The following is a 72089-nucleotide window of genomic DNA, read 5'->3' as shown; positions in this document are numbered from 1 at the left end:
CACACATCTTGCCTAAAATTTAACCATAAAAAATTACAGCACTAAATCTACTGATGATTGTGAGAAAAGGGTTAAAGTTGAAAGAACAATGTATAGTAGAGTGGCTAACTAATAAGACATTGGCAGTTGAGGGATTATAAACTATATTTTACGACATGGAGCTTTCTTATATTCACGTCCAAATACATTCTAAGAATATGTGATTAACTCTCTGTTATATTTCCAAGATACCCTGCTTGAAAAGATGCTGTGATTGATTACAAGTCTGCAAACCAATATCTTCCTACATCAAAATTCAAGTGTACTACTGTAGCACAGAAGAGTGTTATGGCAGATGTCATTGTAGCTGCATGATCGATGATGCGAATGGTGATTGATGCTATTGACATGCCATGGCATTTAAAACAGAGAAAGAGAGGAGGGGCGGTGGCAAGAGGGAGACAGAGAAAAGAGAGTGTGTGGTGGAGGTTGCTCATATTTGGGACGAGAACATGAAGGCGACATTATAGGAATTGCAAAACAGTTGGGCATAGAAAAGGGGTCAAGTGCATGGTGAATGCAACAGCTGTTTTTTGGGAAAGGAGAATACAGTACCAGCTAAGGGTATTGTGCTGTAAGAAGGAAAAAATAGTTTTGCTTTCTAAGTATGTTTATATTTACTTGGGTTCATTGCAAATTTAGAGGGGGGTGGGATGTGGTGTTGAGGTGCTGAGTGTAAATGTCCTCTTGCTTAACAGAAGTGACATTTTATTTGTCACACTTCACCAGCAGCGGAATGAGAGAATGTGAAAAAGATAACGATGGAGATGAGGTTAAAAGGTAAATTGCAACTGCTGTAGCAATTTTGTACAAATCTTATTTAAAATATCTGGGTTTCAGCTATGAAAAGGACAGATAGAGAGAGAAATTAATCAGAAGTCTGTTGATTCTAATTTGTGTATTTAGTTTAAGAGAACTCATTTTAACACAGAGGACAAGAGGAACAAATTATCTCATTAAGGAAAATCTTTTTAGATAAGATACATTAGACAATGAATATGCATCTAAATATATGTAATTTTATGCCAGCTGCACGAGGAGGAAAGTCTGCTACACGTTATTGGAAAGTGATGGGAAAGGGAGCATGATCCCAAGACACATTCTGCAGTGAAGGATGCCAAGTGCAAACGAAGGCACTACAAAGAAATTAAGCATTATCAATTGTATTTTTTCCAGTTTTTTCAATTGGGAAGAAGCTACACATTCTTTTCCTGTGGAAATATAAAAATGCTTTCCCCCCTTGTTTCTGCTTTAATTTAGAAACCCTAAACATAATAGCATAGAAAATGCACAAACTATGGCACATTGCTAATTAAGTAATATGGCAATCTTTGGTATATAAGAGGCAAGTTTTTCTAAAAAGAAACTATTCCAGAAAGAAAAAATAAAACACTTAAGTGAAATAATGAAAAATATCTTTTATTTTACAGAATGTTTTTAAAACCATATAAGCATTATCTAAGATATATTGAAAACATAGTATGCTCTGATTCTCATTCTCTGCATGATTATACATATATATGTATATAATTTACACATTACATGTTGATGGACCAATCTACATATATGTAAACATATAATTCACATATACATACAAATTATATGCATATATACATATTATAAACATATAGATATGTAAGGAAAAGTTGTATACATACACATATACACACACTGTACACTAATATAATATCCAAAATGACATATGAGGTAAATTCAAATATTAAAATTCCCAATTTACCAATAAAGAAAATGAAGGAAAGAAAAGATAAGTAGCTCACCCAGAGTTACAGAGAAGGTAGTGGCTGCAACAAGGCTGCAATTGGGTGGACTAGTTTCTAAGGCTGAATTCTTAACTGCCTGTTCCACATAGATGTTTTTTATTTGCAAGAAAATCTGAAGAAAATTAATATTCATCAAAATCCTACTACACATGCACATTATGAAATTGTGAATCATATTTTTTAAATATTCCAAACTCAGAATTCTTAATTTGGAGCCCATAGATAGGCTTAAAACTCCTAAAATGTTGTACTCGTGTGCTTTCTTTGTGAATCAAGGTAGGGCTCCAAAACTTTCATCTAATTCTCACAGGGATACTTGACCAAAAGCATTTAAGAACAATTGATGTAATACCAGTCCCTAATTTTCCCCATGAGAAAAACAAGATGTTGGTCTGTAACTAACATATGATAGGTCCAGAAATCTAGATTTAGACCTTGCTGATACTTGACCCTCTGCTGGGAGGAAAGATCAGGGCTGGCAGGAGAAAAGAGCATTCAACGCCAGAGGAGACAAAAATAATGAGCAGAGCCAATGGGAGAAGCGGTGACTAATTCAGACTTTTATGGGCATCCCAGGGGTCTGCCTTGCTCTTTCTTCACATCTCCTATTGTATTACTTCATCTCCCACTCCAGAAATTCATTTTCCTTTTTGATGTCCCAAATCTTGAAATTGCCTCACAAAAATATGCGCTGCAGCAGTTACTTTGCAAAATTTTACTCTCATAGCTTTGTATGCTTGCCTAGTCTCTCCCACCCCTGTTCTTCATTGGTGTGAAAGCAAACCCATTATACTTTTTTTGAAGAAAAGTAGAGACTAGTCCCTAACTTTTAAATTACATGTCTAGAATATTAAGATCCTAAATATTCTGCATCCATTTTGGCAAGTGGTCTTCTGAATTTTAATTGTGAGAAGCTAGATTTCTTTTAGACTGAATTTAGCAGCGTGGAGTCTTTTGAAATAAAAGTAAATTTTGGTGCAAAATATAGACAACCTTAATCCAGGTGACAATATAATACTTCAGCAGCCAATCTTGAAAAGATTATTCCGGATGCAATCCAGTGCTACTGGTAACAGTGTATATCACTGAAGATAAACCCAGAATAAATAACATGCTTGATGCTTCTAATTCCTTAAAATCAACATAAAAACCTTGCAAGCTATTTCATGCCAGGTTTGACAGGTGGCGATAATGTTTGAGAGTTATAGGATATACTGCAGTGATAGCAATGAATGGTGCCACATTTGAGGTGTGCTTGGGTAGAGAGCGAAACAAGCTTGAAGAAGCAAAATTGAACTGTTTCATAACATACCACTTTGCTGAGCTGCCTTTAAACTACATTGAAATATTTTCCACTTTTGGAAAGTTGCAGAGGTTGGCAATGCATAAAATAGTGTTCAGTGAAAATATGGATGGCAATTGTACAAAATTAGAAGTCTGAGGAGAATAAAAACCTGCTTCACAAAATGAAGATTTCTCATCTGTGCTCTTCCTAGTATTATAACATTTAAAACTGCTTCAGATTTATAATTCCTACCAATTACAGGCTTTCACTTAGCCTTTGTGTGCATTATGAAGCTCCATCTGACAACATTCATACTGAAGGACTTTTCTTTGCTGTTTTATCTTTGGCACATGAAGTTGTGATAAGAAGTGTAATGTTGAGAGTTTAGTAAACTATGCAGGAGATGCAGTTATAATGATCAGAAGAAATATATATAGTCTTATGAGAGACTTTGTTTATGAACTAAACCTAGGGACAGACTATGCTTCCTAAATTCAGTTTGAAGATAAGACAGTTTTAGATTTTCAGTGGATCCCCTTCAACAAAAGAATATCAAACCCATAAATTGAATAGATAATCTGTAACAGTCACAAAATAGGGGTATATGTGAAAATTTTATGCTTTCATTTTTTTTTTGAGAGAAAGAAAACTCAGTTTAAATAAACTCTTCAGTTTATGAAAGAGTGGAAATTGATAAATTTGCTTCCATCCTTGCTCCTAGAAATAACTTCATAGCTAAATAAGATTAGCTTGTGTTTGTTTTGCTCCCTTGTGGAATATTACTTAAAGCTTTTGGAAGAATTCTTTGCTTTTTTTACTTTTTCAAATCAATATAAAATTAATATACATTTATTGACTTTCCATTAAAATCAAGAATGAGGCTCAATGTAGAGCTTTGTTTCAAAGATATAAAAATAAAACCCCCAGACCTCTGGTTCTCAGGTAATTTATAGTTCAGTTAATGGAGGCTCGAATAACAGGTTGTTTTGTTTTTATGCACACCAAGATTCGAACAAAATGTTGAAGAAAATCAATCCTCTCTAGATTTTTAAGCTTCTTAATTGTTTGCCTGTAATTTAAGTAAAGGAGATCCTGGTATTGGGAGAAAATGGAAAAATCGGTAGCCGCAGTCTAAAGAAACAATTGAACACATGAGGAAAAATGTATTAATTTAACTTGATTATCTGCACCTTTAAAAAAGGGATGTGTTACAATATTATTTGAAAAGTGTTCTCTTTCAATATGCAATGGAAATTGTAAATATAGGTACTCATTTTGACTCTGCTTTTAACTAGCTTTATGACTTGCAACAGTTTTTTCCCGTTTGCAAATGAAGCTTTTTGAAATTCCTTGTCTCTCAAATTATATAAATATATGCATATGCCTATTTTATCTTTATGGAATATTAATGATTTCAACATTTTAAGTCAATATATAGAACTTTTGTTCTATTTTAATGTACCCACTTATGTGGAAACACTCAATTGCAGATCCCTAAAGTTCTATTTGTAGTCAAGGATGAAGAGAAATACAATGCAGTACAGAATGAACAGAAAGATAATGGAAAGCAATGTTGTATCTCTATACTATTTTTTAAAAATAGTACAATCAGCAGGCATTCATTTTCAAAGTACTTTATTATTATTATTATTATTATTATTATTATTATTACTGAGTATTTTTGATTGTCCCTTTATTAAAAATGTTCATTAAGCAGAGACCAATTATGTAAATTAAAAATTTATTGGGGTACATATAAATGCTTTATGGCTTTAGTTATGTTCAGTAAGTCCTCAAATTTGCTATTTCTATATGACTTTCCAATCTACACATTGGAAATATAAATGTAAATATAGATGTGAATTGTTCTTTGATTTTCATTTTCTGTGTAATACATACAAATGCATTTCAAATGCATTTTTCTTTTGTTATAGACAATTTTTCTCTGTCTCAAAATTGAAAGGCCAATGAAAATGCAATATATTAATTATGGGAATGTTTTCAAGCTTATTACCCCTTCACTCTTCAAAGAATACTCTAAAACAATTGTCATTGAAACATCACACAAATTCGTTTAAATAGAGCTAAATATTTCCAATTTGTCACTGCAATAAACATAAATTTTAAAAATTAGAGCAATCATGTATAAATGCTACACAATAGATTATTTATAAAATACTATGTTTTACGTAAAAATAAAGTTTTGTGCAGAAGATGAGTTTTGACACTATATTACATAGTGAGTAAAGGTTTTAGTTAATTTTATTGTAAGTGAATTGTTTTGAATATTTCTTGCTTGGATATCACTAGATTATGTGCTCAGTAAAATATGGAAGATGACATGTTAGCAAGCATGGAAAAACTAATTCTCCTACTATTGATTAGCATCCAATGTCACAATCAAGCAACACTGAATAAAGCTGTAGATTTCACCAGTAAATCATGATTAAGTTTGAGGTGATCCTTTAATGGTCTTAAATAATGAATTTTTCTTCTGGTGTTCAAGCAGTAGGAACAGTCCCTGTGGTGGGAACATATGTCTGTCTTGAAAACTGCTGATATGAAATGGTATCTCTTCAAATGTTGTCATTTTAAACAACCTTTTATAACAGTTCCGTGTTTTTCTTCTAGCAATATTAATTTCTAAAATGAATTTAGTGTCTGTTTAAGAATTTATCTCCAGGGGCTATTAATGACTTCTTAAATAGACACCAAATTCATTTTAGAAATTAATATCATTAGAAGGAAAACATGGAACCATTTTAGAAGGTTGAAAGGACGCTCCCCACATAGACAGGGAAGAGAAAATCGTCTTAAATCTTGGCTTCTCTCCTACACTGAAGATAAGGGTGCCAATGAGTGCTGATTATGATGGCGGTTTTTATGAGGTAGACACCTGTTAAGTAGGAACTGGACGGCGACCATCAACTCATTTCCCACACACCACTAAGCAGCTATCCATTTCTAATGACTTTTGGCCAATGCTCATTTCTAAGTCACTAGTCCTAATATGACCCAAGTTGGTATTGAACTATTTAAGCTCCTCTACATATGAGAATAAAACAGAACTGAAATGGTCTATTTTGCACAGAAATACAATTCAAAGTGGTAATAAAAAGGAAAGATAATTTGGCTAAAATATTATTTTCATTTGTAAATACAAGAAATATGTACAAATATATGTATATAACACATGTGAAACAGACATAGACTCAATATTGTAGCCATATTTGCATATAATTTTATGAAAAGAGACACACCTTAACACAGTGTGGTATCACTGTAGATGACCTTTTTTTATATTGTTGCTACACACAGGCACATTACAAAAGTGTGTCAATACAGTGTTTCTAAAGCACATCTCCAAACATAATTCCTTCATAAAAAAATCTTCTCTGGCATTCTATTTCTTAGCATGGCAATCGGAGCCCTCTATAACCTACCTAGTCTGCTTTTACAGGCTTATCTTAAAATATTTCTGCCCCTCCTCAAGTGGACCTATATCTTCTGTCCCAGATATATCAGACTGATCATTATATTATCATAGACCCTGTCTCTTCACATCTTTGTACCTTTTCTCACTTTATTGTCACTGGCTTAAAGTATTCCCCCATAAATCTTACTAGTGAAATTCTATTCATTTTTTTCAAGTCCTACTAAACTGTTTTCTTCTTTATATACTTTTCCTCTCTACTTTTACTCAGAATGAATACCTCCGTTTTTTTGTGCTCACATTACATTTATACTTCTCACATATCATGGATCAAATGTGAGTGTTTACTTCACTTTTAAATGATTACATTTGTTCAAATCTTATATTCACAACTGGATTATAATCTCCATGGAGTATGAGTGCTAGGATGACACCTTACTACTGGTCGACCAGATAGAATGCCATAATCTTACATCAATGGAAGGACATGTAGAATGGGGCAAGAGAGTGAAGTACAGGAGACAATAAATAGATTCTAGGTATTGGTTTGGATGAGGGAAACCTCTTTTTAAAATAATACATTTGGATTTTATTGCCTATATTTCTCATGGTTCACATAGTTTCCTTGAAAATGTTTTTCCATCTCTCTCTTAAGAACTATTATGTCACATATAATGTTTAAAAATCTGTTGAAAGGGTGTCACTTTAGAAGACTTGTGGCAGGCAGAAGGAATACTGTTTCCTCTCCTCCTCTACCTACCTTGGAGTCCAGTACTTTACAAATACGATCATGGAACTAAGACGTACTTGTTGGGGTGCTGTATTTTAATGGCTGAGTCTAGAATCTCGATGAAAATAAAGCCTGCTGTGATTTTCATATTTCTAAACTTAGACACCATCTGACAACTGGACAGAAATATGCAAATAGACTGGCTGCGATTTAAGCAGCTTTTCCTGTACTTCAGATATGCACAAAGCAGGAAGTCTCTTGTGATTTCCACACATGTCCAGTGTAATTGTTTACACTCTGATATAAACCTGTTGCCTTGTCCCATTGCTAAAAACGGTGCAATGGAAACTAGATTGGGCTGCAGAGAAGAGACTGAACCACCGAAATCTTTTCAGAATGATCCTAAAGCTCTTCTCAATCCATCTAATTTGGAACTTACATTGATATTAAAACCCTAGTGGATTGGTTCCAACACAGACAGGCTTGCCTTTATGTATGTAGAAATGAAATGAGCCTTGGGTTATAGCTAATCAGCTTAATAACACCAGCATCTGCTCTGTCTTACTGCTATCCTTAACCTTGGTTGACTTCCTACTTTGCATTCCATTCTCTCAACATGGAGATGCTTTCCAGGTAAATTAAATAGATGCTTTCCAGGTAAATTAAATGCCATGTAGGTAAGAATGTAGTTTAAAATTGTTTAATTTTATCTCTTCTTTTCACACCACTAAATTAACTTTATCATGTGGTTGTTCCTTTTTTGTTTTGTTTTGTTTTTTGCTACGTCACATTTATGGGGTTCAGCAATCTTGCCATGACTTGCTTGGTTGTTTAGCATTAATTGTTTATTTATCTGTGGCCTTTCGTTATTACTGTCCTCCTGCACTTCATTCACTCTTATAAATAGATTTACTTATAAATATATTTATATTGTTGGCTCAGACTCCCTGGTGCTTGTCTTAAATGACATTTTGTTAATATTGCTAGTAGATGGCTGGCAATTAATACACACACCAATAAAAAGCAGCCCTTTCTTTCAAATATAGTTGAATTTAGTAGGTCTTCTGTAAACGTGTACATATGAAATATCCTAGGACCTATTAGTGCTTTCTAACTTTCAAATCCCACACCGAATCAGCAAGGGGGATTCAGAACTAGTAATAGACTAACCCTTTCATGGAAAGAGCTTCCTTCACAGTCTCTCCCACACAGGCCAGTAATTCCAAAGACCCATGAGTCACTTGGAAGTCCTACCATTTTGAAAAGATGACCTGAGCCAATCATATTCTAGCTTATTTGGGAATGTGAACTAGGAGTGCAAGGCAGCTAGCAATGGAATTTGAGGATGAAAATGCGACATGAGATAAGTTTTATGTCTGTGAAGAAAAGCTTAATATATGTGGAAGCAGAAACCACAAGGAAAATCAGAATGAACAGCTGGAGAATGAAAGAGTCCCGTGATCAGAACCTAGCATTAATAAGCAGACCGTTGTGGGAGAGGCCCCAAATTATTTCTGATGAATTTTCTGTTGTTATAATGAATTATTCCAGTTTTAAAAGAATAATAGCCCTACCCTCATGAGACAGTCTGTTTCTTTCTCACAGTTTTGCACTGGAAGGTAGTTTTATCTTTCCTACATATATGTTCATAAATTAGACATTATTATACCTTTAAAAATACTTTATGATTAATTGAAATAACTTCATTTTATATCTTTCTTTGCAACAAGAGTTCCAAAATATAATATAGAGTTTGTTCTTTCCCTACCACCTCTACCTGCCCCACCAAAAATAAGAAAGAACTAGAATTGAATCACCCCAAAACAGGAATATTTTCTTCCTCTTTGAAGATTGCTTTTGTAATATTAATTTCTTGACCTAAAAAATTGTATACAACATAAAACCTAAAAATAATTATGATATAGTTATGTATGAATATCTACATAGCAGTAATTAATATTCTTTCCTAAGATCAGATGTGAGAAATAAAAAATCAATATTTATTAACGAATTGCATATCATTGCTATTAAAATATTAACTAAATTTTACGCACAAAAAACTTGTTTTTCATTGTTCTTTAAATTGGTGATATGTGACTAGGGGACTTCATTAATTTCTTGTGAGCCATTGTGGTTAGTCAGTCCCTAGGATGGCCTCAATAAAACTTACCTTCTCATTTTCTCACCCTATTGTAAATTCCTTTCCTTGAATATGGGCTGGGTTTATGAACTTACTTCTAACAAACATAGCATGATAGAAATAATGAGATATCACTTCCTAGATTAGCTTACAGAGAGATGATGGCTTTTGTTTTCACATCCATTCTTACTCTCCTGCTCACTTACTCTAAAGGAAGGTAGCTGCTTGGTTGCGAGCAGCCCACATGGTAAGAAAGAGACCTCTGCCAAACAGCCCCGAGGAGCTGAAGCCCTCAGTCCAACATCGTGCAAAGGACTGAATCCTTCAGTGTTGGTTTCAAGCTGTATGTACCACCAGAAAGGGCCATGTTCTTTCAATTCATTACTGTGAGTATAGACATATTTGGATGGGACCTTTTAATTAGGTTATTTCAGTTGAAATCTGCCCTAGAAGAGTCTTAATTCTGTTAAGGGAGTACTTTATGAAAGAATAAAAGACACAGAGAAAACAAGGAAAAAGCCCTGGAGAAGCAGAGAGAGGACACACAGAAGCTCAGATAGAAAGCTACGGAAGCAGAAAGGAAGCCACTGAAGTCAGAAGCTGGACACAATGAAACCCAGGAGAGAAGTGATGGACTCGCAGGCGTTGTCATGGATCTGCCCACGTGACCGTGGAGCTGAGAATGGTTAATAGCTGGTCTTTGGGGAGAAGGTATCATCCTGTTGATACGTTAATTTGATATTTTCACAGCCTATGAACTATAACCTTTTAGGCTAATAAATCCACATTATTAAAAGACAGTCCATCTCTGGTATATTTCATTTCATCAGCTTTAGCAAACCGAAGCACCTGCCAACCAGCATGTGAATGAGTTTGGAAGAGGACCCTCTTTGCTTCCAGCCTTCAGCTTAGAACCAGCCTTGTCTTGTACCTTGACCACAGCCTTATGAGAGACCCTGAAGCAGAGGTAAGCCGCAATAGGATTCCTGATGCACAGAAAAATGTGAAGTAATAAATGTTTGTTGATTTATAACACCAAATGTTGAGGCAATTTATTATGCGGCAAGAGATAACTAATAGCTTCATCAAAACTTGTGCTTTTATGGTTTTATACTATGAAGATGAACAAAAGCTACTAGTTATATTAAAAAAAAAGGTGTCATATTTTAATTTCTAGGAGGATAATAAGGTTAAGTTTCCCAATTGTCCCAGCTGCTATTCGTATACATCTGGCAATCATGACATTTGGAGCCTATAGATAAATTCCTCATTGCTGGTCTTTTCTAGATTACAAAAGGTTATTATGACATACTACAATGCTCATTATACTTCAGTTTCACTAATTTTCTACAGTTTCTTTTTATAAGCATATAATGTTTTAAATAGTTCAATTTGAAATTTCTTCTCTAAATTCTAAAGTTATAATTATAGCAGTTCTTTCATATGGGAAACATTCTTTTACATTTTCTCCTTATGTGAATATTTTTTTTCCTGTCAGCACGTTTTATCTATGAATGTTTGACAAACATACCTAAAGTTAGCAGCATAAAATAATAATCATTTACGAGCCTATGATTCTGCAATTTGCACAGAGCTCACCAGAGATGACTCATCTGTGTTCCACGTGATGGGCTGGGTTCACTCATTCAGTGCAGTTTTCTGGGAACTTGGCTGGAGCTCCCAATATCCAATGCGGCTTTGCTTACACGAAAGATGCCTCAAGAGCTCTGCCTAGAATAGTTATGGACTGGTCAGCAGCACTTTCTGTCTTCTGCGTGGTCTGTATAGGAGAATAGCCAAACCTCTTTCAGGTCCCCAAGAGAATGAAAGCTGAAGCTGCCAGGCTGCTAAAAGGCTAGGGATAGAACTAGCACAGTGCCAATGTCACTATAACCTATTGATTCAAATAAAACAAGAACAAAAAGCCTCAAGGCTATCCAGAATCTATGAATGGGGAAATAGAAAATACCTCCTTTTAGGAAGAGTGGCTTGGTACACATAGGAATGGGAGAATTGCTCTTTTCTCTGGGAATGTTTTATCACATTGCCCAAGAGATTCGTGCTTTAGCAACCTAGTTCCTATTCCTGATTATGGTTTCTAGGGAGAAAGATAGATTTGATGAATAGGCAAAACTTTTTGGCCTTTAAATGACAAATATTAATAGAACCCAAGTGAAAATTAACATTTGCCTGCCCTTTAGAATTTGAAATTGTAACTCTAAACCATATACCCTAGAAAGGGTGGAGGAGACTGGAAAGTTTTTAGATAGAGCAAGGAATAAGTTCCCAAAATAAACATTTTCGGAGTGGCAGAAGAGTCAGCAGAAACTTTAAAGTTCTGTGAAAAAGGAAGATGAAAGGAAAACATTGAGGGGGAAAAAAAAGTAGGTAAAGATACTCTTTAAAGGGAGAGAACAGTGCCTGTCTCTATAGTTTAAACAACCGAGAAGAGAGGCAGTTTCTCTGTCAAAAGATATTAATAAAAGAAATAGCCACATGATATGTTCTAGAGATTTATGGTCCACATTGTGATTTGTTGAGCCCCCGTTGCTTCCAGAAGTATGGCATTCATATTGTTAAAAATACAGTAGAAGTGAGATAAACTGTTTGTAATCTTAAAAATTTAGCTTGCTTTAAAATATGAATTCTTATCTTACTTTTGAAGGAAGATTGAGGAGGTTGCTATCAGAGAGTAAAAGTAAATAGAAAGCTTTACATAAGATATTCGAAACAGGATATAATGTTCACATTATGTTTCAGTGAATTTGTCGAATCCTAGTGCCAAACAAAGAAAGACAACACTTTTCAGAAATGGATTAGGGGATACTCCTAGATAACTATAACGGTGTTTGAAACCGAAATGTTTCTGTAACATTTGTCTGAATAGTAATAGCCTTAAACCATGTTTGATGAACTAATACACAACTTTATTCCTGAGTGATTTATATTAAACAGTTTTCTAATAAATAGTATATAAATGTTAGTTTCATTCATATATATGAATAATCTGTCCATATATATGAATAAATATGTATATCTATTTTAAAATCTTAATTGAAATATAATTTCATAATTTGAAATTCACCTATTTAAAGTTTACAGTTCAAGGGCTTTAATATATTCATATATTCATGCAACCATTACTACAATCTAATTATAGAACATTTTCATCACTCTCAAAAAAAATCTGGTACCCGCTAACAGGCACTCTCCATTGCCACCCACCACCCACACTCAGATTTGAGTAACCACTAAACTACTTTCTGTATCAATAGATTTGCTTATTCTGGACATTTCATAAAAATGGAATCTTAATTGTTTTGTGACTGAATTATTTAATGTAACATACAGCTTTCAAGATTCATCTTTGTTGTAATATGTATCAGTACATTCTTCTTTATTGTCAGGTAATATTCCTTTATATAGACGCATCACATTTTTCTTATACACTCATCAGTTGATAGACACTTGGCTTGTGTCATGGTCAGGTTCATGTGTCAACTTGACCAGGTGGTGGTGCCCAGTTGTCTGGTCAGGCACGCGCTGGCCTGTCTGTTGCTATGAGGACATCTCATGGACTTAAATCATGACCATATTGGCTGCATCCACAGCTGCAATCAGATAAGGGGAGTGTCTTCTGCAATGAGTAATGCTTAATCTAATCCCCAGAAGGCTTTTAAGGACTCAGAAGAGACCATCAGTCCTCCTGCTTCCGCCAACCAGCCTCTCCTGAGAGTTTGTTGAGAACTTCATTAGAGCTGCCAGCTTATAGCCTGCCTTACAGACCTTGGATTCTACATCCCACGGTTACACAAGACACTTTTGTAGATTTTATATTTACAGATATCTCCTGATGATTCTGTTCCTCTAGAGAACCCTAGCTAATACAGTTTGTTTCCACTTTTTGGCTATTATGAATAAGCTGGTATGAAAGTGTTCATGTCCAAGTGCATGTGTGCACATGTATTTTGAATTTTATTGTCTATTCCAAGTAATGAAATAGCTGGGTTATACAGTAACTCTATGTTTAACATTCCCAAGTACGGCCAAAATGTTTTTCAAAGTGGCTACACTTTTTTACATTCTAACAGCAATTAATGAATATTCAAATTTCTCCACATTCTTTTGTTATTGTCTGTTTTTTTTTTTTTATTATAGCCTTCCTAGTGGGTGTGAAGTGTTAATCTCATGGTGGTTTGGATTTACATTCCCTTAATGACTTATGCATTGATCATCTTTCATCTGCTTATTGGTCATTTATATATCTTCTTTGGAAAAAAATCTATTCATTTCCTTTGCTCAATTTGAATTAGATTAATTATCTTTTTATTATTGAGTTTTGAGAGATCCTTATATATTCTGGAGAAAAGAACTATACATCTTGTCAGATGTATAATTTGAACATATTCCCATTTTGTGGGTTATCTTTCTACTTTCTTGATGATGTTATTTAGAGCACACATTTTTAATTTTGATATAATCCAATTTATTCATTTTTGTTGTTGTAGCTTGTGCTATTGGTGTCATATCTAAGAAAATGTTGCCTAACTCAAGGTCACCATGATGTGTTCTTATGTTTTCATAAGAGGTTTTTAGCTTTAGCTCTTACGTTTAGGTATATGATTCATTTTCAGTTATTTCTCATGTATGTTGTGAAGTAGGAATCCAATCACTTTTTTTTTTTGCATGAAATCTGAGGACATTTGTTCAAAATACCATTTATTCCCCCATTGAATGGATTTGCCACCCTTGTTGAAAATCAGTTTATCATTAATGTAAGTATTTATTGTTGTGCCTTCAATTCTATTCCATTGATCTACATGTCTGTCTTTCTACCTGTCCCATGCAGACTGGTTTACTGTAATTCAGCAGTAAATTTTGTCATTGAGAAATGTGAATTCCCCAACTTTGTCTTTCTCAAGAGTGCTTTAGCCATTCTGAATCCCTTGGATTTCAATATGAATTTTAGGATCAGGTCTTCAATTCCAGCAAAAAAAAAAAAAAAGGAGAGGTTATATTCTAACAGGATTGTGTTGAATTTGTAGATCATTTGAGGTAGCATTGACATCTTAATAATATTAAATCTTCTAATCCTTTAACATAGGGTCCTTTCCATTTATTTAGATATTCTTTAATTTCTTTCAACAGTTTTTTACTTATAACTGCATTTCATTTATTAAATTTATTCCACATATTTTATTCCTGTTGAAGTTGGATTTCATTCTCAATTTAAATTTTTTCATATTTTCATTACAATTATTACAAATAATTGATGTTTTATTTTCATCCCATGCCCTGCAGCCTTGATAAACTTGATTGTTAGTTCTAATGGCTTTTAAATGGATTCTTTAGAATTTTCTCTATATAAATAAAATCATGAAATCTGCAAATAATGACAATTTTGCTTTTTCCTTTTTAGTCTCGATGACTTTTTTCATTTTTCTTGCCAAAGTTCCCTTGCTAAAATATCCATTACAATATTGTATGGAAGTGTTTAAATTGAATATCCTTGTCTTGGTCTTGATTTTGGGGAAAATTTTCATATTTCATTGTTAATTATATTAGATGTGGATTTTTGAGAAAGTTCTCTCTACCCCTAATTTATGAAAGAGTTGGATTTTATCAAAGACTCTTCTTCATCTTTGGAGATGATCAGGTGTTTTTAGCCCTTAATTCTATTAATAGTGTATTATATTGGTTGCTTTTCTTATGTTGAATCTACCTTAAATACCTGGGATAAATCCTGCTTGCTCATTGTCTATAATCCTATTTATATGCTATTGGATTCAGTTTGCTAAGAAATTGTTGAGGAATTTTGCATCTATATTTATAGGGTATATTGGTGTATTGTTTTCTTTTATAGTCTTATCGTATTCTAGTTTTGTCCTCAGATATGAGTTAGAAAGTAGTTGTTTCTCTTCTTTTTTTTTTTGCTGATTGCATTAAGTTTGGTAGGAGTCACCAGTAAATGATCTGGACTTGATCTTTTCTTTGGGGGAATATAATTACTACTAATGCAAACTTTCTATTTGTTTAAGTATATTCAGATTAGAATATTATTTCTTGAGTTAGTTTTAGTAGATTGTGGCTTTCCAGGAATTTGTCCAGTTTTCTAGTTTATCTAATTTTTTAGCAAACAGAAACTGATTGTTTTTGTAATGTTGATGAAATACACTACAGACGACTAAGATTGAATTGAGGCCTTTGTGAGCATGTAAAACATTTTTATCTCAAATTTCAGTCTCTGCTGATGTTGGAAAAAATGATCAAAGTTGTGTTTGGAGGTATTAAAATCCTAAGTCTGAGGGTATTAAATTGAATTGTAATTTGACTATGATTAGGATATTTCAATTTTAGTCTAGGTTGGTTAGATGGACTTTTTAATGACAGCAGTGAATGCATTGCTTTTTTTTTTTTTTTTTTTTTTTTTTTGTGATGAGCAGGCACTGGAAATCGAACCCAGGTCTCCAGAATAGCAGGCGAGATCTCTGCCTGCTGAGTCACTTTAGCCCACCCAAGCATTGTTTTTCTAAAGAGTGTCTTTCCTTTAATGATGCATTTGAGCTGGACACCTTGAATATGCATGCATGTAGAGTAGGCTCATGTGTGCAGCATATGGGCTCATATACTCATCTTTGCATGCATAGATGCATGTACTGCGCTAGAGGGAGGAAGGAGAATAAATAACGAGAACTGCCTAAATACTGGATAGTATTCATTATTATCTTTTTTTTTTCTTTCTGTAATCTCAGTAGCAATTTCTCCCATTTTCTTCCTTGCTTTTGTAATTTAAGTCTACTCCCCTTTTCATTGGTCAGTCTGGCTTACATACTGTTAACTTTGTTTATGATTCCAAAGCACAAATTTTCTGGTTTCATTGATTTTCTTTATTGTTTTTCTATTCTCTATTTTCTTCGCACCTAGTCTTTATTTTTCCTTTCTTCTACATGCTTCATGTTTAGTTCTTTCTTCATTTTCTACTTTTTTTAAGGTGAAATTCTGGTTTTTAATTTGATGTCTTTCATCTTTTTAAAAAAGGTATTCACAGCTATGAATATCCCTCTGAACATTTCTTTAGCTGCATTGTGTAAATTTTGGTATGTTATGGTTTAATATTCCTTCAAACCAAAGTGTTTTCTAATTCCTCATCTGATTTCTTCTTTTGATCATTGATTATTTAGGAGTCTGTCTTGATTAATTTCCACCTATTTGTAAATGTCCAAAATTCCTTCTGTTCTTGATTTTCAATTTAATTTCAGTTGTATTTAAAAAGCATATTTTATATGATCACAGTACTTTTAAATTTACTCATGCAGCCTACCCTGTAGAGGGTCCTAACTGCACCTGAAAAGAATGCACATTCTGTCATTGTTGGGTAGAGTGTGCAATAGTTATTTCCTAAGTCTAGCTGATTAATAGTATACTTCAAATTTTTTGTTTTCTTTTTTATCTTCTACATATTTGTCATTTTTTGTGTATTGAAGACTCTAACAAGAATTGTTGAATTCATTTCTTTAAATATTAGTTTTTCTTTATATATTTGTGGGTTCTACTTTTACGTAACTACATGTTTATGATTATTACAACTTCCTGAATGTTTAAGCCTTTGATAATTATGGCATATCATACTATTACCATATTTGTGTGCTTGTTTTAACATCTATTTTGTTTAATTCCATGTTGCTTTTGATGGTCATTTGGATTGTACATACTTTTCCATCCATTTACTTTCAACCTATTGTATCAATTAATCTAAAAACTGAGTCCTGTAGACGGCATATAATGGATCATTTAAAATCGAATTTGGTCATCTTCCTTCTGATTGAATTATTTCATTAGATCATATTGAATGCTATTGAAATTGGTTGAAACCTCTGTTTTGCTATTTTATTTCTATATATTTCACATCATTTTTGTCACTGCTTCTCTTTTACTGCCTTCTTTTGTATGAAGTGGATATATTACACCATAAAATACTAATGACCTTAATAATTTTTTCGTTATATTTATTGTTATTTCATCAGTGATTGTTTTAGGACTTAAATACACAGATGGAATTCTTAAGCCTATTTTTATTTATACGAACTTAATTCCAGTGGGATATTGGACATTTACTCCTATATAGATCCCCTTTTCTGTTTTAACTATGGTGTATATCATGTTTATAAATACAAAACCAATAATGCATTTTTTTTACAAATACCATGCTATACAATCATGTCTTTTAAAGAAGTTATGGAAGAAAAGGCAGCATGTATATATTTGTAGGGTTTGTTATATTAACCTTTTTATTGTTGCTCTTTTTTTCTTCATGTGGACTCATGCTACCATCTGTTATCATTTTCTTATGCAAATAAAGATTTTTCACAAATATCTCTGTTCTTACTGTCAAATATATTACATTTCTGCATGCTATGATTTCAACAATAGTTTATATATATATTGCTGGAGGGAATTGCTGTTTAAATAAGTTCAGAGAAAAAGGGAGAATAAAATTTCATTAAATTGCCTTTTATAAGTACATATCTAGCTTACGGGAACTCTTTGCTTTTTTATTTTTAATTGTTTATTTTGAAGCAATTATAGTTTCTCATGAAGTTGCAAATATAGTACAGAGAGCTTCCATATATTTTTGACCGAGTTTCACCCAATGGTTGCAATGGTTCTATCATATATAAAACTATACTATAATATACAAACCAGGAAATTATCATTGGTATAATGTGTGTGTCCAGTCTGGGTCATTTCATTACATGTATATATTCATGTGACCACCACCACAATCAAGATACATAACTGTTTCAATACCATAAAGATCTCCCCTGTGCTACCCACCTATTCAACTCTTCCACACCATCCCTAAATCCTGAGAACCCTTAATTTGTTCTCCATCTCTTCAATATTTCTCTTGTAAAAATGTCATATTATAAATGGAATCATAGACCTTTACATTTAATGTAGCTATTGATATGTTACACTTAAGCCTGTCATATTATTTTTTGTTTTCTCTGTTCCCTTTGATTTTCATGTCTCTCTTTTTTTTTTCCTGCCTCATTCTGGATTACTTGTCTCTATTTTATAACTTCATTTTGATTTATCCATAATTTTTGAGTGTATCTCTTTGCATTGAATTTTTTAGTGGTTGCTCTACAAATTATGTTATATTATAAACATATAAGCAATCAGAATGTGCTGGTGTTTAGATTTTACCAGTTTAAATAAAGTGAAGAGTTTTAACTTACGGATTTCAGTTAGGATATATTTTAAGGCTAGCAACAGATTCTATATTTTTATTTGGAAATATCTTTAATTCTTCCTCACTTTTGAAGGATAACTTTGCTCTATACAAGATTTTTGCTTGATAGTTTTATAGATACAGCACTTTGAACATGATATTCCACTGCCTTCTAAAATCCACTGTTTCTTATGAATATTACCAAGGTTCCTGTGTACATGACAAGTCACTTTTCAGGTATTGATTTCAAGATTTTCTCCTTGTCATTGGCTTTCAATGTTTTAATTATGATGTGCCTAGATGTGGATCACTATGCATTTATCCTACTTGGAATCTGTTGAGCTTGTTGGATGTGAAGATCAAAGTCTAACCTGAAGTTTGGGAAGCTTTCAACCACCATTTCTTTAAAACTTCTTTAAGGGTGGGCCACGGTGGCTCAGCAGGCAGAGTTCTCGCCTGCCATGCCAGAGGGCCTGGGTTCGATTCCCAGTGCCTGCCCATGTAAAAAAAAAAAGACTCAAAAACTGCTCCATTTTCTGTTTCTTATTGTTCTGATATTTCCAATTGCATATACTGGTGATTTAATAGCGCCCCATATTTCTCATATTTTCAGTCAGTGATTGGCCATAGGTTGTGTTAAGCCCTCTTGCCCATCGCTTGTTGATGGACTTGAATGCAGCCTGGGGGATGACTTCAAGTCTCCCACGTGTCTAGTGCTTAGTGCTCCTGAGTGGTATAGTCCAGCCTATGTGCACAGCCCACACAGATGCCCGTGTTGACTGTGACCCCAGAAGGGCTGCTATTGGCTGATTCTTCCTTGGATTTCAGTTAAAATTTTGGTTGTGTTCCTATTTTACCTATTGCTATCCATATCTTGGAGCTACTTTAAACATTCTCTTGACTGCTGTCTACCAATATCTCCATTGCTTCCAACAATAATGTCGGATATGGGCTATTCCAAACTTTGCTGCAAATAGAGATTTTCCCCTAAATCAGAGCTTTGGCTTCTTCATCCTCATGGCCTGCTTCTCTTCCTAGGAAGAATCTCTGCGCCATGACACAGAATCTCAGCAATGACAGAATCACACTTATCCCGGAGTGATAACCAACTATTTGAATAGTCCCTGAAGTAGTGGTAGGCCCTGCCTTCTCTGCTTGTCCCCTTTATGTATTGCACCTCTACTTTATAAGCAAGCCTGGTTAGGGATGAAGAAATTATAGTATCTCAGCTTTCCAAGATAACCATCTACGAGCAGAGGATGGGTGAAGAGAGGGAGCCTTAATCTTCTTGGCCATGGGCTGGTAAAATGAAGAAAATTGGCATTCTTCCCTTTGAGGGTAAAGCCATAGCTCCAGAAGGGGATTTGTGAGGTGAAGAAGTTTGGGTTCCATCACACTTCCTGTGGTAGAGTGCTCAGAGGAAAGTTTCAACAACAGTAGTTTTCCCGTAACAGAGTACAGGAGGTGGAGTAACGAAGCAAGCCAGATCATGACTCAGATACCACAGAGTCTCTTTTCATAAGGAAGATTACCAAATTATCTCGAATGAATGTTTATTCATTTGCCATTTGTCACGGGGGCAATTTCCAGAGAATTATAATTGATTTTTTTTTTTTTTTAACGTGGGCAGGCGCCGGGAATCGAACCTGGGTCTCTGGCATGACTAGTGAGAACTCTGCCTGCTGAGCCACCATGGCCCCATAATTGATTTTTAAAATCATTTTTTTCACTCTACATTCCAGAAGTTCCACCTCTATTAGCTTGCTTTGAACATGTGTTTTATTGTTCTGATTCAGAAGCCATGACTTTGAGTGTGAGAAAATCTGTGAACAAGAATCAAGCCAAATTCTTATTTTTAAATGTGTTATGGCTGATACAAACCAGTATGTGGAAAATTAGAGGAGTGAAACTCGAACAATTTGATAATTTTTTGTCAACCCAGTATCAAGGTAGTTCATATTAAAATCTATTTTACTGCTAAAAATACAATGATCATTTAGTTTGATTTAGGACGTTCCAAAAATGTTAACTGAATAGTTATACGGACTATTTTGCTATTTTTTTCACTGTGTATGGAAATAAACACCAAAATAGGAATTTAAAATTATCCCCACAAGCAGGTTTGAAAATTCTGCCATGTAAGTTAGCTTTTTAAGACATGAATTGCCCAAACTTATTATTTACACTGATGGAATTTTATATAAATTTGACATCCTTCACCTGTTTTAACTTGTTTGAACATGTTTTGCAACTATGTCTACCACATTCAAACAAATGCCTCATCAAAGTATCCCTGTGAAGTTGTATCACTGTAATAACACTGTAAGTTCCTTACATTGCTAAAGTATGTTGTCCCTGTATGAAGGGTATTCACAGAATGGAACTATAAAACAAAAACAAACAACAACAAAACATAGTTGAGCACGAGTCTAATTAAAAAAACACATCGATAAGGGAGTTTTTGGTATTTTGAAAATGATGAGCCCTGTTAACTACCAAGCAAAAGTCAATTGCTGAAATCTAGTCTGTTATATTGAGTAACAAGCAGAAAACAATGAGTGAGTAATCTTGGAGGGAATTTATACTGATTTAAACTCCAGAAGGCCGATAAGATAGATCAAAGCACTTGAACCTAAAATGAGTTTATGCATTTAGTAAAGGAGAGAAATTGTATAGATTCTAGACATACAAAACTGTCAACTTGAAAATATACTGCTTTCACAGTCAGTCACTTGTATGGCATTATCCTGTGATGTATTAAGTTTAGAAGCTATTTTTTTTTTTTTTTTTTTTTTTTTTTTTTTTTTAATTTTTTTATTAATCAAAAAAAAGAAAAGAAATTAACACAACATTTAGAAATCATTCCATTCTACACATGCACTCAGTAATTCTTAGTATCATCACATAGATGTATGATCATCATTTCTTAGTACATTTGCATCGATTTAGGAAAAGAACTAGCAAAACAGCAGAAAAAGATATAGAATGTTAACATAGAGAAGAGAATTAAAATAATAATACTAATAATATATATATATAAAAAGGAAAAAGAAAAAAAACAAAAACAAAAGATACAAACACACAAACAAACAAAAAACCATATTTCAGGTGCAGCTTCATTCAGTGTTCCAACCTAGTTACATTACACTTAGGTATTATTGTGCTGTCCATTTTTGAGTTTTTGGATCTAGTCCTGTTGCACAGTCTGTATCCCTTCAGCTCCAATTACCCATTATCTTACCCTGTTTCTAACTCCTGCTGGTCTCTGTTACCAATGATATATTCCAAGCTGATTCTCGAATGTCGGTTCACATCAGTGGGACCATACAGTATTTGTCCTTTAGTTTTTGGCTAGACTCACTCAGCATAATGTTCTCTAGGTCCATCCATGTTATTACATGCTTCATAAGTTTAGTCTGTCTTAAAGCTGCATAATATTCCATCGTAGGTATACGCCACAGTTTGTTTAGCCACTCGTCTGTTGATGGGCATTTTGGCTGCTTCCATCTCTTTGAAGTTGTAGATAATGCTGCTATAAACACTGGTGTGCAAATGCCCGTCTGTGTCTTTGCCCTTAAGTCCTTTGAGTAGATACCTAGCAGTGGTATTGCTGTGTCGTAATCCATTCTGCCATTCTATGTCTTTTGATTGGGAAATTCAGTCCATTAACTTTTAGTGTTATTACTGTTTGGATAATATTTTCCTCTACCATTTTGGCTTTTGTATTATATATATCATATCTGATTTTCCTTCTTTCTACACTTTACTCCATACCTCTCTCTTCTGTCTTTTCGTATCTGACTCTAGTGCTCCCTTTAGTATTTCTTGCAGAGCTGGTCTCTTGGTCACAAATTCTCTCAGTGACTTTTTGTCTATAAATGTTTTAATTTCTCCTTCATTTTTGAAGGACAATTTTGCTGGATATAGGAGTCTTGGTTGGCAGTTTTTCTCTTTTAGTGATTTAAATATATCATCCCACTGTCTTCTAGCTTCCATGGTTTCTGCTGAGAAATCTACACATAGTCTTATTGGGTTTCCCTTGTATGTGACAGATTGTTTTTCTCTTGCTGCTTTCAAGATCCTCTCTTTCTCTTTGACCTCTGACATTCTAACTAGTAAATGTCTTGGAGAACGCCTATTTGGGTCTATTCTCTTTGGGGTGCGCTGCACTTCTTGGATCTGTATATTTAGGTCTTTCATAAGAGTTGGGAAATTTTCAGTGATAATTTCTTCCATTAGTTTTTCTCCTCCTTTTCCCTTCTCTTCTCCTTCTGGGACACCCACAACACGTATATTTGTGCGCTTCATATTGTCATTCAGTTCCCTGATTCCCTGCTCAAGTTTTTCCATTCTTTTCCCTATAGTTTCTGTTTCTTTTTGGAATTCAGTTGTTCCATCCTCCAGTTCACTAATTGTAGCTTCTGTCTCTTTAGATCTACCATTGTAGGTATCCATTGTTTTTTCCATTTTTTCTTCTTTGTCCTTCACTCCCACAAGTTCTGTGATTTGTTTTTTCAGATTTTCTATTTCTTCTTTTTGTTCAGCCCATATCTTCTTCATGTCCTCCCTCAATTTATTGATTTGGTTTTTGAAGAGTTTTTCCATTTCTGTTCGTATATTCAGCATTAGTTGTCTCAGCTCCTGTATCTCATTTGAACTATTGGTTTGTTCCTTTGATTGGGCCCTATCTTCAATTTTCCGAGCGTCATCCATTATTTTCTGCTGGTGTCTGGGTATTTGATCAGATCTCCCTGGGTGTGGGACCCAGCTGGTTGAAAGGTTTTTCTGTGGAATCTCTGGGCTCTGTTTTTCTTTTCCTGCCCAGTAGGTGGCGCTCGTGGCGGTCGTTTGTCTGCGGGGCAGTCGGCCCAGGAAACCGCGCGTGGAGGCGGGGGTCGCTGGCCGCGGCTTGGGGGAGTGCCGGTCCAAATTGCCCAGCTGGCCCGAGATGCCAAGCGTGACGGGAGGGCCCCGCTATCCAATGTTCCCAGTCAGACTGGGGAGCCACGTGCGTGGAGGGGACCCCAGACGCCAGCCACCCCAGCCGGGAAAACGTGCACCCCTCGGGTATCTCACAGCAGTGGATTCTCCCTACCCGTTCAGCCGTTCCAGAATGGGGTACGCTGTCTTTTTTGGTCTCTGTCGTGACTCCGGGAGCTGTTTCGTATTGTTTCTGTTTCTTTAGTTGCTTTTCTGGAGGAGGAACTAAGACCCGCGCGTCTTACTAAGCCGCCATCTTCTCCGGAAGTACAAGAAGCTATTTTTTATGGCTTTTGTAGTATGACAACCAAAAAACATTCAATTGTCTTTATATCCATGAATGCTGAAAGAAAGAACATTTGAATATTTGAATATAATTCAAACATATAATACTGGCTATATACACGTATATAACATTTTTTCTTCTTTGATTACATATTTATATGAAACAATGGCATCTTACCTTACATATGGTTTGAAACTACATAGAACTTGGTTAAATCACTGGTCCAAAATGCTACAATTTAAACTTTTATTTTATAGTGAATCAGTTAAAACAAACAATTGTAATAATAAAATAAAATGAACCATAGTTTCACATTCCTTTTCATTTCTCAAATACTGTGTCCTAAGATGATGTACATAGAAGCTTTAAACAAAGCCATAAAGAAAACATTAATGAATAAATTTTATCAATGGCTATAGCTCATCTTAATGTACTTTAAATGACGCAACATCATGCTGGCTGCTGAAGCAATTAAATCTGTAAAATAAAAATCCAAATTAATTGATAGAGAAATGCCTCTCAGTCTGGATAGACATTTTGAAAACAAATAGCCTGATGTTTGAAATGGACAGAAGGAAAGTGAATAGGAAAGTCTCTTAAGGAGAATAGCAAATACTGTGGTCTACTGAATATGTGAATTATACTTGAACAGCTTACCAGAGATGTGTCAAAGATTCGTTTGGTGTTGAAATTTCATTTTTCTGCTCATTGTGTGAATTGAAATGCTCTCTGAATGTCAATAGCTCAATAGTTTGGTTTTGATAGCCACAGTCACCTCCACGACTCTAAAGATTAACTCTATGTACAACCAGAAAATACTGATCTCTAACCAGAAGCAGAGAAATACTGTTTATTACTCCTCTTCTTTTCCCACCTATTGGTGAAATGTTAAAAATAGTCCTCATTTATAGGGTAGCTTTTCCAGTTGTCATATACAACATCCTGACATGGGATTGAAAGACAAATATCACACTCAGCTTGATCTTCCTCAATTGATGACACTCCTTTAAAGTCTGATTATTCATTTTGTAAGCAAGTAAGATCTGACATGCAAACTCTACTGAATTTCCTTAGCAAGTAAATTTTTCCCCAGTGATTTTCAATTTTTAGGGTAAGCACTTCCTGAGAACAATTTGTGGCTTAATGCTTTTCTGAGGGTATAATCCCACTGAGAAGTGCTCTAGCTAAGTTGCTGTGGGTTGTGTGGCAACTTAGTTTAAGGGACTTTAGGGGACACGTTCCTGCTGATTCCACTGTTCTTTCCTGTCTTCTTTTTTTTTGTAATCTTGACCCAAAAACTATTTTAAGTGATGTCTGATTTGGCTTCCTGTGGCTCTCAAATGTTCACTGACAAAGGATTATTGAAAGAATGTGTGACTCTCCCTTTCTTTTCTTGAATCCCAAGTCTCTGATGTTGGTATTAATGTGAAAGGGTCATCCACAAAGAGACAAAGAACACTAATGTTGCAAGGCTTCTCAGCTCTTCCCCTTTATCTCCGTCGGTGGAATACAAACTATTGAGATCAAATATCTTCTGTTGCCTCCTTTAAAACATCAGTGTCTGTGTCGTGACTGCCCTTTAAGCTGTGAGGATTATTCCAAAAGTATCCCTTTCTCTGTACAGTCCATCAGTTGAAAGTTACAGACCCATAGGTTTTTAGGGCTAAAGAGCACCTTAAATGTCAAATAGTCCAGCCCCCTTACTTTAGAGAGTTAGGAAATTAAGGCTTATGGTGAATAGGCGTCTTGTCCATGGGCATGGGTGAAGTTACAGAAATTGCCTAGAGAGAAGCATCTCTGTCCACAATAAGAAAACCCCATACTCCATTTATATTAATGCTATGTTTCCTGAGTACCTATCCTCACGGAGCCTTCCTCAGATCCTAGGGAATTTCCTGATATGGTAACTGAGTTGAAGAGATATTGGACTTTAAGTATTCAGTGATCAGTTTTAAATTTTAAGGAATTTGAATCTGTCAAAATTCTTTGTTTTATATATACGTGCCATATTGCCAATCTAGTTTTCATATCTAGAAAAAATGACAGTATATTTTACTCAAGAGAATAATGAAAAATTGTTGGCAAAAATAAATGAGGGGGCAGTGCAACAGTGGCCCACTGGCAGAATTCTTGCCTGCGATGCTGGAGACTCGGGTTTGATTCCCGGAGCCTGCCGATGCCAATAATAATAATAATAATAATAATAATAAATAAATAAATAAATTAGGGTCCTAGGTAAATTATTGCAGGGATAGTAAATATGGACTCTTAACCAAGAATATCTACGTCAGTTGGGCACCATACCCAGTATAGTTTATCAAATCAGTTAAGTTTTATTTTAAATCACCTTGCAGATTACTAAGGATGAAAAATCAATAACATCTTCAATAACACAGTTTTTAAAAATGTAGGCTAACTTGAAAGCTTAATTCCTCTCATGAAATATCAGCTGCAGAATCATCTGGAGTCAGTTAAGGAAATGCCTTTGGTAAATTATACTTTAATGAGGGCTTATATGTACTTTTGTAAAAGTGACTCAATGAACTTTCCTCACTGGAGTTATAACACTTTTCAAGTGAAAATGGGCCAGAAGTAGAGAGAGAGCAGAGTGCACTTCATTTGTGGTGATATAACAGAAATGTACTTATTCCAGGGAAGGAAAAAAAAGCCTAAAGACCTTCTCTTTATTTAGAGATAGAGCAGAAAGCATTCAAAAGAAGGTAGTTAATACTCTATTTTCCTAATCCTGTTTAAAGGGATGCAAAGACCTTAGATGTCATTTAGTTCAACCTTCCACCTAAAGAAACTGCAAGAAGCATTAATCCAGCCTTGGTTTAACTGCCTTCCATTAAATCCAAAGATTTGCTAAACTGCCAGCAGGCAGCATACCAGAGATGGATTGTTTTTTACAAAGGGGATTTATTTAGTTACACATTTACTAATTTGGGAAGGCATACAGGCTTCTGTCCTGGCTTCTGAGTTCAAATGACCTCCAGGGCATTTCCTTTCTACACCTCCAAATGTCTGAGTCTGAGACAACTTTGAGCTGAGGTATGTTAGGCTGGACTGTACTAAGCTATTTCTCTTTCTTCTGACCTCTCCTCTCCAGCCTCATTCATTGAGGAAGGCACTCCCCTTAGCCAACCACAGACATAATCAGCCATAGATGAAATTCACAGGCTGATGATTTAAATCCACAGGAACAGAAAACTGGGCATCATCACCAAGCCAAGTTGACACCCACCTCATTACTAAACTAATGTATTTCTTTGAGAAGTAGCCTCTTCAATGATTAGCTAGGACGTTCTATTTTCTTACTCAGATTGAGTGAAAATTTGCAACCACGTATCTACCTCAAAGGTATCTATTATCTTTTTTTTCTGTGCTTTGTAGTTTACAATTTTCAGCATTTATATTAACTTTATCATATTGACTTAAATCTGATAATATTTAATATCTGCAGCCAAAAGGCAAGATAATTTTCATGACTACTAAACTATACACATTTATAACCGCTTTTATTTATTCTCTCGGCTCATTTTTAACATTCTTCTTTAATTTTCCAGCTTCCTGAGACTAAATTTGCAGTAGAGGAACAGATAAAAATAACATATTCATATGTAACTGAAGATGACTTTTTAAAAAAAAATCGATATATTCATAGTGAAAAGAGAATTTTTACTGATGGCCTTGCTGTGTTTGAAGAATCCTAAAGAACTGTACTTTTCAAAACTGCAAAGTTATTGTTTACTAGCACTTGCTCAGTGTGAGATAGAATCCATTTTTAAAATTCCATATTGACAAGCATTTGGTATTGTGCTTTAGATTTTCATAACTGCTTAACTATAATTAGATGTTATAAATGTTGAAAATTTTTCCAAAAGCCATTTGAAATAGTGTAACTCAAGGACCATTTACTGAATATTCCAGGCCACATGCATTTCTATGAAATGCCATGTGTAGCCTTTGAAATGCATGTGAAGTGGGAGAAATTCATATGGATTCCATTAATACTTTGATCAATTTAGAATCTTCCTGTCGAAAATCTATGGCCAGTTCAAGTCTCCAAGCTCTTTTCCCTATTCCTGCCACTTTTTGTAATTAGAAAAGGTCAAATGCTTGAATACTAACATCTGGTTATTTGAGTGGAGATGCATACAAATGGTAGTACGATCAGAAACAATCTTCTCAAGCAAACTAGCGCAGTTTTCCTAGCCAGGTAGAAGAACGCTCTCATAATCCTGAATTTCACCTTTATGATTCTCAAACTTTAGACCACATAAAAATCCCCTGGACTGCTTGTTAAAAAAGCAATTTCTGACACTGCTCCTAAGATCAAGGCTCACACCTACAATGCACCCTGAACTTGGTTTACTAGACTTCTAGTTGTGTTGAAATCCCCAATAATATTATTTTCAAGCTAATATTTGCTAAGTGATGTTCAATAGGATAATAGAGCATATGCATGGACAAAGGGGGTACATGCATTCTATTTGTCCATTACTCCTTACCCCTACATTTGCATATAGCATTTGTGATATCCCATGTTCTCAGAATTCTGGTAGACCCGTGATTCATGGGAGGTCAGCAAGACTCAAAAAAATGAATAAAGGTAAGTGTGTTACATTTATGACTGAGTAAATGATGGCCCAGTTGGACTTTGGAAGATATGCTTTCTCTTCAAATTGGAACTTGCTTCAAATGTAGAAAGGAGGTAATGTCATTCTAAGAAACATAAAAGCAAAAATATAAAAAAAAAACAAACAAGGGACCTCATCATATCCTTTCTTACTCACTTTACTCTCTTAATCATTTATGCCAAAAATAATGACATAGAAGGAAAAGGAAAGATAAGACAATCCGCAGTTTAATTTCCTTTCAGTCATCCCTTACTTATCAGCTAGCTTAGGTAAAAAGTGTCATATATACCAACAAGTTAAATAAAAACTGGGTTAATTTTGCAGAGTGAGTCAACTATTCTCCAAAAAAGAAGTACATAAGTATGGGGGAACTATGAAATCAGAGTGTGCAATTTCAGTGATTCTGTATACATAATAAACACTACTATATTTTCATTTAAAACTGGCTTTACACAATATAATGGTTAATATAATATTCATGTTAATATTTAAATTTTAGTTTTTTGTTAATATAGAATGATATTAAATAGCAAAAAAACAGTATGGCAAGGTGTAAGAGAAGGACTGCAGGATAAATGAGAAAGCTTTATAGTTTAGTACTTGGACATCAATTTTCCCTACTTTTTGTGAGCATGGGCCCAACATTTCATTTTGTCCTTGACCTTGAAAATTATTGTCTCGATAAGTCTAGGGTGGGACTGTATAACAATTCCTTTAATAAACTTGTGATTCATATGGTACATAGAACACCCTATTTCTTTATCACTCATTTAATTTCTATGAAATATAGTTTGGTGTTATAGTCTGCCCTTACATGAGTATAGCTTTAATCTTCACATACAATTTTAAGCTCCATCAAAGGAGGGCATATGAAATAATTTTAGTGTTTAGTGCAATGACTTCCATATGGGACCTTTATTAGAAAATACTTGTTTATAAATAAAATTATAAAGATACCTAGGACACTAATTGAACCAACTAGCAGTACATAAAACAGTTTCCACGATAAAATTAACTTCAGAAAAAATACTTTAGACCTGTGTGATTCTCATGAATTTGAGAAAAATAGTTTGTCTACAATCCATTAAAGTTACAGTGCTATAATCAAAGTCACTTCCATCTATAATTGTGACCATAAAATATTTCTCCCAATTTTTTTTTTTGTATTCTGTAGGCAGGGATCGCATTTCACTCTTTCCCCACGTGAGTATCCCCTAATTGAAGCTTCATTTATTGATTTTTTTTGTTTGTCTATTTTTTTGTTTGTTTTGCTTGTTTGTTTGTTTGGAAAGTGCATAGGCTGGGAATTGAACCTGGGTGTCCCACATGGCAGGTGAGACTTCTACCACTGAACTCCACTTGCACCACCACCCCCCAATTTTTAAAAGAGCCACGATTTAAACAAACCATCCAATGTGTAAATTCAGGGACAGTTCTCAGGAAGAAAATTAGTGCCACATATGTTTTTCTAAGTGAAATCTTACATGTAAACTCAGGGGTACAAAACAATTATTAGGAGAATTCTTCTCCTTAAAGAAAGGGCAGCTGATTAGATTGAATCATGCCTCCCATCCCAAACATGCTCAATCTTAACCCACTGTCCTCTAGGTATAAACTCTTATTGAAATGAAATTTTCAAAGCTCATATTAAGATACATCTAAATTTATACAGGGCGGGCCTTAACCCAGTATAACAGGAGTTCTTGTAATCAAAGGAAATTTGGCTGTTTAACCAGAAAGCACAGGAGGGAGCAGAAAAGATAGATGACTACATGACAGAGACAGAGATTTGATTTCCAGCAAGCTGCCACCAGAAGGCTACAGACTTCTGCAAAGTCTTGGTCTCCTGAAGCCTTAATTTCAGACTACTTGCTTCCAAACTGTGAGCCAAAAAATTCTTGTTGTTTAAGCCAATTAGTCTCTGTTATTTTGTTATACTAGCCCTGGCAAACTAAGACAGGCAGGATATTAGGGCTCCATCCACTAGGGTTTCAGGCCACCTTCATGACCATAGCCCTTAAGGCACCATTTGAGAAGGAAAAGATACTGAGTTTCCAAATAACATAATCACTAGATAGCCAGTTTCAAAAAATATCCTCTGCATAAGGTTTAGAATACACAATGTACCTTTCAAGTTAAGTTACATTAAATTAAATTAATGGTAATTTTTAAATGAAAAATTTAAAAAACTCAAAATACCTGAGTTATATAACTGGGAAAACAGTGGAAAGGTACTGACAATTGCTAGTATTTTACAACATCAAAGCATTAAGGAAAAAAACTTACTAATTTGTAGAAAATGACTATTTAAATAAATGCAAATGAAGTAACAACTTGACTTACTTCTAAACAACAAAAAAGGGAGGTTATTTAGTTCAGAGTTTTGCCACCTAATTTTAGAGGATGAAAAACCTGAGGAATGTGTCTTATGACTGGGAATGTGTGAAGTCATTCATAGATTCAGTAGCCCTTTTTAAAAACGTCTGGAATAGTGCTTTACAAATGAATGCTCCATAGGGTATAATCACTGAAAACTTACTGAAGATTACATATAGGCTTCAGTCTTGTAAAAAAAGGTGGGCTGAGAAATAACAGATGGGTGGATATGAAAGCTCAAGCACTTCTAGTAAACCAAGCCAATAATCCATGAACTAAGGAGGACTTCAATGATAGCTCCTAATGACTCATTTGGAAATGTTACAGTCAATTAGGTCAAAATCCCCATTTAATTATTGGCATTCATATGGTTGGACAAGGTAGTTGAAAATAAGTTTGCTCCTAAAGGCATAATGTCAGTTAATAGCCCCAATCCATAGACCACAGTCTGGTATAACAGTCCCAGGTAAAAATGTATTATTTTATTTGGGACTAGAGTCATAGAAACATAGTTTGGAGGAAGTACCCCTACCTTTAATAATCTTTCCTTTCCTACCTTTTTTCTCTTAAATTAAGTCTGCAATTTCTAAGATTATACTTTGGTAACTGTGATCCACTAGCTCTGAACTTGTGATGAGATTCTCTGAAATTAACTGAGTTACCTGGCATTCTCATGCAATAGCATTTTCTTTTGTATATAGAGTGAGATTAAATTACACACAGAGGGTTCTATGATATTTTATACAAATGGTGATGCTTCCCATATATTTTGTTCTATAATAATTATTAGAATTTAAAATCAGAAAATTATTAGAAAACAGTTTTACACTTGGATAATTTAAAACATTTTTCCTATTGTGTGTTAACTCAGGTTTTTCAAAGAAAGTATATGGGAGTCTGTGTGTCTGTACTTAAATGTATTGCACCTATTATATACACATTCCTTATTTATGGTAAAAATCTAGAAATGATCTTAGAGCCTGCTTGTTGAAAAAGCTCTACAAGGCATATTGTGAAAAGGACCAAAGATAAAGTTCATGGGGGGGAAAATTGATCATGAATATTTGAGATGTGCTGGTATAATAAAAACGTTGGTGCATCCATTATTGTGTTCCCTGTCCTGTGAAGGAGAGCTTGGAAGCCATAGAGTGCTGTCTTGCACCCTGCAATGTCATTATTACTTAAAAAGAAGACATCGACTTTGACAACAATGGACACATAATTTTGTCCTTGCTTAATAGGAATATTCAAATATTTAGGCTGTGCTTCCCAGCACAATTTCAGAGAAAATAAGATTTCAGCAGTTCTCCTTATTTATTCTCCTTCCTCCCCCTAGAGCAGTACATGCATCTACGCATGTAAAGATGAGTATATGAGCCTATATGCTGCATACGTGAGTCCACTCTACATACATGCATATTCAACGTGTCCAGCTCAAATGCTTCATTAAAGGAAAGACATTCTTCAACAAAAGCAATGCTTTCACTACTGTCACCTTAAAAAGTCCATTCTAACCAAAATAGATTAAAAATGAAATATTCTAATCATAGTGAAATTACAGTTCAATTTAATATCCTCAGCCTTACGATTTTAATACCACCAAACACAATCTGATCATTTTTTCCAAAGAGACTAAAATTTGATATAAAATATTTTACGTACTCACAAAGGCTACATTTTAACCTCTACTTTACTCTTAGTCTTCTGTCGTGTATTTCATCAACCATTCTAGAAACAATTTTTGAGCAAAGATGAACTGTTTAAAAGACTTAGGTTTTCTTCTTCCAATTTTCTTTTTGCCCCTGCACTTAGATCACATCCCATGGAGCAAACGAATGAGAGAGGGACTATTAAAGAAACACTGTGGATTGTTAACCGGTATACAAATATATACAGTGGGTGAAGACCCAGAAATGCCTTTAAATGCTAAAGAGGACAAATGGCACACAAGGTTCTTCCTATAAAATGAAACGGCTAGCACGTATTCAGCACTCTCCCCCTTTTCACGACCCTGATCATTTTTCTTGGCACCATTTAACTCTTCCAAGTATCTATTTATTCCTTAACTATCCAGAGCAAAAGAATATGAGTAATATTGTTGATACATGAAGTACAAGACATTCTCACTTGCACTTTCCCAGTAGTGCTGGTACTTGCTGACAGTTGTAAAAAGTTGTTGTTGTCATAAGCAGAGACAACTCTAAAGGCACACAGGGAACAGATGCATGCGATAACAATAACAAGATACCACTTAAAAATATAGTTTTCAGCTTAGGGCTACATTTAAACCTTCAGGTACAGTTCACGAAACGCATAATGTGGGAGAGTGAGTACTGGTGGTGGCTTTGAGAGTCTCTAGGGGAAAAGATTCTGAGAAATTGTTATCATTATCACCATCTTGCTAGCTGAATCACAGTTAGTACCTTCGTTATTACACCTAAGGGAGTGACTTACTACCCTCCAGGTTGAAATAAAGGGCAAAATGAGATTCTTCCCTGTACGAAGGTAGAACAGATTCAGGACACACTAAGGAAAAGGCAGTCTCTTCAATTTCAATCTTTTAAAGATAGAGAACTAAATTAATCTGAATATGCAATCCTCAACTTGACCATATAAACTAATTGGGCATACGTGTCATCTAAACCGTGTAAGGATGAAAAGTCTTTGTGGCGTCAGATAGTTTCTTCTTTCTAAATTATATGCATACCCTATTTTCATAGAAATACAAAAGCTAAAATGAAACCAAAAAATAATGAAATAAAGCAAGTGAGGAGATTTCATACAAAGGCAGAGTTACACCTGAAACGAAGGCATGTTAAAGTGCCACAGGCTGAATCATATTTTATCTCTCCCAGCAGTTAAGTTGTAAAAGTGTAAGGTGCTGCTGAAGTAATTCAATGAAATAAAGTGAAAGTAATATTGATGAAAACCCCTTTCATTTTTATTGACTCATAAACATTAGAGTGAAAATGTGTAGACTTCTTTTCAAACACCATAGATAGACCTGAGTGTTCTAACTTTAAATATCTGGAAAGGGAATATAAATTGTATGTTACATTTGAACCTGAAACATAAAAATCCTCACCAAGTTTTGATGATGAAAAGTTGAACTCCTTTCCCTCATGCAACTAATTCTTCTTTCTATTGTTCATTTACAATGATGACCCCGATTTGCCGGGTTTTTGTTTTTGTTTTTGTTTTGGCATGGGCAGGCTTGGGGAATCAAATCGGGTCTCCGGTGTGGCAGAGGAGAATTCTACCACTGAGCCACCGTTGCACCGCCCCCCAATTAACTTTTTTTTTTTTTTTTGCATAGGCAGGCACCGGGAATTGAACCCGGGTCTCCGGCAGGGTAGGCGAAGACTCTGCCACTGAGCCAAGGTGGCCCACCCCTAGTTTACTTTTAAATGGAATTGTTAAGGTCCTTGTTTATGATAGTTCCAATATACAATAGAGAGATTAAATCAACGATGATCCCTCAAACTCAACTCTGGCCTTGTGATTCTGTATTTATTTTCTAAATTTCCATAGTCTGAGAAATGGTTAAAAAATTAAAATGTCACTGGGCCAGTCATGTTAATTATTTTCCAAATAAATTTTAAATGATGAGGGCATTTAAAACACTTAAAATGTGTTTACAAACAGTGAAACCATGCTACTTTATAGGAAAGAGTAAAGGGTACCAGGAATGAGCCCTTTTCATTGAAACAGGTGGCCATTCAGCTTTAAATGTGAGCCATGGAAATAAAAGTCTCTGTGCTTGATCATTTACTCAGCACTGAAGGCAGTGATCAAGTTCCTCAAATCAATTATAGCACTGAAGAGTGATGGCAGGGAGCAGACGCTTTATCAGCATATCTCTATTCTGTATCAGTTTGTTGTTTTGTATTTTTAGACATAAATCTTTTAACACAGAGTTTGTGCCCAGATAATGCTCTCTCCATCTTCCAGATATTGACAACACAATAGGATTGCTTCGTGGATTTTGAGCACCTGAGGGGAAAAATTGTAATACGAGTGAATTTAGTATTATTACACTATTTAAAAACTTAGATTTTTAAAAATGTATCTCTTCACTTTAAAGTATCAAAGTATTCAGGGCAGACAATTTAGGAGAAAAAAATTCAAATTTTATCAAATTCTGTATTATATAATATATGAATATTAATATGGATAGCTGGAAAGTTCACTCAATTTTATAGTGCACAATTGTGTAAATGCACATAAATATTTTTCTATATCAATATAAGAATTGTTATCAACAAGCAATGGTAGTTCTATTTTAAAGAGCTCTTCATACAAATCGTGAATGCAGTGTTTTGACCTACGTCAAATGAGCAACAGAGCACTTTTTTCTGTTATTTTCTTGGCAAACACGTATTTTTTGTTTTGAAAGCTGTTAAAAGTGAACGTAACATCAAACTGTTTAAATACTACATTTCCCATTAGACTAATATTTTTGCTGTATTTTGTTAAGTATTAGTTAAACATATACTTCCAAGTGATATGATCAAAGGGGACATGAAAGTTATTTTTGCAATATGAACTTAACTCTCACTAGTGTGTCCTTGAAAAATACAATGCTTGATAGAAGTTGGATCACAGACTATCTCCTTCTCTCAACCGTAATTTGATTCAAATTTAAAAATAACAAGATACCCAAGCTATGAAGAGTTTTTGTAGTGAAAAATAGTTGAACTGCAGGTAAATAGTAACATGGTTAATAGATTTCAATACATAAAATGTGCTACAGTTTTACCCTGATTTTTATTTTACTTGAAGGCCATTACAAAATAGTACAGAAAAGACAAAATGCTTGTCTCTGGACAATACTTATAAATTTATCTCAAGGTTATAGTTCCCATGAGTAATCAAATGTATACCATGGAATTTCATTCATTTTAAAAAACTAGAAAATGGAATAATTATTGATGTTTGATAAAACTATAATTATTTGGATCAAAGACCATTTAATTGAATATGAATTTACTAGCCAGGGCAAATTCACCACACCCATCTAAAGATGCTTATAATGTAATATTAGTTGTTACCTGCTTAGAAATTTAGTAACAAAATTTTAAAAATTATATTTATATGAATAATAATAGGCCACTTTGAAATGTCTACCCAATTTTTAAAAGTATCGATTTCTAATGTTCATTCTTATATTTTTCTATTTATTATCACCATATTGCATATGTTTATAGGTATAGAGGTCTAGTATTTGCTCTGTCTCCTGCTATACATGGAACATTTGTATAGGATACTTTGTACAGAGTTTTTCTTCTGATGCCATATAGCTATTTGTTAAAATTATACATTAACTATTTGCTTGAGATATTAAGTTTTATGAATGCCATCTTGTTGAAACTTATTATTATAATATGTGGATATTATCCTATCATTTCCATCCCTGAATGGAGAATATCATTATGAGAATTTTCCAATGGATGATCTAAAAACAAGTTTGATTATTTTTCTTTGAAGGACCTGCAGAGGGGTTTGCATTCCCCAGTGACAGATATCATTCATGTATAAAATTGTGTCTTGTTTTTGCTGTCTGTGGGATCTTATTTTGGTCTCAGAAGAAAACCATTTTCAAAAGTAAAGTAAAAAAATTCTACACTGAATGATTGGTGTTATGATTAATAGACCATTCAAAGACCAATTCCTCTATTTTTCACTGTCAGGATATAAAGAATGCAACAAAATATGCAGATGATCTCAATATTTGCATTCAAATGGCTAGAAGCTCAGAAACCAGAATTTAACATGATTTTATACATACTAAAAACCAATATCATAACTTCGTCTTAGTTCAGAAACAATGTCAATGCCCTATGATTTGAATGTCATAAGGTCACGTCGCTAATTTTGTACCATATTCCATAATATAGTCAGGTGTTTAGATATCAATGTTCTGTTAAACAGAAAAGTCATATTTAACTGAATTTCTACTTCGAATTTCAGTTTTCTTAGACAACCCAAAAATGTTTAAGATAAATTCTCAGAGCAGATACTGAAACTTGATGGGTCAAAAATTAAGTGTGACACCTGCCAAATATTTTATCTTTGATTGTAAGTAGAGAAACAACAGCTTCTTAGATCAATATTTCCTAGAGCATAATCTGTGCAATAATAGCTTTGCAGAATTTCAATAGATGTAAACACAAACGCAGCTTTGTGAATAAATATATTAGGAAACTTTTCAATAGACATAGTTAAATGAGTCTCTACTGTAAGAAATCTCAGAGACTTTACTTTGACAGTGTAAGTAAACTGTATGAATCTAAGATGTGCATATAATAGGCAAGGTATGCCAAAATAAATTGACCATAGAAACCATTTTTTATGGAACAGCACCTGAAAGTTACCATTCTCTGGAATCCATAAATCAATATTATAATGATATCATTCTCACTAAATCTAACTAGAGCATTGAAATCACCTCTAACTTAACCTCTCATTATCACTTAGCATCTTAACTACTTCAATCTTGGTTTCTAAGACATTGTGCTTTCCTTCTCATCTGTTTTCTTCCATTCACTGGGGAAAGCAAATCTAACCAAGTTTTAAGGCAAGACACCAAGTAGCTACTTTGTCATTACAACTTCTTCCTCAAGTCTGCTGCCTAGTATAATATGAAGAGAGAAGCATCATTGAAAGGCAGTAGTCCAATTAGGTATTGAAAATATTTCACAGAGTTACTCAAGCTCCTGGTGAAACCACCTCTTTCCAGCTTTGGCACTACTCACATCAAGATGGAAGCTAAAGAACCTGAGAATTTCCCATGAGTATAGTTGAATCACCACCCCTCCTTCTGATCCTCTACCTCCCTGTCCCAGAATTACAAATATTCTAAAAGATTGCACAATAGAAAGATATCATAATTAGAATAAATGATCACATCCCCATAAAAAATCTGTATCCCCATTTATGTGAGTAAACTCAGAAGTTCAAGCCACTCAGCTCTTTCCTAATCATATGAGTTCGTAAAAAAATAGACGTTGTACATTCTCATTCCTCCATATATTAAGTCCTCCCAGATACCCCCTCTATGTTTCTTAATAATTCTTTCAATTGTTCTAATCGAAATGTGGATATGACCTAAGGATACTGCTTCCCCAATAGTCCTGTCAAATAGCGTTTCTCTCATGCCTCACTTAACTGTAGTCCTGGAGTTAGGATAAGATTCTGTGCTTCCTCAGAACAACTAAATGAACAACAACCTGTTCAAAATTTACCAGGAGGATCCATGCATGTTGCAGATACCTTCCAAATATCCTTGGTATCATCCTGCTTATCATCTTTTCTCCACCGGTACTCATTATTGTTGCTTGTAGTGTTGTCAGTCGTGGTGCAGATAATCCACTCAACACACTACAATAGTAGGTCCTTATTCTCCTCATCCCTAGTAATTCTGTCTTACAATTTCCTCAATAATGCATTTTCCAATATCGTTCCTTCCAGATATCATCTTCACTAATAACTGGATCACTTCCAAAATCTTAATTTTAAAACCCTATAACTGACTCATATGTTCATATTCATATATAAATTCTTCTAGACCACCAACTCTCCAAATTCGTTTACCCTATTATGACCTACATCTACTTAATTTTTTTTTTTGGTAAATAATATACTCTTCATCTCCCTACTTTGGTAGTGACTCTGCTTCATACCAAAATTTGATTCCTTAGGCTGTTATTAAAACCACCCTTTGCATCCATCCTCAATTTCTTAACCTTTCTATTCCTCTCTTCCACTAGGCTAGTTTAACCATAATGTTGGCTAAATCTTACTATCTACTCATCCTTAACTTGCAATGGAGCAGCTGAGCAGACCTGGGGAAAAACACAGAATTAATCTGATTTTATTTAAATATGACCACAAAGCTCAAGAGAGTCCTCTGAATAGCTACAATTCTACTTCAATTTCCCAGGGATTACATTTTTCCCCTTACCTCTCTTTGTTAATACCTTCACCTAACTGGTCTCAGCAATATTTGGATTTGTATTTGGTTTCATGTTACAGACAAAATTAGATGGAGTGGTCCAATTTTCTCATTATTTCACCTCTTTTGAAGACCATTAATTTTGACCTGCTGAAACTACTATTGTCAATGTCACCAATGACCTCCACATATTTGCAATGGTCAATTTTTACTTTTTTCTTATTAGATGTCTCAGAAGCATAGGTTAAAATTGATCATGCAGCTCTTATAGTATACATTGTTTTGTTGCCTGTGTGTCTTCCTATCTCAGTGGCCACTGCATTTGAGTTATTTTTGCCACATCATTCTTCTTTTCCAACCTCTAATGGTTGGTATACCCCAACCTTCAACTGAATAATATTATTCAATTGCATGACATTAGATATTAGAAATTTATGATTCCAGTTTCAAACTTTCCCCTAAAATCCAGGCATACATATCTGACTTCTTGATATTTCCATTCTGATCTTAGGAACCTCAATAGTGACCTCAAAGCAACATGGCCCAAGCTAATCTTTTGATTCCTCAAATTCACTACTCCTAGAAATAGGAACACTCATTCATTGCTGATGGAAATGTAAAATTGTGCACTCACTGTGGAAGACAATTTGGCAGTCCACAAGAAGCTAAATATAGAATACCATATGACCTGGCAATCCTGCTATGAGCTATCTACCAGAAGAATTGAAAGGAGGGACTGGAGCAGATGTTTGCCACACTGATGTTCATGGCATCATTATTCACAATTGCCAAAAGATAGAAGCAACCCAACTGTCTATCAACCACTGAGTGAATGAACAGGATGTGGTATACATACAACGGGATATCATTTAGCTATAAAATTAATTGAAGTCCTGATGCATATGACCACATGGGTGACAGGAGGACATTATGCTGAGTTAAATAAGCCAGATACAAAAAGATAAATACTGTATGATCTCACTGATAAAACTAATTGAAATAAGCAAGCTCATAGATTTAGAATCTAAAATCTAGATTATTGATAAAATATAGATTATCTGGGATGGGTAGAGAATGGGGAGCTGATGTTTGATTTGTGTAGAATTTCTATTTAGGTTGATTGCAAAAGTTTGGAAATGGTTGGTGTTGATGATAGCACATTATTGTGAGTATAATTAATAGCATTGAACTATGAATGTAAATACAGTTGAAGGAGAATTTGGTATCTTGTATGTTACTAGAATGAAAGTTAGAAGATAAAATGTGGGAAGGTATAACACATTGGGAGGCAAAGGAATGGGGTTAATAGTACAAGTATGAGAACATTATTTCATGAGGTATAACAAAATGTATGACATTCTACAAGGTGTTAATAACAGTGTAGCATAAGGTTAAAATACACCTAATGTAAACTATGTACTATAGCTCATAATACTATTTTAATATTCTTTCATCAATTGTAGCAAAGGTACCACACTAGTGAAAAGTGTCAACAATGGGTGGGGGTGAATGGGAATGCTATATTTTTAACACTATTTTTCTGTAAAACTGCAACTTCTCTAATTAGACTAAGAGCAGGATGTATTTGACAGGCCTGTGTTTTAAATGAGGTAATCCATATAAATTGCTTCACACAGTGAACAGAATGTAGAAACTCAATAATTGCTGCCTGCTATTGTTAAAAAAATGCTACAATTATGAAAAAAAACTGCGATCACCAGTTGTCACAAATGCTCCACACCAATGTAAGGTGTTGGTGGTGGGATGGTGTATGGGAATCTTATATTTTATGCATGATTGTTCTATAAACCTACAACTTTTCTAATGAAAAACAATTTAAAAAACCCACTCCTCTCACAGTGTCCCACATCTAGGTGAATAAGGTAAACATTCCACTAGTTGTTCAAGACCCAAACCTTGGAGTTATCCTCTACCCTTCTTTTAAGTTTCTATGCTCCATTTATCTTTCAAAAAATACTTTGGTTCTATCTTCAAAACTCACTCCTCCCATCAACATTATCCAGGACCATTATCTTTTGCCTTTATTCTTTTTTTTTAATCTTGAAATGTAAGGTTCAACTTCTGTCACATAAACATATCCAATAAAATACCTTCACTTCCAAATTTTTGAGGAAATCAAGTCACTTGAAACCCCATTGCATCTATCTGTTGGGAATATGAGACAAACAATTAAGTGTGAAGGTCTCTTCTGAGCATGGGGAATGCAAGGGCAAGTCCTTAGGGAGTCATTCATCACCATACAGGGAGATCTCTGGAGCTTTGCAAATTGTCTCATGTTATTTCATATTATCCACTAACTTATCTAAAATTAGTATATGAGGTTCCTCCACCATCCTCAAATGATTGCACATTTTCATTTTAGCCTAAACTGTTCCTGTTTTTGTTTTTTAATTTTTTTATTGTGAAATATATATATATAAAAATCATGAAATTTCCAAGTTACATTTAACAAATAGTTACAGAACAGAATTTAAAGTTTGGTATGGGTTACAGTTCCATGATTTTTTTGTTTTCTCTTCTAAAAACAACTGGAGAAACAATAGAACTGGAGACCAACAGAAATATCAGTTTAATGATTCAGCAGTCAAAATCATTTATTAAATCCCATCTTCTCTGTTATACTCTGCTTTTTTTTTCTTTTTTGTGAAAAGTAACATGTATATATAAAAGCAATAAATTTCAAATTTCATTACAACAATCAGTTGTAGAACAGATTTCAGGGTTTGGTATGGGTTACAATTCCACAGTTTTAGGTTTTTACTTGTAGCTGCTTTAAGGTACTGGAGACTGAAAGAAATGTAATGATTCAGCAATCATACTCATTTGTTAAACTGACTTCTGTATAACTCCACCATCACCTTTGATCTTTCTTTCACTCTTTAGGGGTGTATGGGCTATGCCCATTCTAAATTTTCTTGTTAAAAGTGTCTGTCAATAATATGGGATAGAGGGATGGAACTAGTTGATGTTCTGGAGAGGCTGGCTTTTCTACATTTCAGGACTTATCTGGTCTAAGGACCCATCTGGAGGTTGTAGGTTTCTAGAAAGTTACCCAATGCATGGGCTTTTCATAGAATCTTATATAATGTCCTAGGTATTCTTCATGATGCTTTACTTTCATTCTTACAATGAAGTCATAACTTCATACCATGCTTCTACTCTTATTCTTCTCAAAATATTCTTTACATGGTAGCCAGAAAGATTTGTTAGAGAAGAGGAACCAGGTCATATTTCTTCCCAGCTCAAAATTCTACCACCACTTCTTCTTGTGTCACTGTTTAAACAAATGAGAATAGTTAATGGATATTCAAATTTTATCTATTTATGGTGGATAGATCAGACAGGCATAATTTAGCCAGGTCAAATAAGATTTGCATATTTAATTGACACAAGGGGAAGTCAGTAGAGTCAGGATTCACAGTAAAGAGATCAGAATCAGGCCTTGGCTTCAGGGTCATAGAAGTCTTCCCCAAGTTGAAACAGAAAATTATAGTGAACGAGTTAGTCACATCACACTTCCTAGGAGTATAATTGTCTTCCGTCAGGCACATGTTTCCATGAAATTGGAGCCGTCCTTTGTATATCTGGTGGGATAATATCTGTACTCACTCACTTGGGCTAGGGTCACTGCTTCATTCTTAAGCATACAAAGTACATTTTCCAGGGGACACTATATAATCCTCAGGTATAAACAAACTTGTTGTTTCACATCTTCAGAAATTTTAGCTAGATAGTTTAGTCTTTTAGCTAAATTCTTAGGAATTGGACTTAATTCGGGTTTCTAAATCTGTCTGTAACCATGCATTAGAATTCACGCAGTACTCACCATCACATTTAAGATAGAATGTAAATTCTTTATTAGTGCCTATACAATCCAACTTAATCTATCCACTGCCTTCCTCTCCAAACGCTTGTACTACCATCTCATCCAGGCTTGGTATGAACAAGGCCCTCTGGCATTCTTTCTCACCCTCAAACTCACTCCACACTCCTGATCTCAGGGCTTTTCACATCCTATTTCCTCTGCCCTAATAATCTTTCCCCAGCGTTGTCTCGCTGGTGGCTGGTTAGCTGATGGCTGTGGGTAAGCGGCTGTACTGAGTCACTTACACAGACACAGACACACAGCACACGACTCAGGAGACAACCCTCAGAGGAAAATGGAAGGCGTCTGCTTTATTCAGGAAGTGCACAGGCTTATATAGGCTGGGAAGCATGCAGGGACGTGTGTTGGGCTGGGATTGTGGTCCTTGTTGCTAGGCTGCAGGGCAGATTACCAGGATTGGTCACCATTGTTGCTAGGGCAGAGGGCAGATTTCTGGGATTGGTCACCATTGTTGCTAGGGCAGAGGGCAGATTTCTGGGATTGGTCACTGTTGTTGCTAAGGCAGAGGGCAGGTTTCGGGTCAGCCATTTTGTGTCGCTTTGCATCAGTGACGGCAGCCATGTTAGCAATATTTTATGGCTTCTCCAACACCCCAGAGCTCCACATAGCTTGCTGCCTTCAGTTCATTGAACTTGGGCTCAGTGTCTCTTCCTCAGAGAGGAACAAACGTCAGCCCATTTCACTCTTACATTACACTACTGTAATTTGTCTTCATAATCCTTTATCAACCGTTGAGATTTTTGCCTGTTGTTTGTTGTCTGTTGTTAAGTGAATAAAATAATATGTGTGTGATTGAGTGTGTATGTGCGCATTTGTGTGGTGATGTTGGAAGAACATTGCTTCAGATATCTGCAAGAAATGTTAACTCATAAATAACAGCAGTTATTTAAAATGGTATGTCAGATGCTAAAATTAGTAAAAAGTGGTAAATTATTTCCTCACAATGACTGCATGCAAAATATAATTTTTAAATGGCACATGTTTATTCTTACTAGTTATTTTAAAACCACATTTTCTATAAATAAAATTAACTCTCCACTCTTAATAAGTTCTTATATAAGTTCTGTTCCAAATTATTATGATTCTAAGGATAATATAACAGATTAGTAGGAATGACGAAATGTTGAATGATCATTTTTTGCTCACAAAATGCAAAATGCTGAACAGTCTTTTTTTTTACCTGAAATGTTAAAATACGAAGAAATATTCAATAACAAATGTCTCATGTTTTTAGCTTAATTGGTCAAACTCATAGGTTTTTGTTGTCTCACTTCACATTCTAATGAATATCACAATTAAGTATTGCTCTAATTCAAAAGCTGTTTTGATGTATGTTACCAAAGTTGGTTAGCTTGCTAGCTTTTTCTGATGTGTTTGTGATTTCCATTTAATTCATCTAAAATGGAAATCATCATTACTTTTAATGAAATCAAAAGTTTACTGGGTTTGAAAAGCTGAAAATAAATTCAAGCATTCCCAAGTAAAAGAGAGTGAAGGTTCTTAAAAAAGGAAATTTATGTTTTCTCTTGATGTGTATGTTTTCAATTGAAGTGCAATTCTTCCTCCGTCTCACCTGTGGTGAATCAAAAATGAGAACTCAACAGGGAAGAAAAGTGTGATAGTATAGGTTGTTTGCTCTTGAAAACTTATTAAATTATGAGATAAAACAAGATTCAAAATGATTGAAAATGCTCATTTTCAATTTGTCCTGCTTCTCCTAGTGGATGCTACTGTTGACAAAGCAAAATGTGAAATTAACAAACAATATTATGTATGTGATGGTTTGAAGCTGTTATGTAGCCCAGTAAAGTCCATGTTCTTTTAATCCATTCTTGTGGGTGCAGACCTATGGTAGGTGGGACCTATTGATTAGGTTATTTCAACTGAGATGTGACCTACCTCATTCAAAGTGGGCCTTGATCGCCTTGCTGGAGTTCTATGTAAGAGGATAAAACACATACAGAAGCTAAGAGATGAAATTAACAGAGAAGAGCTTTGGAAGAGCTGAGAGAGGAAGCCACTGAATCCAGAAGATGAAAGCAACAAAATCCAGGAAAGAAGCACCAGCAGAAGCTTGCCATATGCCCTCCCATGTAACAGAGGTCCTGGATGCCCACAGCCTGTCTTCAGAGTCAGGTATCGTCCTGTTAAAGCTCTAAGTTGATCATTTTCATAATTTCAAAAAATGCTCCTATCTTGGTTATAAATTCCAAAAGAGAAGGAGTACCATGGATAGCATTAGAAGTAAATTCCATGGTCAGGTAGCATAGCTTTTTGCTCCATGGAACGAGTATATTCTGGACTGACTGCATAGCTGGTCCCTGCTAATGCGGATGAATGACTTCTACTGTGTATTTGATATTAGCACAGATAACTGTTGTGTTCAATATCAAATAAGCATTTTTTTTCCTGTTTAAATTTGGTTCCTTCTTCCAGGGTATAACCGTGTGCATCTCCTACTGCTTCTCTTCCTAACTGAAACACTAACAATTCTCGGGCGAGATTAATTTCATTCTGTTTTTGAGTTTGGTTTTACCTTTTCCAATTCTTCATTCCAGCCACTTGATTATTAAAGAAATATAAGTTCCATCCTAACACCTGACAAATAAAACAGTTTTACTGGCACTGCATATTCTTAATTTTATTAACATTCCCCACTAGCTTTATTTTCCTATTCTAATGTAAGTAATGACTATACAAAACAAAACATATTGCTCATTTAAGTACCATGACAGTGCAGGCTGACAAAAGTTATTTTCTCCCTCTAGTTAAATATAACATAAAATAATTTTTACAAGTAGGGTGTTCTTTCTTTCTCATTCTAAAGCTGTCTACTAAAATAAGGAAGAAAATTATGAATTAAGCACTAAAGTAAATTTCTTCAATTTATATACTTCAACTAGACTGTCCAGACAAATTAAATGAGAAATAAAGATATTAGGTGTTATTCTTAAAGGCCATATATTAATATTCATTTATTAAAATGCTAATATTCTCTACAAGATTAGAGTTTATAAGAAACATATAAGCTATGTGGTGAAAATGTTTTATTTTGTAGACTCTAGAGCAGTATTAATTTCCTTCATCTTTTCTACTTATTTTCATTATTTACCAGCATATAAGAGATGATTGCTCTGGTTTGAAAATGCATGGAAGCATTACTTTCACTTCAGGTGTCTCAGGTCCCACAGGTATGGCTTGTCTCTCAACATACAAGCCAACTGGGTAAAAATATTGTAGGGACTTTACTTCAGTTGGGAAGATACCAAAAAATCCAATTTTGTTATTGTACTAAAAAACTCCCAAGAGGTTGCTGTAAATATCACTATGCTAACAAAATATTCAAATACTGTGACTCTTGTCAGATATGTATATAGTATCATTTTTTTCTTTAAATGAGAAAAGTTATAAGTTTGAAGAAAATACAAAGTACCATATAAGCCCCTATTATTAACTCCTTGCATTTTTGTGATACATTTGTTACAACTGATAAAAGACTATTATAATTGCATTATTGTATAATAATTGCACTATTATTATAATTGTACTATAATCCACAGTCTATATTAGGGTTCGCTCTTTGTGTTGTACAGTCCTATGTTTTATGTTTTTTTTTTCAAATTTTATGCTAGTAATGTAACTACAATTTAAAATTTCCCCCTTTTAACCACATCCAAATGCATAATTCAGTGCTATTCATTACATTCACAGTGTTCTTTTGAGAGATGGCTATTAGACCTTCTCATTTTATTCTATGTCTTTTGAGTTTTTATTTCCTTCCTCTTAAACACAAATCTGTGGTGCTATGGATTCAACATCACAGCGTCATACAGAATAGTTCATTACTATAAATCTCCCCTATATGATTCAGCTATTCAACCTCACCAACCTCAAATCTCTGGCAACCACTGATCTATTTACCATATCCATAGCTTTTCCTTTTCATGAAAGTCACATAAAGCATAATTATTTCTAATAATCTTATAGCAGTTGCCCTAGAACTTCATTATACATTTTAAGTGATCTATTTCCAATTTCAAATAATAATGTACCATTCACATGTAATGCAGGCGAGTTAAAACAGTTCTTTCCTCCCATTCCTTGTACTATTACTGTCATTCAGTTCTCTTTCCTTTATGTGATAACCTCTGTTCTAGTGTTGTGGGGCGCACTGAAAAAGAGACCACATAATTCAAAACTGCAAGCCAATTTGGAGTCTTTATTAGCCGGCCAGAGACTGCATGAGAAACTTCTAAGAAGTAAGACTCAGAGAGCAGCCCCTAGAGGTTTTCAAGGTGTGCTTATAAAGGCTAAAATCGTGTTGTGGTTTTGCAGTTGCTAGCAAGCAAGTGTATCATAGAAGCAGAAAAATGCCGTTAGCTGTTGCCAAAAACACATCCCCTTCTCTCAGTTTCCTAACGCTGGTTATTGTTTAACTTTCGGGGACATTCTGCCCCAATGTTGTGGGGACTTTCCCTGCTTGGGTTTGATTGATGGCTCCTGGCCCTCCACACTAGTTTGCTAGCTGCTGGAATGCTATATACCAGAAATGGAATGGCTTTTAAAAGGGGGAATTTAATTAATTGCTTGTTTACAGTTCTAAGGCTGAGAGAATGTCCCAATTAAAACAAGTCTATAGAAATGCCCAATCTAAGGCATCCAGGAACAGATACCTTGGTTCAAGAAGGCCGATGAAGTTCAGGGTTTCTCTCTCAAGTGAGAGGGCACATGGTGAACACGGTCAGGGTTCCTCTCTTGGCTGGAAGGGCACATGGCGAGAACAGTGTCATCTGCTAGCTTTCTCTCCTGGCTTCCTGTTTCATGAAGCTTCCCGGGGAGGCATTTCCTACTTCATCTCCAAAGATTGTTGGCTGGTAGACTCTGCTTCTTGTAACTACATCGTTCTGCTCTCTGAGAATCTCTTCCTTTCTCCAAAAGGTTTCTTATAATCAAGAACCACTTGGAATGAGTGGAGATATGTCTCCACCTAATTCGGCTTAACAACCACTCTTGATTGAACCACATCTTCAGGGAGATGATCTAATTACAGTTTTAAACATATAGTACTGAATAGGGATTAGAGGAAATGCCGCCCTTACAAAACGGGATTAGGATTAAAATGTGGCTTTTCTAAAGTACATACATCCTGTCAAACTGTCACAGCCTTCAAATAAACTGGTATTGTTATTTAAACAGTTATCTATTAAAATCAACTAAGAATTTTTAAAAATTTATTTTAATTTAATTTATTCTTGTTTTGATTTCTTATAAGGCATACTTCTGACCTATATAATTATCTTTCTACTTTAATCAATCTTTTTAATATTTCTTGTAGAGGAGGTCTGCAAGTGATGGAGTCCCTCCTTAAGTTTTTCTGAGAAAACCTATATTTCTCCTTCACTTTTTTTTTGTATACTGTGCAGTGAGGGTCACATTTCATTCTTTTCCATATGAATATTCCATTATTACAGCACCATTTGTTGAATGTTTTTCGGGGGTTGGGGTGCATAGGCCAGAAATCAAACCCAGTTCTCCCACATGGCAGGTGAGAATGCTACAACTCAACTACCCGGTGCACCCTCTCTCTCCTACTTTTTTTATTTTTGCATGGGCAGGTGCCAGAAATCGACCCAGTTCTCTGCCATGGCAGGCGAAAACTCTGCCTGCTGAGCCACTGTGGCCTACCCTCTCCTTCACTTTTGAATAATGATATTGCTGGATGAAGAGTTCTAGACTGATGATTTTTTTTTCTTTCATATTTCATTCCACTCTCTTCTTGCTTACATGTCTTTTCATAAGAAGTCCACAGTAATTCTTATCCTTGTTTCTCTATGAGGACATTTTTTCCTATGGCTTCTTTTAAGATGTTCTATGTATCTTTGATTTCCTGCAATTTGAGTAAAGATACCTAGGTGTAGTTATATTTTATTATTTATTTTTCTAATTGTTCTGTAAGTTTCCTAGGTCTTTGAGGTTGCAGTCTGGGATTAATTTTGGAAATTTCATATCATTTATTACTTCAGTTATTTTTTTCTGTTCTGTTCTTTCTATCTTTCTGCTATTTCAGCTGCATTTCTTATATTTTTTTCAAATCATCTCAAAGTCCTTATGTGTTCTATTCTGTGCTTTTTCTTTTTCTTTTTTTTTTTTTATCTGCATGGGCAAGCACTGGGAATCAAACCGCGGTCCCTAGCAAGGCAGGCAAGAACTCTACTTTCTGAGCCACCATGGCCTGCCCCTTTTGTATTTTTGTATTTAATTTTGGGAAGTGTGTATTGACATATCTTAAAACTCTTCACTTATTAACTCTTCATTAAGTACTGGAAGAAGATCCAATTTTGCTCCTGGCAGGGGGGTGGTAAATTAACCATTTTCAAATATGTCCAGAGTGTTTTGTTCTTCTCAAGAAAAGCCTGCACTCAAAGGAAATTTCTCATCAGAGCTATCTATCCAACATGAGTTCTAACACAGCTTAATTAATATGAGAGAAAAGAAATATCCAACTCCAGGCCTCTCTAACTTTTCAAATGGAAAAGGGAAAAGCATAAATCCGGTGCTGTCTAGCCTTCCTTTGTCACCTAAATGGTGGTTAATGCTGAGAAACACTCTGAAGGTCACAGACCATTGGCACTGGCTCATGGAAAGACTGAGATTTAAGCATAGATGATCGAATGCTTCCTTTCCCCCTGTAGCATACCACCACAATAGGATTCAAGAGTAATATTGTATGATTACAATCGAAATATCTGCAAGGCTCAGAACTTGTTGAAAAAGTTTCTAGGGAAACAAGAAACAAAAGCAAAAACAGGGGGAGAATGAAGTAAGGATATTCTAACCTCTGACATTTTAGCTATAGCAAATGATAAACATAACCATAACACCTAGCCAGATAAACATAAGACTTCAAACTAAAGACCTATTTACTTCAGTTCTTTTACACAGTGAATCATTTTTGGCTTTCAACCAAAAAAAAATTATAAGGCTTATTAAAAGCAAAAACAGTGTAAAAGAAGACAAACATCCCAAACAGACTCAGTTATGACAGAGAAGTTGATATGATCAGACAGAAATTTAAATATAATTAATCAGTAACTATGATTAATATGCTAAGTATTCTAATGGAAAAAGAGGACTATATGAAAAACTATATGGGTAATATATTCAGAAAGATAGAAACTCTAAAAAGTATCAAATGCTGGAAATAATAAAAACACAGTAACATAAATGAAACTCATAAGTAAACTGAACTTGGCCAAACAAAGAATCTATGAGATTTAAGGTATGTCCACAGAAACTTTCCAAATTGAGAAACAGAGAGAAAAAGGAACGAAAACAATGGAACAAAATATCCAAGAACTGCAGTACAATTACAGAATATATAACATGTGGAGTGGGGATACCAGAAGGAGAAAGCAGAAAGGGACACAAAAAATAACAGAAGTGATAATAAATGAGAATTTTCTAAAATTAATGACAGAAACCAAATCGTAGATCCATAAAATTCAGAAAACAAGCTGGATAAAGTTTGAAATATCTATATCTAAGTATATCATATTCAACATGTATAAAATCAAATACAGAGAAAAAACCAAGAAAGAAACCAGAAAAAAAATTTTTAATTACCTTTAGAAGAAGAAAGACAAGAATTATACCAGACTTATCTTCAGAAACCATTTAAGCAAGAAGACAGTGGAGTGAAATATACAAAGGGTTAATAAAAAACAACCACAAAACCACCTTATTAGCTAGGATTCTCTAGAGAAACAGAATCAGCAGGAGATGCCCACAAATATAAAATTTATGAAAGTGTCTCACGTTAACTGTGGAGATGTAGAGTCCAAGGTCTGTAGAGCAGACCATAAGCTGGCAACGCCAATGAAGGTCCTCAACAAACTCTCAGGAGAGGCTGGCTGGATGAAGAAGGAAGAAGAGAGACTGTCTCTTCTGAATCCTCCTTAAAAGTCTTCTGATGATTAAATTAAGCATCACTCTTCACAGAAGACACTTCCCTGAGCTGACTATAAATGCAATCAGCTGTGGATGCAGCCAATGTGATCATGACTGAAGTCCATGAAATGTCCTCAAAGCAACAGTTAAGACAGTGCTTGCCCAACCAGACAACTGGACACCACCACCTGACCAAGTTGACGCATCAACCTGACCATGACAACCACCAATCTGGAATTCAAAAGTAAAAATATCTTTCAAAAGTGAAGGAAAAATCAAGACATTATCAGAAAAACAAAAATTCAAGGAATCTGTCACCAGTAGACCTGCTTTGCAAGAAATATTAAGAGAACTTCTTTAGTATATGGTCACTATTGTGTGTCAATTTGGCTAGGCAATAGAAGTCAGTCATCTAATGAAACATCTTTCCAGATGTTGCTTATTTATTTAGTAAATCTGGTTAGCATGTCCAACCAGTTGACTTTAGGTTAAGGAGATTATCTTTGAAAAAAAATGGGTGTGCTTCATCTAATAAGTTGAATGATTTAAGAGCAAAACTTAGACTTCTTCCCAAAGAGTAGAAAATTCTGCCTCAAGACTGTAACATCAACTCCTGACTAAGTTTCCAGACTGCTGCTGGCCTGCCCTACAGATTACAGATGTGTTTGAACCTACAATCATGTGAGACAATTCTTTTAAATAAATGTCTCTCACCATAGCTACAACAAATAAAGCAGAGATTATACAGACAAATAAGATGCAGCTAAGTGTTGTTTATGAAAAACCCACTTTAAATATAAAGACACAAATAGTTTAAAGTAAATGGATGGAGAAAAATGCACCTTGGTAATGCTAATGAAAAAAAAAAGCTGCAGTAACTGTATTAACTCAAACTAAGGAAATTTCGGAGCAAGGAAAATTAGCAGAAAATTCACAGAAAAAGAGGCATTACAAATGAAAGAAGGACTCAGTTCTCCAAGAAGACATAACAAACCTGAATATGTATGTACCTAACAATAAAGTGCCAAAATAATAGAGGCAAAAACTGATAAAACAGCAAAGAGAAACAGACGAATCTATTACTATAGTTGGAGACTTCAACATTCCTTAGTCAGTAACTGATAGATGTAGCAGGCACAAAATCAGTAAAGATATAGTTGAAATGAAGTGCACCATCAATCAGCTGAAGCTAATTGACATTTATAAAATACTTTCTCAAACAACTGTAGAATACACATTCTTCACCAACTTTTACATGGAGCATTAATCAAAATTAAAAAAATACCAGGTCATAAAATGCACCTCAACAAATTTAAAAGAAAAGAAGTCATGCAAAATACACTTTTGGATCACAATGGAACTAAACCAGAAATCAGTATTAGAAAGGCAGCTATAAAATCCCAAAATATTTAAGGACCAAAAAACATAATTCTAAGTAACACTTCTGTCAAAGACATTTCAAGAAAAAAATTAAAATATTTGAACAAAATGACAATGAAAGTCCAAATTATTAAAATTTAGTGGAAGAACTACTCAGCATATTCCCAGAAAAGTTGAAAGCAGTGACATAAACGGACATTTGCACACCAGTGTTCATAGCAGCATTATTCACAAAAGATGGAAATAATCTAAATTCCCATCAGCAAATGAGCAGGTTAATAAAATGTGATATATACATACGATGGAAAATTATGCAGCAATAAGAGGAGATGACATCCTGAATCACAGGACAAGGGAGATGAACTTCGGGGACATATTCTGTGTGAAATAAGTCAGACTCAGAAGGGTAGCTATGGTGTGATTCCACTGTTATGACCATGGTAAAAGTAAAGTCAGAGGCTTAAAACACAGAACCTAGGAGACCTAGAGATGCATGGAAGATAGAGATGGGTGAATGATTACCTAATGGAATTGAACTTCAATGTAAGGGAATAGATAGAAGTGAAGGTCGTTCACTAGTGGCTCTTTAAGTAATATTACCATACTGAAGGTGAACATGATTGAAAGGGGTTGTGTAGACCCATGTGCCCTATCAATTAACACTGCAAATATAAATAAGTTATTGCATGAACTACTTTAAAGGTATGACTCTAGCACAAAGAATAAATGATTTCCAGATATAAGGGAAAGCTATTGCATGCTATGGGCTATGTTTAACAGGAAAACATCAATAATACCACAAAAATACAAGGGATAACTAATGGTGAGAGGGACAAGAATTAAGGGGAGGTTGGACTTTCTATTTGGTGAAGGTATATTTGCCCATTATTTTTCTTTTGAGAATAATTAAATTGCCTAAAATTGAAAATGTTGATAGACTGTTGAGTTTGGATGTTATACATGATGCTGTATGGATGGAGGTGGCTGAAGGATACACTGACTGATAAATAGAATGGCAAACGGGTTTATGCATATGATTGATTATTGTGCTGCTGCAAAAAGAAACGAAGTTATCAGGAATGCAATGTTGTGAATGAACCTGCGGGACATTTGATGAGGCAAAATAAGCCAGAAACACAAGAGCAAATATTATATGGTCTCATTTAGAAAATACTTATAAGAAAATTGGGGGCTAGATTGTAAGCTCTTACAGCAGTCATATTTAATCTGACATGATAATTGTTCTTTCTGGATTTTGAAAGGCTGGTATAACCAGGTATTTAGAGAAAAGAATTAAGCCAATCAGATCAGGATTAAAGTAATTAAGAATACATGGGTAAAGAAGACAAAGTCTGCATTTTAGAACTTCACTTACTCTAAGAGACCAAAGGAAGAAAGATTTGTTTTGTCCAGAACCTATATTTTCTGTAGCATATAATCTAACTCAACCTGTCTGGATAGGTCATTTAAACAACCCAAATACAGAGAGCCCGGAATAAGAATGAGGGTCTGTAATTATGCATAGTTAAATGTAATGCCCAGATAAATCCCAGAGTATATTAAGCAGACAATCAAAAAATATTGACAAAGTCCCTTGAGGGATAGGATAAAAAATATGAAACTATTAAGCATGACCACCAGGGAAACACCTAACACTGTGTCAAACATTAGGGACACACAAATGAATAGGCCAAGCCCTTGATCATGAGGTTTGCTCTTGTGAAGCTTATTTATGTAGTGGAGAATCTTAGTCTACCTATAGGTATGCCTAAGAGTTACTTCTGGAGGACCTCTTTTGTTGTTCAGATGTAGCGTCTCTCTCTCTAAGCCCAACTCTGCAAGTGAAATCATTGCCCTCTCCCATACATGGGACATGGCATCCAGGTTTGAAAGTTTCCCTAGCAAAGTGTGAGATGACTTCCAGGGATGAGCCTAGTTCAAGTTCCATGGGATTGACAATGCTAACCTGACCAAAAGGGGAAAATAAGTCGAACAAATTCGGTATCAGTGGCTGAGAGAGTTCAAATAGATTCGAGAGGCTACACTGGAGGCCACTCTTATGCAAGCTTCAGTGAGATGATATTACCTATTATAGCTTGCCAAACCCCAAACAAAATCATTCCTGCCAACCCTAAAGAAAACCTAGGGCAGTATATGATATTCTCCAAAAGTTCCATGCACTAGGGTTATGTTCCAGAAACCTATAACCTCCAAATGGGTTCCTTGATTAGATGAGCCCTAAAATGTAGACAGGCCAGTCTCTTCAGAACATCAACTAGTTCCATCCCTTTATTATTGACAGTCCATTCCAACATGAAAAGTTAGAATGAGCATAACCCAAATACCCCTAAATGATCAAAGGAGATGTTATAGTTATGCAGAGAAGGAAGAGTTTAACAAATGAGTTTGATTGTTGAATTATTAAATTGAGATTTCTTTTAGTCTCCAGTGTCTGGAGAAGCTAGTAGTAAAAACCTAAAATTGTGGAATTGTAACTCATACCAAACTGTGAAGTCTGTCCTACAACTAATCTTTGTGGTATGCTTTGAAATGTATTACTTTTTTGTATGCATGTTATTTTTCACACTCACAAAAAGTTGATTGCAATGATAAAAGCAATCATTGCTATATGATGGTATTGTGAACTATTGATTGTGTACTTTAGATGATTACATTTGAATATATAATATATATAAATAAAGTTGCATTAAAATTTAAAAAATAAAAAATTAATGGAAGAAATAAAAGCAGCATTAGAAGGAAATGAATAGCTTCAAATGAATATAATAGAAGAGATGAATGATCTAAAGGCAATATTTTAAGCTTCCTCTTAAGGATACTAGAGAAAGAATACATTAAATACAAAATAAGGAGAATGAGAGAAAAAATTAGTGCAAAAAAATCAATAAAATAGAAAGCATAAAAGGAATAGTGAAAATCAATGAAATCAAGAGTTAGTTCTTTGAAAAGATCGATGAAGTTAATAAAACTCTACCCAAGATTCCCAAGAAGAAAAGAGAGAAGATGCACATTACTAATATCAAAAATGAAAGAGAGGCCACCAGCACTGCTGACATGGATTTTAAAGAAATAATAAAAGAATATTAGGAGTAACTCTGTAACCACAAATTTGATGACAGATGAATTCAACCATTTCTTTGATAAACAAAATCTAGCAAAACTAGATAATCTGACTCAGCCTATGCATATGGAAGAAATGGAATCAGTAATAATACTCCACATAGAAAGCACCCAGCCCAGATGGTTTCAGTGGTGAAATCTACTGAGTCTTTAAACAAACAAACAAAATTATAGCAATTCTCCATAATATCTACCATTAAATAGAATAAAAGGGAATGCTTCTTGACACACTTTACAAAACTGTCTCTTCCCTGAAGCTAAAACCAAAGACATCACAAGAAAAATGTGGTGGATTGAATTTTGTACCCCAATTTGAACTTGTTCTTGGTGTTAGTGTGCATTCCAGGGAGTGTGGATCCATTGTGAATAAGATATCTGCAAGATGTTACTTGAGTTAATCTGATACCTAAAATCTCTTATAAGCAGAATGAATTTAAGACAGTGAGAGAGGAAATAACAGGAAGCCAGAACCTGGAAGTCAACTAAAAATGAGGAAAAGAGGGCGGCCATGATGGTACAGCAGGCAGCATTTTCGCCTGCCATGTTGGAGATCTGGATTCAATTCCCAGTGCCTGCCCATGCCAAAAAAAAAAAGAAAGAAATGAGGAAGAGAAAGGGGAAAATGCCACCATGTTCACTGCCATGTGATGGGAAAACCAAGAACCCTATAGTCTTTGGGGAGAAAACACAGCCTTGTTGACACTTCAGTTTCAGGTCTTTTCCTAGCTTCAACACCATAGGACAGTGAATTCCCGTTGTTTAAGACAACCAATTATATCATATTTGGTTTACCAGCTAGAAAAATTTTAAAAAAAGGAAAATTAAAACCAGTGTCTCTCATGAACATACATGCAAGAATATTCCAAAAAATATTATTAAATTTTCCAGTTAAGCAAAATTGGTTTGACATCCAAAAACAAGTTAATGTAATCCACCACATCAACAAGCTAAAGAAGAAAAATCATAGTATCATATCAATAGATGCGGAAAAGGTTTTTAATAAAAAGCCAACACAATATAATAAAAAAAAAAAAACAGTAAGCTAAGAATAGAGGGGAAGTTCCTCAACTTGATAAATAACATCTCCAAAACACTACAGCTGGCATCATAATTAGTTGTGAGAAATTAAATGCTTTTGCCTTAACATTACGAATGATTCCCTCTTACAATTCCTATTCAGCAGCATAAAGTTCCAATGCGATATGATAATAAAATAAAATAAAAAATTATTGGGATAGAGAAGAAGGAAATAAAACCGTCTTTGTGCACAGACTGAACAAAGTGGCTGAATATATGGAAAATTCTAAGGAAGAGACAGAAAAAATCTTTGTACTAATAAGTAATGACAGCAAGTTTGCATGTTACATGCTTAATAAACAAAAATCAGTCGCTTCCATACATATCCACAATGTGATTGAAATTTCAAATTAAAAACACAACACCATTTGCATTAGCACAAAAAAGAAGCAGTTATTAATCTCACAAAATATGTACAATATTTTTATAAGAAAATTATAAAATTCTCATAAAAGATATTAAATGTCTAAATAAATGGAGGAATTTTACATGTTAAGGAAAACTCAATATTATTAATATGTCAATTCTTTCCCATTTGATCAATAGATTCAATGCACTCTCAGTCAAAAACTAGCTGGTTATTTTGTGGGCATTGACAGAGTTATTCTAAGCCTTATATGGAAAAGTAAGACACTCAGAATAGTCAATGCAATTCTGAAGAAGGACAAAGTCAGCGAAGAGAAATTACCTGAATTCAAGGTTTACTATAAAGCAGCAGTGCTCAAGACAGTGTAGTATTGGCAAAAGAATTGTCAAATAGATCAATGGAACAGAATAGAGATCCCAGACAATGACCCACACAAATATCGTTGACTGATTTGTGACAAAGGAGTAAAGGAAATTCAATGGAGAAATGACAGTTTTAACAATATATTCAATTTGAACAAGAGAACATTCATGTGGGAAAAAAATGAATCTAAACACAGACCTAATATCTCTCAAAAAATTAATTCTAAATACAACATATATCTAAATGTAAATCACAAAATTATAAAAATTTAAAAGGTAACATAGTGAAAATCTAAATGATTTGAATTTGACCATGACTTCTTAGATGTAATACCAAAATCACAATCCCTGAAAGACAAAAACTGATATTAGATATCATTAAAATTAAAAACTTTTGCTCTGAGAAAAACACTAAGGGAATGAAAAGATAAGCCACAGAATGGGAAAAATATTTCCAAAACACATATCTATTAAAGGACTTGTATCAAAAATATACAAAGAAATCTTAAAATTCAACAATAAGAAAACACACAAAAAATACAGTTACAAAATGGGGCAAAGATCTAAATAGCTATCTCTCCAGACAATTCAGAAATGGCAGCAAGTATATGAAAAGATGGTCAACATCACATGTCATTAAGGAATTGCAATTAAAACGATGGAATACACTATCAACCTAATAGAATTCAAAACTAAAATCCAAAACACTGATACCATAAAAGGCTGATGAAGAGGAAATCTCAAGACTAGTTGAATGCAAAATAGGGTAGCCATTTTGGAAGATAGCTTGGCAATTTCTTACAAAACAAATAAAGGCTTATCATATGATTCAGCAACCATTCTCTTAGTCATTTACCCAAGCAGTTGAAAACATATGTCCACGCAATAATCTGCATATGCTCTCTCTCTCTAAGACCAACTCTGCAAGTGAAATCATTACCCTCCCCACTAAGTAGAACTTAATGTCCAGGGGTGTAATACTTACTGGCAATGTGGGACACAACTCCTCAGGATGAGCTTGGCCCTGGCACCGGTCGGTTGACAATACCTACCTAACTAAAATGGGGAAAAGAAGAGTAACAACATAAGGAATCAGTGGCTAAGAGATTTTAAATAGAGTTTAGAGGCTATTCTGGGGGTTACTCTTATGTGAGCTTCAGCTAGATATTGCTAATTGCCATCATATGCCAAGCCCCAACCAATAGTATTAATGTAAACCCTAAAGAACACCCAGTTTCTATCTGAGACTCTATAAATGTCTCACTCACTAAGTTTATTTTTCAAAAACCCAAAACCTCCAGATGGTTCCTAGGCCAGATAAGCCCTGAAACCCATAGTTTCCCAGAGCATCAACCAGTTGCATCTGTTTACCACATAATGTTGACACCCCTTTTCAACATGAAGAAGTTAGAATGGTCATGCCCAAATATTCCTAAAGAGTGGGAGAGGGATTAAAGTAAAAGGAGGAATTGTATTAGAGAAGATAGGATTTAACAAATAATGACTACTGAATCATTATATTGATATTTCTTTTTAGTCTCCATGGTCTTAGAGCAGCTAGAAGGAAAGACTTGAAACAGTGGAACTGTATACTTTGAAATTTGTTCTAAAACTACTTGTTAAAATATATTTAGACATTTATTGTTTTTTTGAATATATTTCATAATAAAACATTAAAAAAAAAACTGTGCACTCATATTTATAGAAGCTTTACTCATAATTACCAAAAATTGGAAGCAAGCAAGATGTTCTTCAATAATTGAATGGATAAGCAAACTATAGTATGCCTTTACAATGGAATATTAGTTAATAATAAAATGGAATGAGTCACTGAGCCCCAGAACGATGAGAAATCTTCCATGTTATTTATTTTCAGTTATTTCTCATGAGAAATCGATGGGGTTCCCGGAGATAAAGTCTATGATTGTGTGGAATTCCCCTAAGACTGTTGTCCCCCGGAATTTCTTACTCTCAGGCTAGTCTGCAATGACCTTTGTCAATTTGCCAAAATTATCATTGGCATATTCTGACCAGTTTATAGCTTCTATGGCTTCTGTTGTAGACAAGCAGATCTGAGCTGTATCTCTCTGTTTGCATTGCCTCTCCATATTTTGGATGGCAGTTTCTCCTGGAACCTCAGTTCTCTGATGGGTCCAAGAAAAGTTACTGATTTTCAGAATAAAATTACAGTTTATATTTTCCTGTAGTAAGTCAGCACTGATGTGTGTGTGTGTGTATATATATATATACATATATATATATATGAAACAAGCACCATGGTAAAATTCTGAACGTATCTGTAAACAACAAAAATTTTTCTGTGCTCCTTTGTAAATTCTCCCTTCAACCCTTTCTCCTCCAGGCAACTACTAATATGCTTTTGAAACTATAGATGTAGCCGAATTTTCTAGAATTTTATATTAAGTACTCACAGACCATTTGTTTGACTGCCTTCTTTCACAAAATGTAATTATTTTGAGATACCTCTATGATGTTGCATCTACAAATAGTTCATATTTGTCTTGTTTCTAATCTTAGGAAGGATGCATTACATCTATCATCCTAAGCATGATTTTTGTAAAAGCCCTTAAATTTTTGTGGAAGTCTCCTTCTTTCTTAGTTTGCTCAGAGATTTGGTCAAGATAGGTGTTGAATTTTGTCAAATACTTATCAATGTTTATAGAGATGATCATATTGTTCTTTTTTGTTTTTGTTTAACATGAAAAATTTTATTGATGTTAAAATGTTATACTAATATTGCCTTTCTGGATCAGACCTAACTTGGTCACAATGTACTACCTTTTGAAGATATTGTTGGATTCAATTTGCTAAAATTTTATTAAATTTTTTTCATGGGAGGTATTTGTAGTTTGCTTTTTGTTGCTGGTCTCCTAGAATGAGTTGGTAAGCCCTTCTCTTCAGTTTTTGGAAAGAGTTTGTGTTAAATTGCTAATTTTTAAATTGTTAATTTTTAACTTTCTCAAATGTTTGATAGTTTCTAGAGAAGCCATCTGGGCTTGATTTTTTGTTTGTTTGCTGGCTTGCTTTTTTGGAAGGTTCAAATTACAAATTTAAGTAATTTGATAGATGTAGGAACATTCAGGTTATCTATTTCTTCTTTTGCGGGCGTGTAGATTTGTATATTTCAAAGCACTTGACTATTCTGTCTAAGTCATCTAATTTATACATGTAGAGTTGTTCTCCTTAGAGACCCAGTTTGCTTGAAGTTTGCTAGCTTATGATAAATTCCACCTTCCTTTGCAGATTTTGGATATGTGGGCCTTTCATCTCATAGTGATCAGAAACCAACTCTTAGAGTGGATGTTAGATATATTCAAAATTAAAAAAAAAATGAATGTTTGATTAAGGAACATTTCCTCCCTCTTCCTTTTATCCTATAATGCAGTGTTTATTTCAGTCATGCTTTGTTTTCAAATTCAAGTCTGTTTTCTTTCCCCCTTGTCAATGGATTTCATCCATACCTGACGCATTCTAGTCATTCATTCTTTATCTTTATGTCTACCCCATTTTCTCCACTCTATTCTTCTATAACTCCAAATGACTATATTTTAGATCCAGTTTTCTTATCCTTCATATTCCTTAATTTCTTTTTCATATTTTCTTTCTAAATATTTGCCTCTGTTAGTTTACACACTTTTCAAATTCAGTAATTATATCTTTAGTATCTAGAAAATAAATTTGTTTCTCTTTAAAATGTGCCTTATTTTTGACAGTTATCATTCATAGCTCTTGCAGTCGATACTGTAACTTTTTGAATGTACTTATGATATGCATTTTGCATAGTGTATCTGATTATTTCATCTGATCTTTCCGGTTTCTGAATTTCTCTGCTGAATACACATACATACTCACATATTTTTTCTACCAGCGCTGACTCATACTGGCTTGTGTCCTCATACTGGCTTGTGTCCTCATGTTTATTTTTGCAATATTTTGCAATATATTTAATATTTTAATGTCGGGCTGCGATTGATCTTCATAAGTAGAACTCCTGAGGGGCCTGTATTTACTATCCCTTCCTTCTGAGGGGAATCATGTTTAGTCCTGCCAAGCATCTCAAGACTTCACACTGGATTACTTTAAGTTTTTACTTTACCTTTAGGGTTTGTCAGAACATACACATCACGTAAATTTAAACCCCCAGCCTATGTTAAGATGGGTTGTGGTGATGACTCTCTAAGTCTTTATGAACTGATCCACTCTGTGCTAAGCAAACTGACATGCCGCTTTCTTTTACTAGCTAGTTGTTTTTCTTGTCTTCCTTCTCCATTTTCTGATAGTTTATCTCTCAGAAATTCAAACGTTATGTGGAGATCTCACACTGAATATCCCATTTTACAAGAATAAAAGGCTCAGTACCTATTTGTTTTGAGAATTTTTAAAACTCGAGATTGGAGATGTACGCTATTTTGAAAATACCCTCAAGGCAGCTTCTTTGTCTGTTTTTCTTCATTCTGTTCCCTGGAAATTTCATTTTTACCCAGCTCAACCTTCTATTTAAAGGATTTTTAATCTTTCAAATCTAACTTGTCTGTGTGGTCTGTAGCATAAATTATTTTTTAAACCATATAATCTATCATAATGCTACCAGAAACAAATTTCTTTTATATAATTATATATTTTTCTATTTTGATTACCAATTTGTTTTTTTTTAAGGGGGTCATATCTCATCTGGTATTTTTTTCATAATAACTCGTTCCTTAGTCATACTTTCAGTGTATATAGTCTTTATCGGTTTTAACCCGTTTGCTTCACATTTTGCATTTTAAAAATATTGTATCTAAAATCTTTCACAGTAAATCTAATTATTTGGTTTGTTGCTTTTACTAACTTTTGTTAATGGTTGCTTCCTTACACACGTTTCTTCACATTTTCTACTTTCGAATCGTCAGGTAGTAGTCATCTGAACACTTTATATGTAAATGTTACTTCAGAAAGTGACATTTCTTAATCAGACACCCAGCAATGTTTACTAATCCAAGCATCATTTTAGGTAACTTTTTCTTGTATTGCCTAATCTATACAGGTAGCATATTTCCAACCCTAAACTCATAGAAACAAGGCTTCTGGGTCCAAGCAGAAGTTTTGTCACTGTTTAGTTTTCTTTAGCCAGAGTCTAGACTGAGGCAGAAAAATCTTTGTTTGCTCTATTTGTCATTGTGTTGATTTTCTACAGTTCAACATTTCATTTAGGTACAGTCCTTGTATATGATCAAGGTGTGGATTTTTATTCTTTTATGATGTTGAACCCCTAACCTTTTGTACTGAGATTGACAAATGACTCAGAATAGCCACTCTGGCTTTTGCTCCTTTAATATTTTCTGGCCTTGGGTGATTGACCTTACATTCTTGTGAGATCAATTGTACATTAAATGGAAGTTTAATTTACTTTATTCTGCATTTCTAGATGTTATACATACTGGGAAGTTTTTAAGGGCTTTTATGTTACAATATTACCAAAAACAGAACTTATCAGTTTTATGTAAACGTTTCTGTATAATTATTTATATGTCATTTGTAAGTTGCATATTTGAGTTTTGTTTAAAATTACATTTTTATTTTCTCAATCTAAAAATTCTGCCTCCAAAAAAAAGTATGATCTATTTAAATTTATTTTGATTGATTTGATTAGTTACATATTTGGGCTTATTTGTGGCATGTTATTTATAGTTTTTCATTTATGTCTGAACTACCAAATATGTAAACTGGGAATAAACTCCTTTTAAAGCTGTGTGAATTTTCCACCTACTAAAATGCTTAAAGTACAGTAATTTTAAGTGTTTTGAATTGAGCCAAAATAATTTTTAAAAAACATCATGAAAATAACATCCCTGAAAAGAAAATAACAAACTAAAACATGTTCATTATAACAAGTTATAGGCTTAATGGTTTTTACAATAGAATTCAGAGTGTTTTTTAAAAAATGAGCGTGGTTCTTTATAACTTTTTCTGAAATAAATGCCCTCACAAGCATCAATTCTCTTGGTGTTAGTACGCAAAACAAGCGTATACTTTCCAATTAAGCCTAATTAAGTCTCCAACTGAAAAAGAGTAACCCTGAATGGTTAAAGTATGGTAACTTTAAGCTTTTTGAATTGACCCAAAATAATTTTAAAACAGTCATGAAAATAACATCCCAGAAAAGAAAGTAACAACAGACTAAAATATTCTCACTATATCAAAAGTCATAGGCTTAACATTTTTTACACTAAAATTCAGTGTTGGCTTTCTTTCTTTTTTTTAAGAACAGGGTTCTTATTTCTTTTTCTGAAATAAATGCCCTCACAGGCATCAGTTCTCTTAGTATTAGTAAGCAACACAATAAGAAGGGTATACTTTCCAATTAAACCTAATTAAGTCTGTGATTGAAAAAGAGTAACCTTGACCTATTTGTCAAGTCATTTGTGAAGGATGTGTGCCTGTGAAATCTTGATGGGGATATGTATAGGACCTTTGTGTCTTTTGTGTTCTTAGTCTCTTCTGTGATGATGTCCCTTATACTGTCTGGTCATATCTCAACCCCATCTCGAAAACCTGTGGTGTTTATAATTGTGATCTCTTCTTTCGCCATGAGCTATGCACCATATTAGCAATCTCCCCCATGTATCAGATTCATCTTGATTTCTACTATTATAGAAAACTCTCTCAGTATCAGACTCATCATCCTTCTAGCCACTAGCTAAGTTGGTCTGCTCTTTATGCTTTGTTACAGAGTCCCACCGTCTCTTATCTATTAGCCCCATATCTGACCTACTGGTTTCCAACCTAACTGTTTTGTATCTCCCTGTGGAAGTGCACTGTAACCTATAGTTCCTTGCCACATCACAATGGAGAGAAGGAACACATCCAGGTCTCTCCTTTCCTTAATATGTCATGTTACTAATACTTCTATTCTGTGACCACTCCACCTGACAGCAAAGACCCTCAAATGCAAAGTGAGACAAACACTTCTTGGTTTATAGACTTATCTCCGAATATATGAGGATATCTAAATGTATCTCCTGAAGATATGACCTTTGAAGATACCAGGGAGGGAAGGAGGTGGTGAAGGGGATGCCAAAGAATTTAAAATACATATCTAGTCTCTCATACTGCTATTTTTTTCTTTCTTTTACATTTCTTCTCAACTAGAGAGGGGAAGACCCTTTATTTTTTCTTTATTTTTTTGAAGCATACCGAGCATCACTTGTTCTTTCTTCCTTACTTACTGATTTTGTCTTCTATGTAGCACTTTCTTTGTTCTTTCCCAAGCTAATGAGCCTTGTAGCATATCCAAAATTTTGAAAGGTTTTTTTTTTTTTGAGGGGGGCGGTGATGAGGGATATATTATTCTGTATGTTCATTTTATGATGTTTCAGAAAATAGATATATTAGCTAAGGTTATCTAGAGAAACAGAATCAGCAGAAAATACCCACAAATACAAAATGTATAAAAGTGTCTCACGTAACTGTGGGAATGTAAGAGTCCAAGATCTATAAGGCAGGCCATGAGCTGGTGGATTCAATGAAGGTCCTTCTGAACTCTCAGGAGATGCTGGCTGGATGAAGCAGGAAGGGTGATTGTCTCTTTTGACATATCATCAGTGGATGTGCTGAAGATATGTATGGGATAAATCCATGAATACTCTGTACCTAACACAGGGAATCTCAAGATGTTTTTTTTCTATAAAAGGACACATTATTAATAAGTTATATGTATAAAGAACATAACTATTTTTATTGATAACATTTCTCACCTAAACCTTTATATAAATAGGTATACATAAATAAGAACCTTAGAATAACACAAAAACAGAAAACTATTTTAATTGCCTATTTGTTTTTTTTAAATATACACATTCAGGTATTTGATGTAAGGCATTTACCAAATATCAATTTTCAAGAAGTCTAATAAATTTGCAAATACAAGCTTCTATTGTTTTATCATCATTTTAATTTTGTTTCTCAAGATGGGAATACTTATTTCCAGAACCAGTAGAAACCACACTTTTCTATATAATCAGAGATGCAGAACCTTTTGGCATGTACAGGTCAATTTCAATTTAGCACACAATATGGATGCTGTTACACATCAGGTGTTCAATAAGTAATTGAGGAAAGAAAGAAAGAAAAGAGGAACGAAAGGAAATTTCTTTTGAAACAAAGTCATACTCCAGCATATCCAAAAGGAACAATAGAAACAAAATTAATGATCCATCTTAAATCTGAATATTTTCACTAAATTCTGTTACCTTCCCCAATGGGATTCCACAAAGCCAACAGCATTTTAACATTGAGAAATAAATGTCAATCCATGTATTTCCTTGAATCTAAATCTCAGCCCTCTTGCATGTTTTCTCTTTCAGTTTGACATTCAATATGTTGCACTGACATAACAATAAATAGTACAACATAAAATATTAATAGTTCAGTCATTTGGTCTCTGTGCTAGTTTGAAGCTATTATATACTAGAGGAAAGCCATGTCCTTTAATCCTCGTTCAATATTGCTGGGTAAGATAATTTTTATTGTTTCTAATAAAGATGAAGATGTGATCCACCAAATTGTAGGTAGTAACTTTTGATTAGACAGTTTCAATGGAGATGTGTCTTCACCCATTCAGGGTTGCTTGCTTGAGCCCTTTAGTAGGGAATGCTTTGGGAAAAAGCTTTAGAACTAACATAGCCCACACAGCCAGAGTCCTTTGGAGATGCAGAAAGTAAATGCCCCTAAGGAAGCTTTATGAAATGGGGAGAGAAAGCTGACAGACATCACCATGTGTCTTTCCAGCTGAGAGAGAAACCTGAACATCATCAGCCTTCTTGAGCCAAGGTATCTGTTCCTGGATGCCTTAATTTGGGCATTTTCACAGCCTTAGAACTGTAAACTTACAACTTAATAAATATGCGTTTTAAAAGCTGCTCCATTTCTGGTATATTGCATTCTGGCAGCTTGCAAAATAAAACAGTATCTAAGAGTTACTTATCCTCCACTTCCATGGAGTTGGGGAGAAGAAAATGTTATTTGGAAGCCTGAGAAAGCAGGTAACGAAATTTATTCAGCAGTCTCCCTTCTCCAATAATTTGACTTTATGAAAATTACAAAAAAAATAATAAATCCTCTTGCAGCATCAAAACATTCCAAACATTCCCTAAAAAGGTAATGCTTAAAGGCACACAACATCATTCAAAGAACCTGATTTGCAAAAGTAAGGTGATGGAAAGTGGATTCATCAAACTCTTTAAATTAACCATTCTTTTAGAACTTTTAACCCCTTTAATTTCCCAGGCTAAAGTTCTATTGATGCATTTAGTTATAGTTGGTTATTGATAGTCTGGTTTTGTTCTATCTCATAACTTCATCATTAGCCATATGTGGTTATTTAAATTAAAAGAAATACAAATTAAATGAAATCCAAAATTAAGTTCTAACACTAACCATATTAAGGTGCTCAGTCATTGCATACAACTTGTGACTACATTTATGGACAGTGCAGATATAGAACATTTCCCCATCTCATAAAGTTCTACTGGGCAGAATTGTTGTAGACCTGACTAACTGGTGGCAATTCAGCTAATTTTAGATAAACCTTTTTTTTTTTTTTCACTATCTATCTCTGGATGGCTTTTCCCCTAAATCCTCTTAGTTGTATAGGTTCTGCAGGTTGCATGTTGGATTAATTTCCTTTAAAATGTGTTTCTGGCTTTTAAAAAAAGACCCTCTTAAATGCTTTCTTCTCCCTGCAACTTGGAGGCTTTGACTTTAGGCAAAAGCACCTAAATCTTCACCACCTTCTATATTATAGCTATGTATTTAGAATGGGGGGGGGGGCAGTAAAGACTCTTTGCTATTCTGTTCTTTTGAAGGGAAAATTTAGGTTGAATAGAATGTATCTGCTGACATAAAAAAGATACTGTTCACATACATTTCTTTGCATTGCCTGTCCACCTGCTCCCAGTATACATGAGCTGTATTTCAAATGGCTCATGATAGAGGTTTAAAAGCTTTGATTCTGGTGGTGAAGCCCTATTTTAGTGATAAAAATAAGCCTTAATATTTTTCCTTGCTTTATCTGTTTTTATGTGGGCAGCTGATAAATTTCAGAATTCCTACAGGATGCTCTAATGGAGTAGCAGGTTGAGCTGCCAGCAATGTCAGTATTACAAGATAAAAACATAATGCCAGGAATCTATATATCAAACGTTGTGTTGCAAATGAAACACTATCTCCTCCATGTAAAATCAGCTTCTCAGCCTGTATCTTCAAACAGTTTTGCTTTTATTCTGCGATGTCTGAAAACAAAAAAGTAACTCATTCCTTCCCCCTTGAGCCTATAAGGACGATTTCTCCTGGCATTGTTTTATGAAAATGATATTGTATCATTGTTTGTAAAAAGGAAAATCAAATTAAATCTTGATAAAGTGTTTGTCACACTAACTCGTAGAAGAGAGGCTTGTGCTCTGAATTAACAAAAGTGATCTAAGGACTGGTGACTTTAAAGTTCAAGAAGAATATCAGGGCGTGGGGGCCTGAATGATTTCATAGTACTAAAGGAATTACTGCACATTACGAGTGTCTCATGTATTATTAAGTCATAAAAAATAACTTGGAAACTTGACTAATTAAGGAGTCATTTACAGTATCATAGACATGTTAACATTTTGCAGAATCTTAATACAGTAGTTTTTGGAGAATTATACCACTGGGTTTGCCTATTTCAGTGTATCACACTGAAATCTTGATTCACAGCTAGTTTTTCTCCCTCTTTTTTAATTCAATGAATAAAATGGAAATAAAAGTCCCTACTTACAAAGTTAAGATAATTTGCAAATGAAACTATCCCAGTTCTATTACTTCCTTAACCTTGCTTTGTGGGTTTTTGTTTTGTCCCTTAAACAAACTTACCTTACAGATGAGATTCATGACTTTACAATTGCCAGATCTGAAACATACCTTCATAAAAGAACAACAAAAATAAAACCTGTTACTGAAAGCAATAAAAATATTAGGAAAAAAACTTGTGTTTGTGGGAGGGCAATTTCAAAGATGCGGCTTTGATCCTTCATTTTAAGTGCTATCATGGGGATATAAAATGCTAAAGCTCACAAAACAAAAATGCTAAAAAGGATGGCTCAAATAATCAGGAAGGGATCGCGAACCTGATAAAACAGGCACATCCATAGGGCATAGAAGTAAGAAGAGAAAAGATCTTCAGAGTGAAAAACTACTCAAATCAGAACTAGTTGTCATGCCAAGGGTGCAAATTCTAGGGGTGTTTCTCTATAAACACTGGCTTGCCATTGGGACCTTACAAATTCCATTGAGACTTCTAAATCCAATATTGTATTTCTATAAGTCTTAATTTTCTTTTTGAACTATAGACTTTCTTTCAGAGTCTGCTGGAATCAAGTATTTTCCTTCCTCAGAAATGGACTAGCTATCATATATATCTATGCCTAATCTCCTATTTTGTATTAATACTTTCTGCAGCATCTGTGGTTTGTCTTCCAGTCTTTGTTATTCTAATTAAAGTGAGCAACATTTTAGTAGTGGATATAATAGTACTTTCTGTTGGCAGAATAATGTATTACTTTGAGAGTAAATAGGCCAGCGTATGCACTCAACTAATAGCTCTAGGTTTGTTATCCTGAGCAACACATACAATAAGTAAAGTCCACCTGTGTTCCTTTTCATAGAGGGAAAAGAAACTTGTGCATATTGTACTTGCTTCTCTGGACTAGATTTTTCACATCTTTCAAAAAATGAAATTTTTTAGAAAAGAAAGACCCCAATCTTTAAATTGACATTCAGAACCTTTCAAATTCCAGCTATCATTAATAATTCTAGTCTACCTTGCCCCTACTGCACACCCTATAAACACCATTTCAAACAGATTGGCCTTTCCATATGTTGTCAACCTTCCAACTTCAGTCTACTTTCTTATCCCTGACTAAAGTTCTTGCATTTTCAAGTCCTACCTGTCCTTCAGAACAAGGATAACACTATAATTCAGTATCATGTGCACAAAATTTCACTCATTATATTTTTAACCTTACAATGAAATCTGTGGGGAACATTATTATAACAAAGCTAATAAACAGAGATCATGTTGCACAGAGTGTTTAAGGCACACAACAAAAAAGTGATGAGGCTGAGTTCAAACCTGTGCAATTTCACTTTCATTGCTATGCAAAACCCATTAGTGTACTGCTTTGCTTAAATCATACCCATGCACATATTTTTATGGTATCTCTTTCTTTGGGAGCAATAACCAAGGTTACTAGGTCTTTAGATAAGCTAAACCTTGGGCATGCTATTGGAAAATCCATCACTTTGTTGTTTTATCAAAAGGAGATGTTCATAGATTTAATGTGGAAAAAACAGTCCAAACTTTAAACTTGGGTTTTTCTAATCATGCATCAGAAATAGAAGGATTAAGTATAGAAATAACTGGGACATTAGCAAGATTCAGTAAATACAAGGGTGACAGAGTACAGCAAATGGGTAAAGAAGTACTTCTCTGAACAAAAGCAAGTATATACAACCATCTAGATTTAAAGATCACTTATAGATCAGCATGTTCAAAAGGAAGAAAATGTAAATGACTGCTAGGGCTGAATGCTAAAACCAGTTGATATGCTTTGTATTTTATTGTTTACATTGTTAACGGATATATATTTGTAGGTTGGACATTCATTGAAAGCATGTCAACTAATTTACGATTCTTTACACCTGTGATAGTAAATAGCACAGTGCTATATACGTAATGGATATTAATAGATATTTGTACCATAAGGAAAGCTAAAACAGGTAAAGTGAATTCAATTTACAAGACCCTTAAATAATCCTAGAAAAGCAAACCATAGACTCTCTTGACTTCCTAACCTGTTAAAATGTTTCTTTTAAATATGAGCAAATGGATTTCCTGTCACTAGGAGAGCATTATACCACAAAGCTATTTTGTTCCTACAAGGTAATTAATTTAGATAAAAAACCAAAAGAAAATAGAGCATGGGATGTTCTTTAAAGTTTCTACATTAAATAATAACTATGTTCAGGCATGTTACTTTTAATATCATTATATAAAAATAGAATCAGTGGAATAGTATTAACAAAAATAATGGACTAGAGATCTCCAAGGGTTCATCCCATCACAGAAATACTGAATAAAGGAGAAAAATAATCAGAATCAACCTTAACAGAACATTGGGAAATAATAGGATTTTTAGCAACAAAAAAAGGGTAAATCAGTAATGGAGATAGAAATTTATCTACATGGTTTTGAGAAACAAGTGCAGGTGATATTTTATTATAATTTAATGATGGCAATCCAAGAAAATAAAAAAAAGATCTTCTAAACTCCTTTCTGATTGAAGTTTGTTTCTTAGAGGTATTGCTTGTAAAAAAAAAAAAAAAAAAGTGTATTCATTTATTTTCAGTTCTAGCAGAAAAAAAGAGTCTTCTGTAATTTTTGGCCAAATATCTTTCTAAATCAATCATAATGTAGTCAAATTATTAAGGAAGAAAATATGTGAGATGCAGATATCTAATACTAAGTGACCTGAAGATTTACTGTCTCACTTACATGGGAAGACTTCTGTTTCCCCTGAATAAAACACTATTCAAAGTTCCATGAATTCCAAGTCCTTTGCCAAACTGAAGAACAGAGAAACATAAAAGTTTTCTATGAGTGTTGTAGATTGAGTTATGTACCCAAGGAAAGACATATTCTTGATTTTAATTCCAATTCCTGTGGCTGTGAAACCATTTGTAAGTAGTGTTTTTTAATATATTTAGGTGAATCAGGATATGGACTCATTTGTGAATAGAACCTTCAAAGCTTCTATTTAGATGTGGCCAACTGAATCTAGGTGAGGCTTAATCCATATTTCTGGAGACTTTATAAGAAGGCCTCAGGTAGAGGAGCCAGAAGACAGAGGGACTGGAAACCAGGATCAGTGGAAACTGGAAGAGCACACGTAGGAGAGAAAAATTGCCTTTGTGGAAGCCAGAACCATGAAACCCCAAGGACTGCTGCAACCAATGCTACAGAGTGGGAGACAGCATGACCTTGCTAACGCCTTCAGTTTGAACTTCTATCCTTCCAGAGTATGAGCCAATAAATTTCTGCTGTTAAGCTAAACCACTACGTGATATTTGTCATAGCAACTGGCAAACTCAGTCAATGAGTTATCACATACCATCTATCAGATTCATAGATGATAACCAGACATTCATTGGCATTTTTTAATTTGAAGGTCACATGAAAAACCCCATTTCAATATCCTAAAAGGTGGATTACAGAGTAGTTTGTTTATAGAAACAAATCTCAATGTGACTAATTTTAGAATTCTCTGACTTCTAGAAACTTCTTTTTTTTATCATAGTGCCATCTCTGTATTATGTGTGATTACCTTTCTGAACTCAGATATTTCAAACAGGTTTCAGATAATATCTCTACTTTCCCTATTCTTCTTATATGTGTATAATTATATGAATTATATTTCTTGCTTGATGGAATATTGCGTTTTTATTAATTGTAGTCTGTTTATGTATTTATAATGAAATTCACGAAAACAGTATCTGAACCAAGATCTGGAGCATTGGTTATGAATTGTACCTACCTATGGGTTCTTTCTCTATCCCTCCGTCTTCTCTTTCACCACCTAGGATAAACATTGTGCAAAATTTTAAAATTTTAAAAATTTTCTTTTTTTACGTTTCCTTCACTTATATAAAACAAATAACATACATTTTTTTCAAAAATTGGTATTGTGAGATTCCTTTTTCATTTTGTTTTGTTTTGTTTTTGTTTTTTCTGCATTCTGCATTTCTTGAATAAGGTTCATTATTTCTTCAAATGCACATTGGAACACATTTTCCTCTTCCATGAAATGCCAATTGAAGTAATTTGCAGATTTTTCTATTGGGTCACTTGCAAGTTTTGTTTTGGTTACACACATACATATACACATTCTTGACACACTATCTTTTTTTTTAATCAACAGAAGTTCTTAATTAGAATATTT

This window comes from Tamandua tetradactyla, chromosome 21 (assembly GCF_023851605.1).
Source record: "Tamandua tetradactyla isolate mTamTet1 chromosome 21, mTamTet1.pri, whole genome shotgun sequence".
NCBI classification, from domain to species: domain Eukaryota; kingdom Metazoa; phylum Chordata; class Mammalia; order Pilosa; family Myrmecophagidae; genus Tamandua; species Tamandua tetradactyla.
This window is presented reverse-complemented; position numbering follows the sequence as displayed.